The sequence below is a fragment of the Syzygium oleosum genome, unplaced genomic scaffold (assembly GCF_021117445.2).
Source record: "Syzygium oleosum isolate NSW1041296 unplaced genomic scaffold, Sole_v2.1 Sole_v2.02, whole genome shotgun sequence".
NCBI lineage: Eukaryota > Viridiplantae > Streptophyta > Magnoliopsida > Myrtales > Myrtaceae > Syzygium > Syzygium oleosum.
This window is the reverse complement of record NW_026607486.1, coordinates 13,385,911-13,457,999: the sequence shown is the minus strand read 5'-3', so window position 1 is coordinate 13,457,999 and position 72,089 is coordinate 13,385,911. Positions and strand designations below refer to the sequence as shown.

The 72,089-nt window shown below is 39.9% G+C and overlaps 5 protein-coding genes and 1 pseudogene across 6 annotated transcripts; all 6 read right to left on the bottom strand.

Annotated features, from left to right (window-relative positions):
* Window positions 1-7,121: 7,121 nt before the first annotated feature.
* LOC130137512 (glycine--tRNA ligase, mitochondrial 1-like) lies at window positions 7,122-8,845 on the bottom strand. 2 transcript variants are annotated; one of them, XM_056308976.1, is made up of 4 exons: window positions 8,398-8,814; window positions 7,766-7,826; window positions 7,563-7,643; window positions 7,122-7,466 (listed from the first exon to the last, which is right to left on the bottom strand). In XM_056308976.1, exons 1-4 carry the CDS (start codon window positions 8,457-8,459, stop codon window positions 7,206-7,208), a joined length of 465 nt encoding a protein of 154 aa, XP_056164951.1. In that variant the 5' UTR covers window positions 8,460-8,814; the 3' UTR covers window positions 7,122-7,205. The 2 variants fall into 2 exon arrangements, with proteins under 2 accessions (XP_056164951.1, XP_056164952.1); XM_056308977.1 differs by having other exon boundaries at window positions 7,122-7,643; window positions 8,398-8,845.
* Window positions 8,846-9,296: 451 nt separating this feature from the next.
* LOC115681804 (glycine--tRNA ligase, mitochondrial 1-like) lies at window positions 9,297-9,767 on the bottom strand. The gene has a single exon (XM_030605881.2). It carries the CDS (start codon window positions 9,748-9,750, stop codon window positions 9,385-9,387), a length of 366 nt encoding a protein of 121 aa, XP_030461741.2. The 5' UTR covers window positions 9,751-9,767; the 3' UTR covers window positions 9,297-9,384.
* An 8,205-nt stretch (window positions 9,768-17,972) lies between these two features.
* On the bottom strand, window positions 17,973-20,801 carry LOC115681798 (receptor-like protein EIX2). Its single transcript, XM_030605873.2, has one exon. The coding sequence runs from the start codon at window positions 20,799-20,801 to the stop codon at window positions 17,973-17,975; it is 2,829 nt and encodes a 942-aa protein (XP_030461733.2).
* A 6,171-nt stretch (window positions 20,802-26,972) lies between these two features.
* LOC115681795 (glycine--tRNA ligase, mitochondrial 1-like) lies at window positions 26,973-33,818 on the bottom strand (annotated as a pseudogene).
* Window positions 33,819-36,414: 2,596 nt separating this feature from the next.
* LOC115681791 (receptor-like protein EIX2) lies at window positions 36,415-52,989 on the bottom strand. The gene is made up of 2 exons (XM_030605868.2): window positions 50,406-52,989; window positions 36,415-36,641 (listed from the first exon to the last, which is right to left on the bottom strand). Exon 1 carries the CDS (start codon window positions 52,977-52,979, stop codon window positions 50,421-50,423), a length of 2,559 nt encoding a protein of 852 aa, XP_030461728.2. The 5' UTR covers window positions 52,980-52,989; the 3' UTR covers window positions 36,415-36,641; window positions 50,406-50,420.
* Window positions 36,745-38,739, bottom strand: LOC115681793 (receptor-like protein EIX2). The gene has a single exon (XM_030605870.2). It carries the CDS (start codon window positions 38,737-38,739, stop codon window positions 36,745-36,747), a length of 1,995 nt encoding a protein of 664 aa, XP_030461730.1.
* Window positions 52,990-72,089: the final 19,100 nt, after the last annotated feature.

Genomic DNA, 72,089 nt, shown 5'->3' with positions numbered 1-72,089 from the left:
CGACAGTGGCGGAACCTAAGTTGGAGGATACACCCGTAGTATGCGATTTCCTCGAAGTCTTTCCTGAGGAATTACCTGGTTTACCGCCCGAGCGAGAAGTGGAATTTGTGATAGAGTTGGCACCAGGAACTGAACCGATCTCTAAGGCACCATATCGGATGTCGTTATCTGAATTGAAGGAACTGAAGGTACAGATACAGGAATTGCTGGACAAAGGTTTCATTCGCCCTAGTGCGTCTCCATGGGGAGCGCCAGTCCTGTTTGTGAGAAAGAAAGATGGAACACTGAGGTTGTGTATAGACTACCGGCAGCTGAACCAAGTGACAGTAAAGAATAAGTATCCACTGCTGAGGATTGATGATTTGTTTGACCAGTTACAAGGAGCCTCAGTATTTTCTAAGATAGATTTGAGGACCGGGTACCATCAACTGAAGATCAGAAACGAGGATATCTCTAAGACTGCTTTTAGGACCAGGTACGGGCATTATGAGTTTTTGGTTATGCCCTTTGGACTAACGAACGCCCCAGCTGCTTTCATGGATTTAATGAACCGGGTGTTCAAAGAATTCCTAGATCAGTTCGTGATAGTTTTTATCGATGATATTCTGGTATACTCTAAGAGCCCTGAAGAGCATGATGTACACTTGGCTGTAATGCTACGGACCTTAAGGGAACACGCGTTGTATGCCAAGTTCAGTAAATGTGAGTTTTGGCTCAGCCGAGTAGGGTTTCTTGGACACATAGTTTCTGGAGATGGAATTTCTGTAGACCCAGCTAAGATCGAGGCGGTAATGAAGTGGCCTAGACCGACCTCGGTGACCGAGATCCGGAGTTTCTTAGGATTAGCTGGCTATTATCGATGTTTCGTAGAAGGATTCTCGTCGATAGCCATGCCGTTGACGCGATTGCTGAAGAAGGAATCTAAGTTCGTGTGGGATGATAAATGTGAGAGAAGTTTTCAAGAGCTGAAGCATAGATTGACAACAGCTCCCGTGTTGACCATTCCATCTGGACCAGGAGGATTTGAGGTTTATAGCGATGCGTCACTAAGAGGACTTGGTTATGTCCTGATGCAGCATGGAAAAGTGGTAGCGTATGCGTCGCGTCAGTTAAGGCCTCATGAGATGAATTACCCGACGCACGATTTGGAATTAGCTGCAATCGTTTTCGCCCTCAAAATTTGGAGACACTATTTGTGCGGAGAGAAATTCCAGATTTATACCGACCATCAAAGCCTCAAGTACCTATTTTCGCAGAAAGAGTTAAATATGAGGTAGCGCCGATGGATGGAACTTTTAAAGGATTATGATTGCGACATTTTGTATCACCCTGGTAAGGCGAATCGAGTTGCAGATGCCTTAAGTCGCAAGTCTAGTATGGCGCACCTAATGGTCAAGGAGTGGACACTATTAGAAAGACTCAGGGATTCAGAGTTCAAATTTGAAGTGAGTCAGATGTCCAGTCTGTTGGCTGCGTTGAGGATCGAACTGGAGATTCAGACAAAAATCAAGGAACTTCAGTCTACTGATCAGGAAATTCAAAAGATCATTGGATTGGATGCTGCTCATAGGAGGTCAGATTTTCAAATGAGTGAGAATGGAATTTTAAAGTTCCGAGGAAGGATGTGCGTGCCTGATGATACAGAACTCAAAGAAGAGATTTTGTCGGAGGCTCATAGGAGCAATTATAGTATCCATCCAGACAGCACGAAAATGTATCAGAATCTGCAGCAACATTATTGGTGGAACGGAATGAAGGCAGATGTGGCCAAGCATGTGGCCAAGTGTTTGACGTGCCAGCAAGTAAAAGCTCAGCATTGCAAGCCAGGTGGCTTATTAAGACCGTTAGAGATCCCCGAGTGGAAATGGGAGCACATCACGATGGATTTCGTGACGGGTTTGCCACGAAGTCAGAGAGGGCATGATTCAATATGGGTAATAGTGGATCGCTTAACTAAGTCAGCGCACTTCCTGGTAGTACGGAAGGACTTTGAGCTGGAAAGATATGCCAAATTGTATGTGAGGCAAATAGTACGTCTTCATGGGGTACCAGTGACGATCACGTCGGATTGAGATCCGAGGTTTACAGCGAATTTTTGGAAAAGTCTGCAAGAGGCCTTGGGCACCAAGTTACAGTTCAGTACGGCTTATCATCCGCAGACTGATGGCCAGTCGGAAAGAACGATTCAGACCTTAGAGGATATGCTGAGAGCTTGTGTAATGGATTTTCAGGGCAAATGGGAGGAACAGCTGCATTTAGTGGAATTTGCCTACAATAACAGCTATCAGCAGAGCATTCAGATGGTAACGTTCGAAGCCTTATATGGTAGGGCGTGTAGGACGCCCCTGTGTTGGGATGAAGTTGGTGAGCGAAGTATCACAGGCCCAGAGTTAGTACAGCAGTCAGTTGAAGCTGTGGAAATCACTCGAGATAGACTGAGAACAGCGCAGAGTCGCCAAAAGAGTTACACCGATCGGAGACGACGACCCTTAGAGTTTCAGGTGGGAGAATATGTATTTCTCAAGGTGTCGCCAATGAAAGGGTTATCTAGATTCGGCAAGAAGGGAAAACTGAGTCCTAGGTATGTCGGGCCATTTGAGATTTTGGAAAAGATTGGAGATATGGCTTACCGACTTGCCTTACCGCCTAACCTGTCCCAAGTATACAATGTTTTCCACGTGTCGATGTTAAGAAAGTATGAACCAGATCCGACTCACGTTCTAAGATATGAGGAGATAGACGTGGACGACAAGGTATCGTACGTGGAAAGACCAGTCAGGATCGAAGATCGGAAAGACCGTGTACTAAGGAATAAGACGATCCCAATGGTCAAAGTTGTATGGGAGCACCACGGAACGGAAGGTGCCACCTGGGAAAGCGAAGAGGCCATGCGACGTCAACACCCCCACTTGTTTGAGGAGTAAGTGTAGACTACAAATTTCGAGGACGAAATTTTTGTAAGCGGGGAAAAGTTGTAACAGCCTGAATTTCGATGTAATTCCGGGATCAATAAAATTGACAATATTTCGCATTTCATTTTAGTAAGTCTCGCCCAGAGCTGATCACTCTTGGGATACTAACCAATAGGGTATGGCTAATTAGAAAGCGGTACGTGGACCAAGGACCCGATCGCGAAACGGACACCGATCACGAGAAATGATGAGAGAATATTATGAACCAATGTGGATCGATCTTAGGAAAGCTAACGGACTTGGTTTGGCCAAGGCTAACGATGTACAATCGGATCGCAGGTGATTCTGCATGACCGAGAGTACACGTGGTCAATCAGTCCTGAACTTAAATCGGACGATCATGACCTCTGGAACTAGTGATAATTTCTCATTCTCTCAATGATCAGGACCGTCATGACTCGGATAACCCTAGGTCGATACGCGTAACCTCTAGACAGCTGCCCGTTAGTGAGAGACCCTGAAATTGGAAATCGAGCGAGTTTTGATCACGAAATTGGGCCCGGATTTCGATATCGAATTTCGATGGCTTAAGAGACTATTCTTGAAAATCTGACTTCATATTATGCTGGCCACGCATATTTTGAGTTAATACAGTTGAAAATTGGAATTTCGGTCCGGGGGTGAAAAATTACGATTTTGCCCCTCGGGACGCCAGCGTTGCTTTTCGAGGCCAAATGAGGTTATTTTTCGAGGCCGACGCCATTTTTGGGTGGCCACGCATACCAGGAATCGTTATGGCCAAAAATTGGAATTTCGACAAAAATAGGAAAAATAATATTATTTTATTCCCGGAACTTCGCAGTCGATTTTCGAGGGCTTAGAAAGTAAATTTCGCGATTCCGACGCCATATTATGTTGGCCACGCACGTGGAGGGTTGGTACGGGCGAAAATTGGAATTTCGCCCCGGGACCGAAAAAATGACCATTTTGCCCCTGGGCTATGTTCAGGTCCGAATTTTTGGGAAATTATTTGGGATATTTAAGAGTGCTTATCAGCTGCATTATTGGACCAAAATACCATTTTGCCCCTCAATTATTGGATAGGATTTGTTTAGAACCGTTAGATTAGGGGCATTTTGGTCCGAACCGTTGGATTGGCGACACGTGGCACTTGTGGGCCGACTTATTTGACCAGCTGACCACTCTTTCTCTCTCCTCTCCCCCTCATTCGGCAGAAGCACCACAGATCAGCCCTCACCAGCAGCTTCTCCCTCTTTTCTCTCATTTTTCTCTCTCGGCTTGGCTTGCCGGAGCTCACCGCCGGTCACCGGAGCACCGCCGCCGGCCGCCGTGCCTCGCCGCCGACCACCTCAGCCCCCAGCCTCAGCCTCACCCTTGTCCGGCCCCTTTCTCTCTCTATTTCTCTCTCTTTCTTCCTCTTTTTCTCTCTTTCCCGTCCGGCAAAAAGGGCCGCCGGAGCTTCGCCGGAGCTCCGATCGCCGTTCCGTCGCCACCCAGCCGTCCAGCCTGCTCGTACGTCGCTGTTCATCAGCGGCCGTACAGTGTCCGTACGGTGGGCACTGTAGCAGTCCGTACGCCGCCGTCCGTTCGGCCGGCCGTGGCCGTCACCGCCGTCTCGCCGGCCACCTGTTTCCGCCGTCCGTACAGGTCCATACCGTCCGTGAACAGTGCGTCAGTACTGCCGTGAACAGTACGCGCTCGGGAATTCCGCCGCCGGTTTCACTGTTCATCAGTGATCGGCCGCCGTTCCCCGTCGCCGTGGTCCAGAAATTAAGTGAATAAAATTCCTAAACCCGGATTAAGACTGATAATGCGTTTTTCTGGACTGGTTTAGGTATTATCGGTGCATTTTGGACTGGCCTAGGTAGTATCAGTGTATATTTCAGACTGGGATGAGGACTGATTGATAGAAATTATTATTGGGAAAATTTAGTGGATTAATGAGAATTATTTGGGGAGATTAATTGGATTAAATGACCAATTTAGGAGCCCATTGAAAAATTACCGGGTATGTCCGAGTTGACTGGTTGTACATGATTTGTGCTTAATTGGGATTGATTTCGTACTACCATGTCGCATGTCGTGTGGCTAAATTATGTGGAGTGCGATTAGCCAATGATTGGTTTGAAATTAATTATTGAATTGTGAATCGCACGTTGGGCCACACGGTATTAATTGGGCCAATTGAGCATGTGTGTTGATATTGAGTGATTGAATTTCATTGGTGCTCATGGTGCATTGCATCGCATAACATGGACACGCATTATGTATGCCTAGAGTGAGGCATGTGGTGGAATTGTGCGAGAATGCGTGCCTGCCATGAGTGTGTGATCACCTAAAATATCCTGAAGCGTCATACGCTGGGTTCAGATAATAATGAGTTGTGGGATCACCTAAGGACCTTTGGGTCATGACCTTCGGGTCGATACCGTCCTCATGCACTTTGAAGCAGGACAATGCCCGATACTTCCGGAAGACGACCATCCTCATGCACTTTGAAGCAGGCTCTGGTTGGTAAGGAGATCGGTGTTGCGCCTCATGCACTTTGAAGCAGGCTAGAGACACTGGGCCAGATCGGTTGCTGCGCCTCATGCACTTTGAAGCAGGCTAGACGCACCGGGCCATGAATGTTGTTGACTCGAGTCGTCGTAATAAATAATAAATTGGGCGATTGCCAGTGTGGGCCAGTGGGCCGGGAAATGCGCGTGACATGTCGATGACATTTGCAGACATGAACATGCATGGACTGGCATGCGAGTGTGTGAGACTCGGTGTATGAGCATGTGATTGGCGTACGTGTGATAATGTGTGCCACGTACGTGCCGTGACTATTATATGTTGATCTGTCTAACCTGCAGGGTCAGAGAATGGTTTGATTATTGTTGTATTGTGATTTAAATATTTGTTTCCGGTCAGGAGATTACATGCTAGCCTAGCCTAGGTTTAGGGGTTGAACTCACTGAGATTCGTCTCACGGTTGTGTAAACCGAAACTTTTCAGACCTCCAGCCGTAAAGATGCCTCCGAGGAGTTGCCAGATGATTCTACCGAGTCGTTCGACCCTGACTGGGAGCCCTAGAGCAGGCCGGTACCCTGGGAAGCGAAGATCGTCTCTTTTTGAATAGCATTCATATCCTAGTTAGCCTAACCACCTGTGCGACTTACCCTTTTTGATATAGTGGTAGTTAAATACTTATGTTGAGGTTTTTGGAGTTGTACAAATGGATAGTGTAAAAAGGTTTTACTATAACAGTACAAGTGTATATTCTAATTTGATGGCTGTTCTACCTTGGTCTCACGTGTGTTGTTTTGTACGGGTGTATATATATATTTATATACGTTGTTTCCGCATGTGACTTATCTTTGATTGGGCGTTGGGTCGGCGACGCATCCTGGGAGCGTTGCATCACAAACGACCGGAGATGGGATGCTCGCGCTTCGTGGGGTACGGGGCGTGACAGCATATCTCTTCCCTATGGTGTCGCCTGTAAACATAGCCAGGGCGCAGTAGCAGATGATCATCCAATGTAACTTTGGTGCTTTCACCAAAGACAAGAAAGTAAATCTCAACCCAAATATACAGCTCCATAACAAAACAAGTCCTCATATAAGATATTTGTGTATCACTCAAATTTGCAAACCTGACACAAACCTTAGAAATTTCCACAAATCATAGCTCAGATTTGAACAAGGAAAAACGAGAAGTTACCGATTCATTCTGGAGCTGACAGTAGCATCAGGATAAAAGAACTCGATCCTAGAAAAACAAGCATTCAAACCCCACTAAAAAATCCCCTTACATCGTGAATAGGACAAAGAGAAGAGTGATCAACATATAGTATTCATGTAAACACATACAAAACCAAAAACGCTTTAGAAATCATAGCTCCATTTTAAGAAAGAAAAGGCCGAGAGAAAAGAGATGCCAGTCAACCTTTGGAGCTAATCCTAGCATGATAAATGATAACAATTTCAAGGAAACAGGCATTCACACCCCTCGATAAAATCCGCTTCTATGGTGAGTAAAGAAAAGATAGTGACCAAAACATAAGCTTCATGTAAAATATGTATAAAAGAAACTCATTTTATGCAAGAAATTAAGAACCTAAAGTATATATTGGATAAGTACCTGTATTGTCATCCCTGTGCTTAACATCAGTAGCAGTCAGTGATCTGCTAATAAGTTGAGCAACTGACTCATACTTAGGCTTCTTTATCAATGGGAAAACTGTACATTTGATAGGTGCAACATGTAGAGGGAAGTGGAACACATTCAGTTGTCCATCCCCGCTTTGCTGAGCCTTGTATAGAAAGAATGCTCAAAAAGGCAGTATATTATGCGTTCAATGCCAAAAGACGGTTCGATAACAGATGGTGTAAAAACCCTCTCATGTTCCCTTATCTTCTGCTTAGAAATTTTGACCATGTTATCCGTGATTTTTATCATCCTCCCCACTTTGAGCACGAGAAATCCAGCCTTCCCTTTGGATTCTAAAGCAACCTTCAACTGCAAAGCTTCCTCTTCATCCATTAACTGGTTTTAACAAGACAAATGCAAGCATAAAGTAAAGGAACAGATTCCGAACATACTTAGCAAAAGAGCAAAAACCGAGGAACCTCGAGCATATACCGAAAGAGATTCAGTCACCATCATCTGATTTTCGTTGAAGGCAAGACCTAGTTCCTTCTCGTTTGGAGCAATTACAAGTTTCTGCATTTATACTTCAATTAGTTAATCATGATAACAAACTCAAGCATTCATAAATAAAGGTCAGAAACCTGCTCCACGTACTCCAAGAATAGCTAGCAAAATTAACTAGTCTGAAGAGTTACCTCCACTTCCCTGCGTTCAGCAAATTTTTCATGGGCAACTAAGAGCAGCTCCACTTTTCTCCTGTCCAAATGACAACAATCATCACTCCAACTAGATGCCTCTGTGATTAGCGGAACATATACATCTCTAAACTTTCTCTTATCCAGTTTTCAACCCCCTAAAAACGTCCAGGATAATGTTTTCCTTCAAACAGTATATTAGACAAAAGAATACAAGTGTGCAACAATGGATAACATATGTCATCCATCAAATGGTTGCCACACAAGACAGCTAAAATGAGAACCTATACAATGTAGCAAAACCACACCTTGCTATACAGAGCTATAAAGAGATCATTGAAGAAAAAAGTAATATGGATAAAGTGAAAATAAAATATTATTAATTTCTTAGGCATGTTGGCAGCTTATGATTCACATTCCATAACTTTGCTTCTGCTTCCTCAAAATTAGAAACAGGACGAAGAGTTTTGGAAGGATTTCAAAAAGACTCGAGAGGACCTTATGATAAAATCATTTCACTTATTGAGATAAAGAAATGACGCAACCGATCCTTTCAATATTCCTGACTGAGCGCCTTCTCCCAAAAAAAAAAGAAAAGAAAACTACTTGAAAGAAGGCAACATAACTCTTACCGTAAATTTCCGTAAATCATATGCTGACCTATCTGCAATATCAACACACTCCATCCAACCATAGGAACACTCAATTTTAGCAACCCAACAATATGCTGCACAGTGTCCTATTTCGTTCCCAAGATGCTGCCTAAACTGCAAGTGATCCTTGTCTATGCCGAGGCGAGTTAAAAACAAAAATGTTCTCCCTATGAAGTACCCGAGAGTCTCATGAGTAACAATTCCCTAAAAATAAGCATCGAAACTGTGAGACTCAAAGTGAAAAGGTTAGGGGAAGAAAAATCAAGTCCAAAAGTTGATTCGAGCTAACCTTTGAAACTACTTCACCAAGCCGAGTTTTAATAGGAGATTTGCCAGTTTGTCGTTCTCCGGGGAACATAAGCAATTCCAGATCTGCAACTTCAGAAAACTTTGGATGGGATTTATCTTCTGGATAGACAAAATGCTCGATCTCGGCGACACATGGACGATCAGAAAATGATTTTGAGTAGAAATCTACACGTGTGAAAAGCATCAGAATCAAATCGCAGATTAAAATATAAGGGTCGGATGAAGATAACGAAAATATCTCTAATACAGCATTGGAGATCACGTTTTAAGCCCATTTTGACTAACAAGACAATCAAATCTTACATGTAATGCAGTCTTAAGACAAGTTATGCTACGCAATGGTATCGGAGCAGAAATCATGCATAAAACCCAAGCACGTGAACACCCTTGATTTAGGATGATCAGAAAGAATGATGGCACTACCTCTTCTCTGAAAGTCCGACCAGTATGAGCAATAGCAAAGGGGAGTTTATTGACGTTAGGCTCATGCACCCTTTTGAAATTCGCAAAAATGCCTGGCGCAATCTCAAGTCGGATGTACCAACTACAGCAGCAGATCGAGAGGGGAACAAAAGAATAAAGAAGAAACTACAGTAAATCCCAAAGGCGTAAAACTAAAAGCTAAAACAGCGGTGTGACATCCATTGGTGGTGGTACTTACTCCAGTAAGTAACCGGATGGGACTATGGAATCTTGAACCATCAAGGTGCACGGATGGGGATCGGAGAGAGCATTTTTGGTGCCTGGAGCTGTGATGCCGTACCCTCTTATCTTGGCAGCCAATTCCTCAGCAGAGAGGAGATACAGAGTCGCAAGCAGGTGCTCGACTTCCGCAGCCTTCTCCGCACCTATGCTCAGATCCTTTTGGAGCTTCTCGTGACAAAAATCTTCGAGCACATGGGGAGCTCGATACCAACGCCCAGTTTCCTCATCCTTCACCATGAGGACGGTAGGGTCGTCCACAAGACCCGCCGCCTCGAAGAGAATCGCCGGAGGGGCATACGGGCACTCCACATCCCACATCTACTCCTCGTCAACAAAATGCTAAGATTATCCTCTAATCTTCTAATCCTCGCATGGCTGACCTGACGCCAGAACGCCAAGACGCCAAGACGTTCGACCTAAGGTCGCTGCCGGATGGGCCGTAGTCATAGAGCCCGGCGCCGGAGACGGAGACTTGGAGCTGCCTCTCGATGATGGCCTCGTCGATCTTGAGGTCGTTCAGGGCCGCGACGGCGGCGTCGATCTGAGGCCCCGGCGGCCCGCTGGCCTCGAGGGGCACGGACGGCCTCGCCCTGGGAGCCGACGTCGGCCTGCTTGTCGGCAAGGGTCTTGCGGAGCGCGTCCACGGCGGCGCGACCCATTGCCGGGTGGGAGGGAGGAGGGAGGAGGTCGGGGAAGGTGGAGGGAGGCGAGAGGAGATGGAGAAAACGAGAGGGGGACGGGGACAAGGGGAATTAGTTGACAAGGAGCGAAGAAGAAGAAGATGGAGTGACTGAGGGAGACAGTCTGTTTAGGGCCCGTTTATCAATTTGCCCGACTGTGAAAATTTCTATTCTTTTGTTTTCAAAATCAATTTAAAAATAAAAATTTACTTATTAATTTTTTTGTGTCCAGACATAATTTTGTAAAAAATTATTCTCAAAATCAGTTTTGGAACAGAATCAAGAAGCAAAAAAAAAAATCTTGATTTTAGAACAATTTTTCCATTTCCTGATTCTTTTTGATTTTCTTCTTTTTTCTTGGTTTGTTCTTTTTCTTCTTCCTGGCCTGTCGCCGCCTGCTTCCGATCGGCCACTGGCCAAAGGCCAGGGCCGGCGAGGGCATCGCGGCCCTCGCCGCCTAGGCGAGGGCAGCTCGCGACCGCGACGGCGAGGTCTCGCCTGGCCATGGCGAGGCCAACCTCAATGTCCAAGGAAGAGAAGGAAAAAAAAGAAACAAATATTAAAAAATTCAAAATATTATTAATAAAAAGAAATTTTGTGTAGTTACCAAACACATTTCTATTCTTTTTTTAATTCTAAGAATATAAATTTTGGGCAGTTACCAAAGACTTTCAAATGCTTAGAAATTGTTTCCGGGCACTGAATCAAAAAGAATCATTTCTGAATAGAATCTGTTCCCGAGTACAAAATGATTGCCATGCGCAACCTTAAGATTTTTGGAAATTGCAGTGAGTGAGCAAGTGGGGGATATTTTCGGGATTCTCGCAGCCCGAGTGTTCTTGTTCGAGGGTGGTACGCATGTTTGATTGTTTAAATGCAAAAAAAAAATGAAATTAGTATATATACATGATAAATTTACTTTAAATTAATTTTTTCGATTACCAACAAACTTCAAACTAGTATATTTATGACAAATTTACTCTCCGTTAGTTTCTATTAAACCACGAACAGATACACTTATGATAAACGGAGGGTAAAACTCAAGCCGATACGTCTGTTATTTGTCACGTATCGTCAAACTCAGCAATCTGATAGTAAAATTCGATGAAAATAAATTGAAGATAAATTTATCAAAAATATATCAGTTTTGTATTTTTCGTGATATTAATCCCATTTGATATCAACATAATGAATGATACTCTAGATCTTATGGAATTCTCAATTATATAGATTTGATCTCCCACTTTCCCAAAGTACAAATAATTTTGCGATGATCGATTTATCCATTCAAGATTTTACTAGCGTCTTACCTGATTTGGTCCATAAGATTAACAGAGAAATTTCGAAGGTCTGGGGTTTTCTACCTGGGTCTATAAAATAAAGTGGACTTTCTCGTCATAGACGATGTCCTTAATACTTAATAATTAAGCTTTTAAGATCGGGATTCTCGGCGGAAGAATGGAGCTTGCATTTCTTTCTCTCTCGGGAAGTGAGCTTCACTCATAAAAGCTGCATGCGAAAACAAACAGATGTGAGTTTCAGGTGGGCTTTGGACGACCTCACGGGGCCTACTTGGACTTCCTTTTTGTGGGGCAAGTTGGGGGTGAGGCCCACCACAATACTTTGCATTAGTCATGGCCACGGTTCCGAACCGGCCGGTTCCGGTTCGTAATTTAAAAATTTTAAAAATAAATTATGAAATAAAAAAATAATGAATTATAAAAATATGAAATAATGAATTATTCAATATAAATTATAATCAAAATGATTATAGGGGTGATCGGTTCCCGGTCGGAACCGGGAACCGAACCGGTAAAACCGATCCTTTAATTTTAGAACTAGGAACCGGACCGGCAAATCATAGAATCGGGAACCGGACCATTGGTCCGGTCCGTTACTAGGCGGTCCAATGGAATCATTTGCTCTTAACTAGCAAAGGATCGTAACCACAAAATGCATACAACTTCACATGCTCATGGCTTGGCTTGGGTTTTATAAACAACCCCTTTGATGGTCTCTTCATTCCCATTCGATGTGGGACTCTTGGCATTTGCATGAAGACAAGCCAAGAGTCTCACATTGAAGGTGTTCAAGGCAAGCCGAGAATCCCACATCGATTGGGAATGAAGAGACCATCAAAGGAGTTGTTTATAAAACCCAAGCCAAGCTTTGTAATTAGAGTTCAATACACTCAAGCCAAGCATTGTAATTGGAGATCAATGCACTTACAATGCATGGCAATTAGAGTTCAATTTGTTTTATAAAAAAAATTAAATAATGAATTTTTTTTTTAAATATTCATTAGTTTTTTTTAAAAAAATAATTTGGAACCGGAACCGGAATCGCCGGTTCCGGTTCAAAAATTTTGGAACCGGAACCGGGCCCGTAGGCCACGGGCCGGTTCTGGTTCCGAACCGCGGCCCCGGTCAAGGGGCCGGGCCCGGGTTTGACCGGGCCGGTTCCGGACCGGTTCCAAGCCAAAACCGGCCCGTGGCCATGACTACTTTGCATGCATGCAGAAAGGCGGAGGAGGGATGATGATGATACGTTTTTTTTTTGCTAAAACGATGATGATGATACGTTAGCTCCCGACAATAGTGCACTTTCCGAAGCAATGGGATATTATCTATTATCCTCAACGTTTGGAGATATTAAACTTTATTTTGCTTAGGCCTAATAGAGACTTGATACCAGGGAGCTCTCAACAATATCGCTCATTGGCGTTCCCCAATTCGCAATCAAAGCATCCGGGCTATTAAAAAGTGAAATATCGAGCATGTGACTTCATAATTCATGATTTAAATAAAACTTAACCCTCGATCTTCTTTTTTCATCGGTCAGCGCCTTTTCAATCTAAAGTATTAGTCCATTCAAAAAAGGGTAATTGTGAAATTTATGGTTAATCTATTCACAGTTGGAGGCACCTTAATAAGAGAGAGACTCCTCTTCCATTTACTTTTTTATGCACTGCTGGAGGCTATGAAGTCTTAAGCTTGGACGTGCTTGATGCGGTATTTGTCCAGCACTAATCTTACGAACAATTTCTAACTTATTTTTAAAACTTACACACTCCCACGTACACAAAACAAACCCATCTCTCTCTCTCTCACACACGATGAGTATAAAGGGACTCCAAAGGCGGCGACAGGTAGCTGAGTGAGGCTTAAAGAAGGAGAGATGGAGGAAGGGAGAGAGGTTTTCTATTGAGTTTCTATTTGTGAGTGTCATAATGTTCCCCCAAATTTTTTTAAAAGGGCCAGCATCGGAGGCCGCACCCGATTAGGGATAGCGGAGAACACAACACTCTGCATGCTAATTTTTGATCCTTGCGAAACCATACTCCAGTGGTAATCTTTCCTGCTCTTTTTCGCAAGAAACTCAAACAATTAACGCCCATATTGAAGGTAGAACTACACGCTTGGATCTGTGACTCATTCCAATATAAGCAGACCAAAATATTTCCAAAGAGAAGGTTCGAAATACACATACCAATGCACTTTCCTCTTCATTCGCTTCGGTCACCAGGCTTGTGTTCTTCAACACTTTGAAAAATCAGAACTAGATGATCTCGCGAGACGATGGCGTCAAAGACTGACAACCGAAGTGTTCTTGACCCAACAGCCTCAAGGAATGATGGGGAAATCCGCATCGCTACTAGAGAGAAAATGCGCGTACCGGATCAGGTCCGGGTATGCTTCGTGCGACGATGCCATCATAGTGGCTGGAGGATTGAAGGGCACGGCATCAACGTTTTGTTCAGACAATGACCACTACAAGTGTACACGTTCCTAATTATGCTAGTACTTGTTAGGGGTGTCAAACGGGTGGATCGGGTCGAAAATAATCCTACCCAAATTGACTCATTTAACCAGTTTTGACTCATATTCATGTAGTGTAAATCTAATGACTCATATCCGACCCAACCCATACCCGACCCGACCCGTATTCTAAAAGACTTTAAAATCTAGTTTAGAAAAAAACTTGTTTCTTATAATATTTATATTGCTAAAATGCTTCAATGCAATATAAAATAAGTGAACAATTTTTATAATTTAAAAAAATAAATTTTTATATTTTTATATATCTTTATTTTTTTCTTTTTATTTTTTTTAAATTTTAATTTTAATTTTTTTTCTTTTTTTTGTCTTTTTCTTTTTCCTTCTTCTTCAGCCGGTCGTTCGGCGAGCTCGTTCGGCGAGCTTTGAGCTTGCCAATCTAGACGAGCCTCGAGCTCACCGGAATCTGGCCAGCTCGAGCAAGCTTGAAACTCGCCATGGTCGGTCGCCGGCCGTCACCGTGGCCGGCGATCGGCCGGAGAAGAAGGAAACAGAAAAATAAAAAAAGGAAAAAATAAAAATAAAATAAAAAATAAAAAAATTCGATTTTTTTTTAAAAATAAAAATAAAAAAATTTTAAATGACACTTGAGTTATTTAGCCTACAAGGTTACAAGTTAATAACTTAAATGATTTAAATATGGGTTAAATATGGGTTTATTGCAAATCTATTGACAAACCCATATTTAACCCATATTTGACCCATATTTGACCCATATAAACTTTGGCTTTAATGTTGCAAATCTAACCTGCTTTCAAAATTTTAAGTGACCCATAGACAACCTGGATCCACTAAAAATGAGTCAATAAATGGGTTTCTGACCATATTGCCACCTCTAGTGCTCGTGTTGCCTTGAAGTCGTTCGGGGAATTTGAGCTTGGCCTTGGTGCCCTTGAATCTGAGGGCCTGATCTTGGCCTTGGTACTTTTGAATCTGATTCGTAGGTGAGGGCTGCTGCTTCGCGTTGTCGAAGGCGAGGGCTGATCTTGGCCTTGATGCCTTGGTGCGTTGTCGTAGGCGAGGGCTGCTGCTTCGGCCCTGTCGAAAGTGCTGAGCCGCACCCGAGCTACTTTGTTCAGGTCCGGTATCTCAGCAGCCCATTTGCCTCACGGTCTTTGCCTCAGTCCGCTGTAGTGTCTTCTCATCCACCTGCTACTCTCTTCACAAACATAAAAAAGAGCAATGGGAGGCTCAGTTTGGCGCCCATACTTGTATTGCATTGCCCTCTTAAGAAACGGCAATTTATCATGATCCATTTTTTTTCCTACCAATCTTTGATGAGTTTTCAAAACATTTTTAAGTGTACGTAACTGTTATATTTTGAAGACAAGCTTCGTCAAAATAGATCTCAAACTCGGTGATCTTGATCTGAGGTTGTTGGAGGTGCACAATCTCGGATTAAACCCGATCCGATGCAAACAACCAGGTGTCCTCACATTCATTCATCCACGCGCGTGTGTACAACAATGTAGTCGGCACTTGAATTGAAACAAACCACACGTTTCCACCTTGAGGTCCCTGGGAAATGATCTCTAGCGAACCCAAATGCCCGTCAAGGACCTATTTTCCCGTTACTTTCACTCGGATTCTCCTCAGAACTCTCTCTAGACAACGTGAATTTTGACGAATCACTTCACAAATGTCATCGAACGATCTCCCTTCGTCTAACTAACTAAATTAAGGAGACAATCGGACGCATTAGACTCAGATTCAAATTCGTCCGAGAAGAGAAAAAAAAAACATCAATACCAATTCGCAACGATGAACTATACCAACTAAATCATTTAATACAATCCACGCCAATTCAAGTCAATTCCATGACTACCCTGACGCTAGAACGCCAAGACGTTCGACTTGACAGCATAGTCGGGCGGGCCGGAGTCGTATAGCCGGTGACACCGCAGTAAATCTTGAACGAGGGAATGTAGAACAGGTGGTGCTCGAGCATGTTGACGACGCCCTGACGGCACACCTCCCTAGTGAGGGCACTGTCGCCAATGCTGGAGACGGTGGCCTGGAGCTACTTCTCGATGCCGGCCTTATTGATCTTGAGGTTGTTGAGGGCCACGATGGTAGCGTCGGTCTCCGGCTTGGATAGTTACACATCAGAATTTAATGGAAATTTTTGGGATTCTCGCGATTATTAATGGAAATTATGATTATTTCCATGGACGGATTGGACAGCTACACACAAGAATTTAATTACCAGCGATCTTAGTAAAGAAAAAAAAATATTGTTAAAATAAAATAATATTGTTCACCGTCATTTAACAAAAAATTCATACGATTGTGTGTGCTTGAACTTAGTTGTGTAATCCAACCAAAAAAAAAACTTAGTTCTATAATCGAGTACTCTCACATGTTGATGATTCGCTGATAAGTGCGTAAATTATTTCTTATGCCGATAGTGGATCTCATGAATGTCCAAAATTAAAATAACTTGAATCTATGTAAATATATTATAGCAATCTTGTCTAAGTATTGTCTTCAACATTGTCGATTGTTAAAACGAGCCAAGGAAACATTCCAATGCCACATTTAGCGATATGGTATGCCCAATCATCAGAATTGTAGTAAGAAACGGGAAGTTGTCTAATTGCACTGTTTTTGTGCGGGATTGGATAGGAGAAACTTAGGGATAAGTGTCGTAACATGGCTTACTTGGTTGATGGCTAATTGAGGACTTAGGTTTTAATTTTGATCAATTGAGGACTTAAAGTTTTAAAAAGGTCGCAATCATGTTTCGAAGTTGTAATATGTGAAATTCAGGCATCAGAAATGATATGTGACAAATGACCGAATATTTCACGTGGAAGTCATGTAGGGTCTTCAACTCTTGAATTTCATCGATGGCGAGTTCGAGATCTAATTGGAGCCTTTTTGAAATCTTAAATTATTAATTTTCTAAACTAAAATCTTGACATCTCAATTGATGAATGGCCAAATCTTTAAGTTTGTTTCCGTGTTTGCCCTGAGAAAGTTAGAATCATTAGTCAAAATTTTGACTGGCCCTGCGTGGAAGTAAACAAGAATGAAAAATCAAGAATACTATGAAAAAGTAATCAAATTAATATTTGAAATTTTTGTCTTTCATTTGGAAGAGACAAATGTCAAATGTACTGTAGAGTTCCGTTAAGTGAAAAATGGACATTCTGTCTGCGATTGTAAATTTGAACGGGGTTTAGTATGTCAGACCGTGTTAAGAAAAATGTATGGGCAAATTATTTGGCCATTTAATCATAAGTAAGTTAAAGACGAAATAATGAGTTATGTCAAGTCCAATAACAGGTTATTACCTGCATTGGTAGTAAAATAAATCTCGAAATAACTCTATTTAATTTATCGAGATAATAGATTATCATTAACTTTACCAGTTTATAATTTTTTGAGAGACGGAAATTATCTTGAGATAAATGTGTCATGGGATATCAATTTGGCATTTTAATGTTATTAGTGTGAGAAAAATTCAAAGAACATTTCTAGCATCGTGTTTATAGCAATAGAATTATCTACCCGCACAATCCTAGTTATAATTGAAATGAAGAAACATATAAACAAGTTAGGGCAGTTGGTATTCTAGTACTCACCCTCGAGTTGGTGCGTGAAAATCAACGATGCCTTTTACTTCTTAATGGCATCGTTAAAAATGCATTATATGTGTATTGCACTTAATACACTTCCAAATCTTAGATGATATGGATTTCAAATGGCGTTCATCAAATAAAAGGAGAATGTATCTTCCATAGTAGTTCCTTCCAAGTTGACCGGTCAATACAACTCGACATAATCATCCTTCCACATTCAAAACAAAGACAAGAGAAGAGAAAGATAAGCTTAATACTAAACACACATTCTGTTTCTCCATCCGATAACACAAAGCACTTCCTCAAAGTTGGGCAAGTTTCTCTAGCCCTCCACTTTTCCGTTACACATGCCAAAAACAATCAATAATGGCTTCAACCCAAATAAGATGCAAGAAATTGATTAGCAGGAAAGGGGCCAGTTTTACCTGTTGAACAAGCTCCTATTCGCGCTTTACAAACGTTCTCTTGAACCAAAGCATGGCAATCATCGTTGTCATTGAGAATTTCTCAATGGCCTTGTCCATCGCTTGAAAGTAAGAAACCCTCCAAGATTTCTTGAAGTGCAAGACGCTACAGAATCCTAGAAATCCCACTGTAAAACCCGGTCCCAATCCTGCATACAACCAATTGTGGATATCCAAATCGCTTTCGCTAGGCTTATCTCCACTCGAATTATCACCATTAATACCGGGTGGCTTGTCTCCGAGACAAATCTTTGAAAGAGGAGCTCCACAGAGTCCATTGTTGCCCTGATAAACAGATTCATCGTCCACGGTGCGCAAATGGTTGCCAGATGGAATAGGGCCGGATAGTCTATTGAAGGATAGATTCAGATGACTAAGGAAGTCAATGTTGGATATGCCCGGGGGGATGCTACCCGACAGTTTATTTTTGGAAAGATCAAGAGACTCCAAATTTTTCAGGTCACTAATGTTTGAGGGGATGTGTCCACTCAAATTATTCTGAGACAGGTTCAGATTTTGAAGTGCAACGAGCCTAGTGAACTCTTCTGGTATCTGCCCATCTAATTTGTTCGCAGAGAGATCGATTGAGAAGAAGAAAAAAAGCGTCTTACCATATATTTGGCTGGTTCCCTTTGTGTTAACCATAAGATTGAGACCAAATAACATTGCCTCAAGAGGACGCATATTGAAACAATTGGGAATGGGTCCGGAAATGTTATTCTGCGCTAGGCTCAAGAAACTGAGAGACCGAAGTTGGCAAAATTGTGGAGGAATGCCTCCAACAAAGTGATTTTTCTCTAAATTGATCACTTGCAATGATTGAGAATGTTTCCCCAATGGAGGTAACCTACCCGTGAATTCATTGTCGCTGAGATCAAGGACGATCATCTGTTGTAGATTTGACAAACAGTTTGGGATTACTCCACTAAAGCCATTCCTAGGTAGGCTAAGATAGCGTAATTGCTGAAGATGGCACAATGATTTCGGAATCTGACCATTTAACTTGTTATCCCCAAATAATAAAGCTGCCAACCTTTGCGATGCTCCCCAACATCGAGGCAGTCTCCCAGACAGTTGGTTATCTGAGAGAATAATGTGATATAGCTTATTCAACTTACACAGAGAACTTGGAATGCCACCGTTGAGATTATTACCAGAAAGTCTCAAATACTCTAATCGTGGCATCTTGTCTCCAATATCTTGGTGAACTTGGCCTCTAAGCGTGTTGCTTGAGATATCCAAATGGTCAACGTAAGAGGAAATGTCGTAGAGCCAATCAGGAATGTCACCTGAGATGCTTGCATTTGACATCGTCAACCCGGTAATGTTCTTCTGTGTTTGAAGCCATTTTGGAAATTCAGGTCCCACTTTGCAATCTGACAAATCTATCTCACGAACTTGGAATGGTGGAACCCAATTAGAGCTCACATTTAATCTGAGCTCATTGGAGGAAATGTCTATGACAGTCAAACTTTTGAGATTTTCAAAATGAAGTTCGCTTACAACTCCATACAATAAATTATGATGGACTAGGAGTTGCTCTAGATTCGATAGTCGCCCAATACTCTCTGGAATGGTCCCACTTAATTTGTTGTAGGCTAGATACAACTGTCTTAGAGATGATAGCTTCCCCAAATTAGTAGGAATAGAACCAAAAATTGAGTTTGATGAAAGATCGAGGAACTCTAGTTCTTTGAAATCTCCGAATTGATCTGGGAGGTCACCACTAAAGTTATTGTTGGAAGCATCAAAGATCTTCCACTTACTTTGTACCCAACCGAGAGGACCATCTAAGATGACGGAGATATTCCCATTGAAGTAGTTACTGCGTAATTGTACCACTTGCAATTTGTAAAGACTGCTCAAGTTTTTTGGAAATTCACCTTGTAGCGAATTGTCAGACATGTCAAAGAAGGCTAGCCTTTGATTATTCTCGATGATTGCCGTGGGAAAAGGGCCTTTGATATGAAAGTTTTCAGACAAATCAATATGTTCTAGCTTGCTCAAGTTATAGATCCATGGTGGAATAGAAGAGATCATATTATTGGACCCGATATCAAGAAATCTAAGAGAGGTGAAATTGGCTTGCAAAGAGCTAGAAGTGTCTTGCAATTGACAGTAGCTCAATATTAAAGATTGCAAAGATGACAGCATGTTAATGGAACCATACCAATCTGCGGCCTTATAAAGGACAACACCGAACATGTGCAAATATTTCAAGGAAGATAATTTCGATACCCAATCAAAGTCATTCGAGGTTAAATAACCCATAAGCAAGTCACTACTTAGATCTAAGTACTGTAACTTGGAAAGGTTATTGAGCTGCCTAGGAATATCTCCCTCAAAGCCTGCATATGAGAGATTAAGATACTCCAGTTTCTGAAGAGAAGCAAAGAACATTGGGATTTTCCGTATTGAAAAGTTGTTGACACTGAGATCCAGATACTTTAGATACTTTAGTTTAGTTAAGGAAGGAACTATGTTACCTCCCAGCCTGCACTTATCTGAAGGTACGAAGAAGTCAATATCGATCTCTTCAATACATGGATTATGAAGATCGAGCTTTAGGACATGACCGGTCTTCTCGTTGCATTTGACCCCTTCCCACTTGCAACATTCCTCTCCATTCCACGACGACAGGCGTCTCGAAGGATCAATGAGACCATGTTTGATCTTCAGAAGAGCTTCCCTCTCTGCACTAATACAACTTACATTGGTCGAAGCATTGGAATGACTGAATTCGATTACTTGAGTGACAAAGGTAGCCAATAAGACGGTAGACACAAGGCTATCGTAAGATGCCATAGGTTCTTTAGGACCTTGGAACGAGTATTTCTTTAATCATGTGGATAATGATCTTTGATTCAACAGGAAAAGAGTCACTATAATATATCGTTGAGGTCATTTTCTTATCACTCTCCAGCGTGACTTCGTAAAGGATGACTCCAACTTTTCCAAGTCAATGCCTTCCAAGACCCGCCAAACGGTCTACCCATCAAAATCAATCCAAAACGCGTGTCATCTTTAATCTTTGCAATAAGGGTCAAAGGAGGACGACAAACAAAACCGAAGAAAAAGGGATCCTGATAGCACTGCGTACCTCCAAGACTGGCTATTGTCAGTGTATAATCTCCATAAATTTATTGCCAGTGTCCACCGTCCACCGCACCCCAATTTATCACGAATTGACAAGTACTACGAATACTATAGGGAGTCAGCAACCTTCATTTTTTAAATAAAACAGTAACCCTCCTTTTATTTAAGCAACATCTAGATTAATAACCTATACTACGATATGAATGGGGATAATTTCCAAAAGATCCTAAACTTATTGGGTGGATACCAATCCAGTCATAAATTTTCTGATTTGGCTAATGAAGTCCTAAATCTTTTGACAATATTCTAATATAATTCATCACATGACAGTTCAGTCAACATCGGCCATCCTACATGGTACGACCAGCAGCTGACATGCAAGATGTAATTTGAACGACGTTGTTTTACAAATTTTTTAAAATTTTCTTTCTTTTCTCTCTTTTCATTTTTTTCTCTTTTCTTACCTATTTAACGTTATTATTCGTCGTCTCCTTCAAGGCGGACGAGACAATGAACGCCAAATCGTCTCCCCAAATCTAGGATTTTCTAAAGTTATATTTTTCCTTTAGATAATCTCTATTGTCTCCCCAAATCACGTCCATTCCTCTATCAAGGTCAAGCCCGTTGTTGTCTCGCTCGACGGTCGGACTTCCGTGAGACTGACACCGAGATCCGCTGACAATGGCAAGCTTCATGTCACCGTGAGGAAGTCCAATTTGTTGAGGCAGTCCCTTAGCTCCCGCTCCTTCTCCGGATTGACCCCGAGGTTGTCAAACTTCATGGGTGTCAAGACTTACACCATGAGCTCGTCCCGGAACCCATCTTGGAACCTCACTTGCTACTGGCAAGGGTCGCCGGTCATCACCGACACACTAACGACCCCGCTAGTCCTTGCCGATGGAGGGAAGAAGATGAATAGTAGAGAAGGAAAGAATTTGGAAAAAAAAAAAGAAAAAGAAAGGAAAGAAAATTGAGAAAATAAGTTTCAAAATATGTCGTTTCATTTAAGATCGTCCACATTAGCTGTTGATTGTGCAACGTGGGATGGATGGTGCTGATTAGATTGCCACGTCAGTGATTTTCAATCTAAATTGAGTTGATGGACTTCATTGGAAAATCCTCAAAAAGTTCAGGACTACATGAAAATTTAGGACTGAATTAGGTTTATGACTTTTTAAATAATTTTTCCATATAAATGAAAAGGAGAATTCTTGTGAGGGCCTTTAGATAGGAGGGTCTCTGCGCTTGTTTTCGAAGGTTCTTCATTTTTAAGAAGAAAATCTCTCCAATTGATGTCTAGTGAAATAGTACAATCGTGTGAAAGAAAAGGCAAAAACGCTTTTAAATGAAAAGGAAGGAAAATCTTCGCAAATTTAAAACTTTTTAGTAAATTGATTCAAATGGTTATAGCATTACATGACAATTAGATAAATTTAAGTTATGTTTTTGTTCATTATTCTTTCTGTAGAAATTGTTCTGGATGCCAAATATGAACGATTTTATTGTTCTTGAATGTATCCTAATTTTTTGGCCAAATTACGTTGGAAGAACCTCTTAGATCTTTCATGTATTGGATCTTAGATATGCCTTTTTGACTTCGCAATTATATGGCAATTAGGGGTGTGCATGGTCCGGGTGGGCGGTTCCCACCCCGGAACCGTGGACCGCCCTCTACAGGACCGGTACCAAAATTGGAACCGAGAACCGCCCGTCGGTTCCATGGACCAGACCGAGAACCGGACCGCCGGTCCGGTCCGGTTCTTGGGCGGGTCCATGGAACCGGTCTCAACAAGTTTTCCTAGACAAATAAAAAAAAATCTGTGGACCAACATCGGATCAACAGAACAAAAGGAAAAGAACATAACTTTTCATACAATTCCTACACTATGATCGATTATATTAACCACATCGTCCATAAATCAAGTGGGTACCCATTAATTATTGGAAAAAATGACCAAGGTATCCCAACTACACAAGAGCTTCAAACATGATAACAAATTTTCTTCTTCTTTTTTAATTTTTTGGTCAGATTTTTCTAATTAAAAATTTTAAAAAATAAAATATATTATTATTATATTACCGGTCCGGTCCAGGTGGGCGGGTGGGCGGTTCCACACCGGGAACTGGGAACCGGCCCAAACAGTACCGGTTCCAAAAAATTGGAACCGGGAACCGAACCGGTTCCCTTGGGAACCACAGGTTCCGGGTGGTTCCGGGCGGTCCGGGCGGATCCCGATTCTTTTGCACACCCCTAATGGCAATGAGAGGCTTTTTTACATTGGTAAGTGTCAAAAAATTATTGGTGAAAAAAATGATCGGTAACTTTTTTTAACAGATGACAAGCTGGTATTTATTACATAATTCTATAAAATTACCAATTCTTTTACAATTTGCAAATTATTGGATTTTGTACTAACTCACCAACTTTTATATGCATAGCTTAATAAAAGTTTCGAATTTACCAATTCTTCTACAAAACTTTCAACCTGAATTTAAGTAATTTACCAACTTTTGTCAAATTGAATTACTCAACTTGTTTGGAGTTACCTACTTTCATTTGAGACCATGCTTGAACTCTAAAAAGAGCTTCCCTCTCTGTACCAATACGGCTTACATTGGTCGAAGCTTTGGAATGACCAAATTCGATTACTCGAGTGACAAAGATTGCCACAAGAGGGTAGACACAAAGCCGCCGTAAGACGCCATAGGTTCTTTAGGACCTGAGAACAAGTATTGCTTCAATCACATGTACAATGGTCTTTGTTTCAGCTAGAAAAGAGTCGCTAGAAAACGTTCTTTAGGTCATTTTCTGATCACCGTCCACCATGACTTCCTGAAGGACGACTCCAACTTTCCGAGTCATGCCTTCCAAGACCTGCTAAACGGTCATCAACCCATCAAAATCAACCCCAAAATACACGTCAATCTCTATTCTGTAATAACGATCGAAGGAGGACGACAAACAAAAAACAAGAAAGGAGAGGATGCTTACAAGACTACGTACCTCTAAGACTGGCAATTGTCAGTGTATGATCTCCAGAAAATTTGTCATTTTAAGACGAAATGAAAGTGGAAGCTCGATTCAGAGAAATGCAATGGGCATGAACAAACAAAGAATTGAAAACCAAAATGACAAGCGGTTGACATGCAATGGAAGGAGTTGCTTGCAAACAGAAGTCGGTGTGCAGTCGAAGCAGCCTGATCACCATAGCGGCAATGTATCATGGATCAAGCGGTTGCCACCAAAATTGGAGAATTTCAAGCAAAGTGTCACTGACAGCTCAACTTCTCTTTAAGAACGTAAAAGAGGCTTAGGCGTTTGAAGATAACAAGCCCGCATGCATGCACATATCAACACTCCACCTAGAGTCTATCCATTCAATTTCCTTGTATTTTGCTTCCTTCTACATTTTAATTCCTATATTTTCCTCTTAGTATATTTTCATTTTAATATTCTTTAATTTCTTCGCAACTTACATTTCATGTCACTTAGATTCGCGGATTCGTCACTCCATCCATGTCTCATGTGCTCGAGTGTGGAACTGCAAGGCGATCTCGATCGCTCTCTAGTCATCTGAAGCTGGGATCATCTTAGAATTCGTCGATTTTTGTCAACACTCGTTTTGGCATGCCCAAGCAAATCTATTTTCACTGACAAAGAGCATGTGTTGTGTGCCATGAGTAATAGAAGAAGAAAACACAAAGAGAGATTTTTACTTGCTATTAGTTTGATGGGCACGCGCATTCTTTTATTGAGATTAACGTATTCAGGTTACATGAAAAAAGTGCCAAAAAAGTCATAAACCTTTTGCATTTGTGCCAATTTAGTCCTAAACCTATTTTTGGTGCCAATTTAGTTCTAAACCTTTTGCATTTGTGCCAATTTAGTCATAAATATTTTTTTGATGCCAATTCAGTCTTAAACCTTTTGTATTGGTGCCAATTCAGTTCTAAACTTTTTTGTTTCTGTGCCAATTCAATCCTTCCGGCCAATTTTGGCTAGATTTTGCTGACGTGGATGCCGGCTGGCCGACAGCCGATCACCGGTGCTGACGTGGATAACTTTTAATAATATTTTAATTTTTATTTATTTATTTTCTTTTTTTTTTCTCCCCCCTCCCTTCTTCCTCCAGCCAGTCGCCGGCCACTAGTGAGGCTCGCCCTCACCAGCGACGGCAAGGCTCGAGCCCTCGCCAAAGGCCTTCGTCGCGGCCTCCGGCGAGGGCTCGAGCCTCGCCGACGGCTGGGCAAGGCACGACCTCGCCAGATCCGGCGAGGTAGTGCCTCGCCCAACCATGGCGAGGGCGAGCCTCGTCGGCCTTTGGCCGGCCACCGGTCCGGCAACTGGCTGGAGGAAGGAGGGAGGGAAAAAAAAAAGAAAAAAAAAAGAATATAATATAAATATAAATTCGAAAAAATATTAAAATATTATTAAAAGTTGTCCACATCAGCGCCGGTGATCGATCGGTGTGCATGTCAGTAAAATCTGGCTAAAATTGACCGGAATGACTGAATTGGCATAAAGACAAAAGGGTTTAGGACTGAATTGGTACCAAAAAAGGGTTTAAGACTAAATTGGCACAAATGCAAAAGGTTTAAGACTGAATTGGCACAAAAAAAAGCTTTAGGATTAAATTGGCACAAATAGAAAAGGTTTAGGACTTTTTTGGCACTTTTCACCAGGTTACATGGAAGGCACTATTATCGTATAAGACATTTATTCTGTAGATGTTTATATAACATATCACTTTTTCTTACATAAAACATGTTGTTCCATGTTATTTTACACAACAATTATGGAATCAATAAGAAATTTAGTTTGCATGGGTTAATGTCTAGCTTATATGATAACTTTATCTGTACTATTGATAAAGTAAAGAGGACTTCTTACTTTTACGGGATCTCAATCATTTTATTTGCTTATGAACTATCCTCAATTACTCGTTTTACAAAATATAACATTATCTATACTTGTGTTGACATTATCCCAAAACCGTGGAAAACGTCATAGAATCCAACTGCATTCCCGATTTCTTCATGTCATCAAACAATTTGAGGGCCTCGCCACCGCGGCCGTGCACTGCGAGCCCGTTGATCGCCCCAGTCCAAGTCAACACATTCATCGATTCATCGACCGACCCGCAGCTGGAGTACATGTCTATCAAAGCGGTCCCAACAGAAATCGTCCAACTCAAGCCATTTCTCCGAACGTAACAATCGACCCACCTACCCAATTCCAAAGCCCCTAAGGCTGAAATTGCTGACATCCCGCATCTGCGCAATCAGGGCGTGAAGGCAGTGGCCCATCTGCCCGAAGCGAGAGCATGACTTGAAGACGAAAGGGAAGGTGAAGTTATCCAGCGAGAAGCCGCGGCGTAGCATCTGCATGAAGAAAGAGAGGGAGAGAGTGGGCATAGCATCTGATGATGGTGTGGTAAGCAACGATGTTGGGAGAGGAGATACCGGCGAAGAGAGAGCGGGCACGGGTCAAGCTCTCGGAGGCTGAGGCGCGAGACAATAAGAGTCTTCCAATGTTGCCGCCGCATTCAGTGATCCCAACTTTTAGCTGTACCTCTATGTACCTATCCGGCATGCGCATAAGTAAAATGTTGTGGATCCAAGATCGATCCCAATCCACCTTAAATCCAAGGTCCATATGAGCAACCGAAGGGGGCAGCGGAACGCATATCGGAACAAGGGTGAACAAGGGGAAACTAGGGTTTCTGTTGTGGTGGATCTTGATGATATGTAACTTTAAAGCAGAGAAGCTCATAGAAAAATATTTGCACCATCTCGAGAAGCAGAATTTCCATGACAACTGAGCGATAGGAAATCAAGAGACCAACGTAGATCTGCAACTTCCTGGTTGTTTTTATCTCCGCAGATCTGCAACTTCCTGGTTGTTTTTATCTCCGTGTTAACAGGGGGAAAAAACATGAACAAGTAACATATTTAGCCAGCAAAATACTATGAAAAGTATACCGTTTGTTTCCTACCTTGGATACCTAATGACATCATACGTTTGATTCTAAGTGATGTAAAGTTACGTAAACAATGATATCAGTAACTCAACTATTCATCTTGTTCAGCAGATGCAGGTGTATGATGCGGGAAACTCGACCACACATCGGACCAGGTCCTGTGCCCGTCAATCAGCTCCTTCACAACTGAGACCACTTCCCCCACACTTGCTCGAACTTGATCTCTGCTGTCCCTCTCTCGAATGGTCACATCAACTTGAGAATCGACAGTGATTGCAAAGGGCACACCAAGCTCATCGGCTATTGCATATCTCTTCCCTATGGTGTCGCCTGTAAACATCGCCAGGGCGCAGTAGCAGATGATCATCCAATATAACTTTGGTGCTTTCACCAAAGACAAGAAAGTAAATCTCAACCCAAATATACAGCTCCATAACAAAACAAGTCCTCATATAAGATATTTGTGTATCACTCAGATTCGCAAACCTGACACAAACCTTAGAAATTTCCACAAATCATAGCTCAGATTTCAACAAGGAACAAAGAGAAGTTGCCAATTCATTCTGGAGCTGATAGTAGCATCAGGATAAAAGAACTCGATCCTAGAAAAACAGGCATTCCAACCCCACTAAAAAATCCCCTTACATAGTGAATAGGACAAAGAGAAGAGTGGTCAACATATAGTATTCATGTAAACACAGACGAAACATAAAACGCTTCAGAAATCATAGCTCCGTTTTAAGAAACAAAAGGCCAAGAGAAAAGAGATGTCAGTCAACCTTTGGAGCTAATCCTAGATGATAAATGATAACAATTTCAAGGAAACAGATATTAACACCCCTCGATAAAATCCGCTTCTATGGTGAGTAAAGAAAAGATAGTGACCAAAATATAAGCTTCATGTAAACTATGTACAAAAGAAACTCATTTTATGCAAGAAATTAAGAACCTAAAGTATATAATGGATAAGTACCTGTATTGTCATCCCTGTGCTTAACACCAGCAACAGTCAGTGATCTGCTAATAAGTTGAGCAACTGACTCATACTCGGGCTTCTTTATCAATGGGAAAACTGTACATTTGATAGGTGCAACATGTAGAGGGAAGTGGAACACATTCAGTTGTCCATCCCCTGCTTTGCCGAGCCTTGTATAGAAAGAATGCTCAAAAAGGCAGTATATTATGCGTTCAATGCCAAAAGACGGTTCGATAACAGATGGTGTAAAAACCCTCTCATGTTCCCTTATCTTTTGCTTAGAAATTTTGACCATGTTATCCGTGATTTTTATCATCCTCCCCACTTTGAGCACGAGAAATCCAGCCTTCCCTTTGGATTCTAAAGCAGCCTTCAACTGCAAAGCTTCCTCTTCATCCATTAACTGGTATTAACAAGACAAATGCAAGCATAAAGTAAAGGAACAGATTCCGAACATACTTAGCAAAAGAGCAAAAACCGAGGAACCTCGAGCATATACCGAAAGAGATTCAGTCACCATCATCTGATTTTCGTTGAAGGCAAGACCTAGTTCCTTCTCGTTTGGAGCAATTACCAGTTTCTGCATTGATACTTCGATTAGTTAATCATGATAACAAACTCAAGCATTCACAAATAAAGGTCAGAAACCTGCTCCACGTACTCCAAGAATAGCTAGCAAAATTAACTAGTCTGAAGAGTTGCCTCCACTTCTCTGGGTTCAGCAAATTTTTCATGGGCAACTAAGAGCAGCTCCACTTTTCTCCTGTCCAAATGACAACAATCATCACTCCAACTAGATGCCTCTATGATTAGCGGAACATATACATCTCTAAACTTTCTCTTATCCAGTTTTCAACCCCCTAAAAACGTGCCGGATAATGTTTTCCTTCAAACAGCATATTAGACAAAAGAATACAAGTGTGCAACAACGGATAACATATGTCATCCATCAAATGGTTGCCACACAAGACAGCTAAAATGTGAACCTATACAATGTAGCAAAACCACACCTTGCCATACAGAGATCATTGAAGAAAGAAGTAATATGGATAAAATGAAAATAAAATATTATTAATTTCTTAGGCATGTTGGCAGCTTATGATTCACATTCCATAACTTTGCTTCTGCTTCCTCGAAATTAGAAACAAGACGAAGAGTTTTGGAAGGATTTCAAAAAGACTCGAGAGGACCTTATGATAAAATCATTTCACTTATTGAGATAACGAAATGATACAGCCGATCCTTTCAATATTCCTGACCGAGCGCCTTCTCCAAAAACAAAAAAAGGAAAGAAAACTACTTGAAAGAAGGCAACATAACTCTTACCGTAAATTTCCGTAAATCATATGCTGACCTATCTGCAATATCAACACACTCCATCCAACCATAGGAACTCTCAATTTTAGCAACCCAACAATCTGCTGCATAGTGTCCTATTTTGTTCCCAAGACGCTGCCTAAACTGCAAGTGATCCTTGTCTATGCCGAGGCGAGTTGAAAACAGAAATGTTCTCCCTATGAAGTACCCGAGAGTCTCATGAGTAACAGTTCCCTAAAAATAAGCATCGAAACTGTGAGACTCAAAGTGAAAAGGTTAGGGGAAGAAAAATCAAGTCCAAAAGTTGATTCAAGCTAACCTTTGAAACTGCTTCACCAAGCCGAGTTTTAATAGGAGATTCGCCAGTTTGTCGTTCCCCGGGGAACATAAGCAATTCCAGATCTGCAACTTCAGAAAACTTTGGATGGGATTTATCTTCTGGATCGACAAAATGCTCGATCTCAGCGACAGTGAACTCATGGACAATTAGAAGACGATTTTGAGGAGAAATCTACACGTGTGAAAGCCATCAGAATCAAATCGCAGATTAAAATATAAAGGCCCGATGAAGATAACGAAAATATCTGAGACCACGTTTTAAGCCCATTTTGACTAACAAGACAATCAAATCTTACATGTAATGCAGTTTTAAGACAAGTTATGCTACGCAATGGTATCAGAGCAGAAATCATGCCTAAAACCCAAGCACGTGACGATGATCAGAAAGAATGATGGCACTACCTCTTCTCTGAAAGTCCGACCAGTATGAGCAATAGCAAAGGAGAGCTTATTGCCGTTAGACTCATGCACCCTTTTGAAATTCGCAAAAATGCCTGGCGCAATCTCAGGTCGGATGTACCACCTACAGCAGCAGATCGAGAGGGGATCAAAAGAATAAAGAAGAAACTACAGTAAATCCCAAAGGCGTAAAACCAAAAGCTAAAACAACATTCTAGAGAAAAGGAAGTTTCTACACCATTAGCATGACAGTGTGACATCCATTGGTGGTGGTACTTACTCCATTAAATAACCAGATGGGACTATGGAATCTTGAACCATCAAGCTGAACGGATGGGGATCGGAGAGAGCATTTTTGGTGCCTGGAGCCGTGATGCCATACCCTCTTATCTTGGCACCCAATTCCTTAGCAGAGAGGAGATACAGAGTCGCGAGCAGGTGCTCGAGTTCCGCCGCCTTCTCCGCACCAATGCTCAGATCCTTTTGGAGTTTCTCGTGACAAAAATCTTGGAGCATATGGTGAGGTCGATACCAACGCCCAGTTTCCTCATCCTTCACCATAAGGACGGTAGGGTCGTCCACAAGACCCGCCGCCTTGAAGAGAATCGCCGGAGGGGCCTACGGGCACTCCACATCCCACATCTGCTCCTCGTCAACAAAATGCTAAGAACGGAAATGAAAGAACAGAAGATTCACACGCTCAGACCCGCAGAAAAACTGATAGTCAAGCAAATCCAAACCGAATGTTTTAGAAGATTATCCTCTAATCCTCGCACGGCTGACCTGACGCCAGAACGCCAAGACGTTCGACCTGAGGTAGCCGCCGGACGGGGCCGTAGTCGTAGAGCCCGGCGCCGGAGACGGCGGCTTGAAGCTGCCTCTTGATGACGGCCTTGTCGATCTTGAGGTCGTTCAGGGCCGCGACGGCGGCGTCGATCTCCGGCTCCGGCGCCCCGCTGGTCTCGAGGGGCGCGGACGGTCTTTGCCCTGGACGTCGACGACCGCCTGGCGAGGGCCTTGCGGAGCGCGTCCTCGGCGGCGCGGCCCATCGCCGGGGAGGAGGGAGGAGGAGGAGGTCGGGGAAGGAGGGAGGCGAGAGGAGATGGAGGAAAAGAGAGGGGGCAAAGGGAAGTCGACGAGGAGCGAAGAAGAAGAAGAAAAAGAAATGAGTGAGCGAGGAGTCTGTTTAGGGCTTTTGGAAAGGGAAGTGAATGAGTGAGTGAGAGCAAGTGGGGGATGTTTTCGGGATTCTCGAAGCGTGTTCTCATCGGAGGGCACGCATTTTTTATTTTTTGAACCCACGAAAAGCCACAAATTGATAGATAAACTTTACCCAAAATTCATTAAAAATTTCAAATCGATACATTTACCAAAATTTATCACAAAAAATTACAAATTGGTATACTTGATCTCAATTCGGTACACCGATCAATTCTCACATGTTATCCAACTCAACAATTCGACGATAAAAGTGAACAGAAACTAATGGAAGGTAAATTTATCACAAATATATCGATTTGAATTTATTCTTTGTATTAACTATAGATCTTATAGAATTCTTGATTATACGGATTCGATCTCCCACTTTCCCAAAGCATAAATAATTTTACTTTGGCCGCTCTATCCATTCGGATTTTCACTCGCCATCTTATATGATCTATGAGATTAACGGGAATTTCGTAGATCCGGCGATTTTACCTGGGCCTATAAAATAAAGTGGACTTTCTAGTCGTGGACGATGTCCCTAATACTTGATAATTGAGCTTTTAAGATCGGGATTCTCGGCGGAAGAAGGATGAAGCTTTGCATCTCCTGGGAAGTGGGCTTTGCTGCTCAGGAAAGCCGCGTGCAAAGAAAAGGTGTGAGTTTCAGGTGGGCTTTGGACGACCCTACGGGGGCCCACTTGGACTTTGCTTTTATGGGGCAAGTTGGGGGTGAGGCCCACCACAATTTGCATGCCATGCATGCATGCAAGAAGACGGAGGAGGGATGATGATGACACGTTTAGCTCCCGACAATAGAGCACTTTCGAAGCAAAGGAGGCATTATGTATTATCCTCCACGTCTAGAGATTAACAACTTCATCTTTTACTTAAGCCTAATGGAGAGTTGACTCCGTCGTTTTATGCAAAGGAATTCTCGCCAATATCGCTCATTGGCATTCCCCCAGTTCATGGTCAGAGCGTTCGGACTATACGAAAGTGAAATATCAAGCATGGCGTCGTACTTCACGATTTAAATATAACTCGACTGCTGAAAAATTTGGTTTGTGCAATATATTTCTTGATCTTCTCCCTCCATCGGCTGGTGCCTTTTCAATCTAAGGTATTAGTCTGTACAAAAAAAAAAGGGTAATCGTGAAATTTATGGTTAATGTATCCATAGTTGGAGGCACCATAGTAAGATAGAGACTCCTCTTCCATTTTTTCTTATTAATTTTATGCACTACCGGAGGCTATGAAGTCTTAGCTTGGGCATGCTTGAATTGGTATTTTGTCCAACACTAATCTTCCGAAAATGGTAAATTCCAATTTGAAATATGATCACACATCTAGTGGGTGTGGGATCTTTATGGTAATTGCCTGGAGGAGGCAGTCGCACTTATCCCCCTCTCTACCCTTTTATTGATAGAAAGAAAAAAAAAACCTACAGACATAACATGTGCCTATCATGCTAATATAAATTTGTTGTCAATTGTTAGGCAACGCCATATGTTAGTCTAGGTCTACTTCTAACTTTGTAAAGAGCCCAGGCACCGACGAACATAGTTGACCCTCAATATCGAATGGAAGGTGGCAACATCGCAGATGCTCTATCAGCGCGCTGTCTCTCAATATTCTTTTCTTCTTTTGGATTCTTTGTTTTTTGCTTTTCTTTTATTTTTGGGCTTTTTGCTGATAAGGCACTCACTTGGCGCCACAACTCCTCAAATACAAAAAAAAGAAAAAGAAAAGAAAAAAGAAACAATCCTAAACACCAGTATGTCAACAATTTTTGTCACTCAAATTGGACAAGGTTAACAGGATTCTTCAATGGCCCTGATTGTACAATGTTTCAGAACTCCGCTTGCATTAAATAAAAGTTTTAGGACTTTAATGATACTTTCAAAACACTTCTTAACTTATTTTTAAACAATAACACACTCCCACATACACAAAACAAACCCAACTCTCTCTTTCTCTCTCACACGATGAGTATATCCGAGGTCTCCCAATGGAAGGGACTCCAAAAGCGGCGACAGGTAGAGAGAGCGCTAGAGGCAGAGTGAGGCTTAAAAGAAGGAGAGATGGAGGAAGGGAGAGAGGTTTTCTGATGAGTGTCATAATGTTCACCCAAAATTTTAAAGAGAGCCAGCAATCGGAGGCCGCACCCATTTAGGGATAGCGGAAAACACAACACACCGCATGCGAATTTTGATCCTTGCGAAACCATATTCCAATGGTAAATCTTTCCTGCTCTTTTTCGCAAGAAACACAAACAATTAACTCCCAAATCGAAGGTAGAACTACACGCTTGGATCTGTGACTCGTTTCAATATAAGCAGACCAATATATTTCCAAAGAGAAAGTTCGAAAGGCACATACCAAAGCGCTTTCCTCTTCATTTGCTTCGGTCACCAGGCTTGTATTCTTCAACTCGTTGAAAATCATAACTAGATGATCTCGCTATCTGGTCTCGTTGAGACAACGGTGTCAAAGACTGATAAGTCCGCATCGCTATTGGAGAGAAGCTGCGCGTACTGGATCAGTTCCAGGTATGCTTAAAGGATATGGCATTGACGTTTTGTTCGGAGAATGACCTTAAATTGCTACGAGTGCGCACGTTCCTAATGATGCTAGCATTCGTGTTGCCTTGAAGTCGTCCGGGGAAATTGAGCTTGCCTTGGTGCCTTTGAATCTGAGGGCCTGAGCTTGGCCTTGGTACTTTGGAAACTAAGGGCCGCGTTGTCGTAGAGAGGACTGCTGCCTCGGCCCTGTCGAAAGTGCCAAGCCACACCCGAGCCGCTTTGTTCAGGTCTGGTATCTCAGCAGCCCATTTCCCTCAGTCTTTGCCTCACTTCTCTGAAGTGTCTCCTCATCATCTTGTTACTCTCTTCACAAACATAAGCAGACCAAAAAACGGAGGCTTGTTAATTCGGTTAAGAGTGCGAATTGAGAAAGCTGAGATGGAAAAACATAAAAAAGAACAGTGGGAGGCTCAGTTCTCGCCCATACTTGGAATGCATTGTCCTCTTAAGAAATGACTGATTATCATGAACCATATTTTTTACCTACCAATCTTTGATGAGTCTTCAAAACATTTCTAAGTGCACATAATCATTATACTTTGAAGACGAGCTTTATCAAAATAGATCTTGTTGTCGGAGGTGCGCAATCTCGGATTAAACCCGATTTTATGCAAACAATCAGGTGTCCTCACATTCATTCGTCCTTGCACGTGTGTGGTACACACAGACAGAGAATTGCTATGATGTTGTAAACAGCCCCAGTACCAATGTAGTGGGCACATAAATCGAACCAAATCACACATTTCCACCTGGAAGTCTCTGGGAAATTATCTCTAGCTAACGTAAATGCCCGTCAAGGTCCTATTTTCCCGTTACTTCACTCGGGTTCTCCTCAGAACTCTCTCTAGACAATATGCATTTTGACAAATCACTTCACAAATAAAGTCAAAAGCATTAAACTCATAAATTCAAATTCGGCCAAGAAGTGAAAACTAAAACTTTAAGACCAATTTGCAACGGCCAACTATTAAGGCTAAAACATCTAATACTTTTGGGATTCTCGCAAGTTTTAATGGAAATTATGATTATTTCCATAGACGGATTGGACAGTTTCGCACAAGAATTTAATGTCCGGCTATCTTAGTAAGGAAAAAAATAAAATAATATTGTTCATTTTTAACAAAGAATTCATGCGACCATGTGTGCTTGAGCTAAGAACTCTTGCATGTCGATAATTCACTAATACGTGTGTAAATTATTCGTTATGCCGCTAATGGATCTCATAAAACCCCAAAATTAAAATAACTTCAATCTATGTAAATATATTATACCAATCTTCTCTAAGTATTGCCTTTAAATTTGTCACTTAAGATTGCCGATTGCTAAAACAGAGGTATGTCCAATCATCAAATAATTGTAGCAAAAAACGTGAGGTTGTCTGAGTAGATTGTTTTGTGTGGGATTGGATAGGAGAAAACTAGGGATTAGTGTAGAAACATGACTCGCTTGGTTGATGGCTAATTGAAGCCTTAGGTTTCAATTTGGGTCAATTGAGGACTTTGGGTTTTAAAAAGGCCATGATCGGGTTTCAAGCTCGTTATATGTGAAATTCAAGCATCAGAAATTATACGTGGCAAATGACTGAATATTTCACGTGGAAGTCACGTAGGGTTTTCAAAGTTTGAATTCCACTGATGGCGAGTTCGAGACTTGATTGGAGCTTTTTTGATATCTTAAGTTATTAATTTTCTAAAATAAAGTCTTGAGACATCAATTGATGAATGTCCAAATCGTTAAGTTTGTTTCCGCATTTGTCCAGAGAAAGTTAGAATCACTAGTCAACATTTTGACCGACAGTCATGTGTGGAAGTAAACAAGCATGAAATTGACATTCGTCCGCGATTGTAAATTTGTATGGTGGTTAGTAAGTTTCAAACTGTATTAAGAAATTTGGATCGGGAATTATTTGGCCGTTCAATTATTAGTTGGTCAAAATGACGAAATAATGGGTTTATCTATGCCAAGTTCAACAACAGATTATCAACTGCATTGATAGTGAAATAAAATAAATATAATATTTACCTCTATTTAATTTATCGAGATAATAGATTATCATGAACTTTACTGGTATATAATTTTTTGTGAGACGAAAATTATCTTGAGGTAATTGTGTCATGGAATGCAAGTTCGAGATTTTTTGTGAGACGGAAATTAATTTCGGATAAATGTGACATGGATACCAGTTTGACATTTTAATAGTATTAGTGTGAGATAATTTCAAATAACAAATTTAGCATCGTGTTTATAGCAATAGAGTTTTATACCCGCACAATCTTAGTTATGATTCAAAATGAAGCTAGGGATGTTAGTATTCTGGTACTCGCCCTCAGGTTGATGCGTGAATATGGTCAATGCCTTTTACTTCTTAATGGCATCGTAAAAATATTCGCGAGTTGCTTGAAGATATGACCGGTGATACTAATGGCTCTTCTTTCCGTTTCGCTACTAAATCAAAGTGTTATTTACCGTGACGGCGCATTATGTGTGTATTGCACTTATTACACTCCCAAACCTTAGATTGCGTGAATTTCAAATGGAAGTTCATCAAACAAAAGGAAAATGTATCTTCCATAGTTGTTCCTTCTAAGTTGACCGGTCAACGCAACTCAACATAATCATCCTTCCACGTACTGAACAAAGACAAGAGAAGAAAACGATAAGCTGAATACTAGACACACATTCTGTTTATCCATCTGATAACACAAAGCACATCTTCAAAGTTGGGCAAGTTTCTCCAGCCCTCAAGTTTTCTGTCACACACAGCCAAAAATAATCAATGATGGCTTCGACCAAGATAAGATGCAAGATATTGGTTAGCAGGAAAGGGGCCAGTTTTACCTGCTGAACAAGCTCCTATTCGCGTTGTCGAAATGTTCTCTTGAACCAAAACATGGTGATCATCATTGTCATTGAGAATTTCTCGATGGCCCTATCCATCGCTCGAAAGTAAGAGACCCTCCAAGATCGCTTGAAGTGCAAGATGCTGCAGAATCCCAGAAATCCCACTGTAAAACCCGGTCCCAATCCTGCATAGAACCAATTGTGGATGTCCAAATCGCGTTCGCTAGGCTTATCTTCACTACCGTCGTGCCCATCACTACTGGGTGGCTCGTCTCTGAGACAAATCTTCGGAAGATGAGCTCCACAGAGTTCGCTGTTGCCACGATAAGTAGATTCATCGTCCACGGTTCGTAGATGATTGCCGGACGGAATAGGGCCAGAGAGTCTATTGAAGGACAGATTGAGATGACTAAGGAAGTCCATGCTGGATATGCCCGAAGGGATGGTACCTGATAGTTTGTTTCTGGAAAGATCAAGAGATTCTAAGTGTTTCAGGTCACTGATGTTTGAGGGGATGTGTCCGCTCAAGTTATTCTGAGAGATGTTCAGATTTTGAAGTGCGACGAGCCTAGTGAACTCTTCTGGTATCTGCCCACCCAACATGTTTGCAGAAAGATCGATCGAGAAGTAGAATGTAAGCACATCGCCAAATATTTGGCTGGTTCCCTTTGTGTTAACCACGAAATTGAGAGTGTTCATGGTCAGAAAAACCACAAAATACACAGAATCAACCATAGACGAGAAGCTGTCAATACAATTGGGAATGGGTCCAGAAATGTTATTCTGTGCTAGGCTCAAGAAATGGAGATTGCGAAGTTGGCAAAATTGTGGAGGAATGCCTCCAACAAGGCGATTTTTCTCTAAATTGATCACTGCCAAATATGGAGAATGTTTCCCAAATGGAGGTAACCTACCCGTGTATTCATTGTCGCTAAGATCAATAAAAAAAAGCGGTAGATTTGACAAACAGATTGGGATTTCTCCAGTAAAGCCATTCCTCCTTAGGCTAAGAATGGCTAATTGCTGAAGATGGCAAAAGGATTTCGGAATCTGACCATTTAATTGGTTATCCCCAAATGCAAAAGCCCACAAATCTTGCAATGCTCCCCAACATCGAGGAAGTCTCCTAGACAGTTGGTTTTTTGAGAGATTAATTTCAAACAGCCTATTCAACTTACACAAAGAACTCGGAATGCCGCCGGTGAGATTATTACCCCAAAGTCTCAATACTCTTAATCGTGGCATCTTGTCTCCAATATCTCGGGGAACTTGGCCTCTAAGCATGTTGCTTGAGATATCTAAAGATTCAATGTTAGAGGAAATGTTGTAGAGCCAATCAGTAATGCCGCCTGAGATGCTCACATTTGACATCGACAAAGTGGTAATGTTCCTCTGTGTTTGAAGCCATCTTGGAAATTCAGGTCCCACTTTGCAATCCGACAAATCTATGTCACGAGCTTGGAACGGTGGAACCCAGGCAGAGCTCACATTTAATATGAGCTTATTAGAGGAAATGTCTAAACTGGTCAGGCTTTTGAGATTTTCAAAGTGAAGTTCGCCAACAATTCCATACAATAGATTATGCTCAAAATGGAGCTCCTTTAAATTCGATAGTTGCCCAATGCTCTCTGGAATGGTCCCGCTCAATTTGTTATTGCTTAGATACAAGTTTCTTAGAGATGATAGCTCCCCCAAATTAGTAGGAATAGAACCAGAAATCGAGTTCCCTGAAAGATCAAGGACCTCTAGTTCTTTGAAATCTCCGAATTGATTTGGTAGGTCACCGCTAAAATTATTGTCAAAAACACTAAAGATCTTCCACTTACTTTGTACGCAACCAAGAGCACCACCTAAAATGCTAGTGATATTCCCATTGAAGTGGTTAACATATAATCGTACCACTTGCAATTTACAAAGACTGCTCAAGTTTTTTGGAAATTCGCCTTGTATCAAATTTAGAGACACGTCAAAATAGGCAAGCCTTTGATTATTCTCGAAGATTGCCATGGAAAGGCGGCTTTTCAAAAAATCATTGGAAGACAAATCAATATGTTCTAGATGGCTCAAGTTATAGATCCATGGCGGAATAGAGCTTATGCTATTATACCCAATGTCAAGGAATCTAAGAGAGGTGAAATTGGGCTTGTGAAGAGCTAGAAATATGTTGCAATTCACAGTATCTCAATCCTAAAGATTGCAAAGATGGAAGCATGTTAATAGAACAGAACCAATCTTCAGCCTTCGAAAGGCCAACATATGACATGTGCAAGAATTTCAAGCCAAATAATTTCGACACCCAATCAAGGTCGTTCGAGGTTATATAACCCAAACCGAAATCACTACTAAGATCCAAGTATTGTAATTTGGAAAGGTTACTGAGTTGCCTAGGAATATGTCCGTAGAAGCCTGCATATGAAAGGTGAAGATACTCCAATTTCTGAAGAGAAGCCAAAAACATTGGGATTTCCTGGGTTGAAAAGTTGTTGACACTAAGGTCCAGATACTTCAGATACTTTAGTTCAGTTAAAGAAGGAACTATGTTACCTCCTAGCATGCACTTATCTGAAGGTTCGAAGATGTCAATATCGATCTCTTCAGTACATGGATTATGAAGATCGAGCTTCAGGACATGGCCAGTCTTCTCATTGCATTCGACTCCTTCCCACTTGCAACATTCCTCTCCAGTCCACGACGACAGGCGTCTCGAAGGATCAGTGAGACCATGTTTGAACTTCAAAAGAGCTTCTCTCTCTGCACCAATACAACTTACATTGGTCGAAGCAATGGAATGACCGAATTCGATTACATGAATGACAAAGATTGCCAATAAGATGGCAAACACAAGGCGATCGTAAGATGCCATAGGTTCTTTAGGACCTGAGAACAAGTATTTCTTTAATCATGTGGATAATGGTCTTTGATTCACCAAGAAAAGAGTCACTATAATATATCGTTGAGGTCATTTTTTGATCACTGTCCATCATGACTTCCTAAGGGACAACTCCAACTTTTCCAGGTCAATGCCTTCCAAGACCTGCCAAACGGTCAACCCATCAATATCAATCCAAAACGCGTGTCATCTTTAATCTCTGTAATAGCGTTCAAAGGAGGACAACAAAAAAATACGAAGAAAGAGGGATGCTGACAGCATTGCGTACCTCTAAAACCGGTCATTGTCAGTGTATGATTTATGATCTCTAAAAATTGGTTATTGCTGGTGTCGGCCCTCCACCGCACCCTAATTAATCTCGAAATGACCAGTATTATGAAAACTAAAGCGGGTTAGTAACCTTCATTTTTTAACAGAAATAGGCAACCCTCCTTTTATTTAAGCAACATCTAGATTAGTAACCTATACCACGATAAAAATGGAGATAATTATCCAACAAAATCCTAAATCTATTATATGGATAATGATTCAGTCATAAATTTTTCAATTTGACAAATGCAGTCTTAAACATTTTGACGATTTCTAATATAGTATATCTAGTCAATTTAGGCTGGAAATCGTTGATGTGGCAGTTCGGTTAGCATCGACCATTCTACATGGCACGGCCGGCAGTTGATGTGGGGAGGTAATTTTTTTGGTAAGGATGTGGGGAGGTAATTTGAACGCCATTGTTTTGCAAATTTTTTAAAATTTTCTTTCTTTTTCCTTTTTCATTTTTTTCATGGTCTCCTTCAAGGTGGAGGATACAATGGTACGCCAAATCGTCTCTCTAGATCTAGGCTTTTTTGAAGTTCTATTTTTCCTTTAGATAATCTTCATTGTCTCCAATGCTCTATCAAGGTCGAGCCTGATGTCATCTCGCTCAATGACCGGGACTTCCTTAAGGCTGATGCCGAGATCCACAATGACAGCAAGCTTCATGTCACTGTGAGGAAGTCCATTGTGTCGAGGCAGTCCCTCGGCTCCGGCTCCTTCTCCAAGTTGACCCCGAGGTTGTCGAACTTCACGTGTGCCAAAACTTACACCTTGAGCTCATCCCGGAACCCATCTTGGAACTTCACTGGCTTTGGGCGAGGGTCATCGGCCATCACCAACACGCTAACGACCTGTCGGTCCATGTCGGCAGAGGGAAGAAGATGAATAGAAGAGAAGAGAAGAATTGGGAAAAAAAAGAAAAATAAAAGAAACAAAATTGAGAAAATAATTTCAAAACTACGTCGTTTCATTTAAGATAGTCCACATCAAATGCTTATCGTGCCATGTAGGATGGACGACGCTGATTGGATCGCTACGCCAGCGATTTCTAGCCTGAATTGGGTGGATGGATTACATTGGAAAATAGTCAAAAAGTTTAGTATTACATTGGCCAAATTAAAAAATTTAGGACTGAATTAAAATCCGTATAATATGTTTATGACTTTTTGGACAATTTTCTCATATAAATGCAAAGGAGAAATCCCGCGAGGGCCTTTACATAGGTGGGTCTCTGCGCTTGTTTTCGAAGGTTCTTCATTTTGAAGAAGAAAATCTCTTCATTTGAATGACCAGTGAAATAGCACAATCATGTGAAGGAAAATCTTTGCAAAATTAAAACGTCTTAGGAAATTGATTCAAATGGTTATAGCATTATGTGACAATTTGATAAATTTAAGTTATGGTTTTGTTCATTATTCTTTCTGTAAAAGTTGTTTTGGATGCCAAATATGCATGATTTTATTGTTCTCGACTGTATCCTAATTTTTTGGCCAAATTACGTCGGAACAACCTCATAGATCTTTCATGTACTGGATCTCATTATGCCTTTTGGACTAGATTTCTAATCTCATATCTACATTCAATTTTCCGCAATTAAATAGCAATGAGAGGCAGTTTTACATTGGTAAGTGTTAAAAAATTATTGATGAAAAAAAATGATCGGTGACTTTTTTTTATTGGTATTTATTAAAAAATTCTTTGAATTACCAATTCTTTTACAATTTGCAAATTATTGGATTTTGAAGTGACTTACCAACATTTATATGCATAACTTAATAAAAGTTTCGAATTTATTAACTCTTACATGAAACTTTTAACTTAAATTAAAGTAATTTACCAACTTCTCTCAAATTGTCTTAACAACTTGTTTGGAGCTACCAACTTTCATTTGAGACCATGCTTGAACTTAGAGCTTCCGTCTCTGTATCAGTACAGCTTACATTGGTCGAAGCTTTGGAATGACCGAATTCGATTACTCGAATGACAAAGATTGCCCATAAGAGGGTAGACACAAAACCACCATAAGACGCCATAGGTTCTTTAGGACCTGAGAACAAGTATTGCTTCAATCACGAGTACAATGGTCTTGATTCAGCAAGAAAAGAGTCGCTATAAAAAATTCTTCAGGTCATTTTCTGATCACCGCCCGCCATGACTTCCTGAAGGACGACTCCAACTTTCCAAGTCATGCCTTCCAAGACCCGCCAAACGGTCATCAACCCATCAAAATCAACCCCAAAATACACGTCAATCTCTATTCTGTAATAACGATCGAAGGAGGACGACAAACAAAAAAACAAGAAAAGAGAGGATGCTTACAGCACTGCGTACGTCTAAGACCGGCAATTGTCAAGGTATGTTCCCGTAAAATTTGTCATTTTCAGACGAAATGAAAGTGGAAGCTCGACTCAGAGAAAAGCAATGGGCATGAACAGACAGAGAATTGAAAACGAAGATGACAAAGTGGTTGACGCGCAATGCAAGGAGTTATTTGCAAATAGAAGTTGGTGTGCAGTCGAAGCAACCTGGTCGCCATAGAGGCAATGCGTCACGGATCAACCGGTTTGCCACCAAAATTGGAGAATTTCAAGCAAAGTGTCACTGACAGTTCAACTTCTCGTGAAGAACACGAGAGGCTTAGGCGTTAGGAGAAAACAAAGCTCGCACGCACATATCAACACTCCCCCGAGAGTTCATCCATTCAATTTCCTTGTATTTTCGCTTCTTTGTACATTTTAATTCCTATAATCTCGAAATATATTTTCATTTTAATATCCTTTTAACTTCTTCCCCGGTGGTGTGGAAAAAGTGCTGACCTTCCAGAAATTGGTTATTTCCAGAATTATTTTTTCCAATAATTCGAAATAGCATATGCTGACTGCTAAGTATGTGGCAGACAAAAGAAAGTGGAAGCACGATTAAGAGAAAAGCAATGCGCATGAACAAACAAAAAATTGAAAACCAAGATGACAAGTGGTTGACAATGACATGCAATGCAAAAATTTATTTGCAAACAGAAGTCAGTGTGCAGTCGAAGCAACCTGGTGGGCATAGTGGCAATGTATCACGGGATCAAGCGGTTGCCCCCAAAATAGGAGGATGACAAGAAAAGTGTCACAGACGTGGTTCAACTTCTCTTTAAGAACATTAAAGAGGCTTAGGGGTCATAAGGAAACAAAAACACATGCACGTATCAACACTCTGCCGAGAGTTTATCCATTCAATTTCCTTGTATTTTCGCTTCCTTCTACATTTTAATTCCTATAATTTCCTTCTAATATATTTTTATTTCAATATCTTTTAATTTCTTCGCAATTTACATTTCACGGCACTTACAGATTTATCACTCCATCCATGTCTCATTTGTGCACTTTGTGCTCGAGTGTGGAACCATGGAATGATTTCGATCGCTCTCCAATTGTCTAAAGTTCAAATGTCTTAGACTCCGTCGATTTTTGTCAACATTTTTTTTCGCACGCCCAAGTAGATCTACTTTCACTGAGAGAGAGCAAGTGTTGTGTGCCATGAGTAATAGAAAAAAAATAGAGAGAGAGAGAGAGAGAGATCTACTTACTAATTAGTTTGGTGGGCACATGCATTATTTTATTGAGATTAATGTATTCAGGTAACGTGAAATGTACTATCATCATGTAAGACATTTATTACATACAAATTTAAGTAACATATCATTGTTTCTTCCGTAGATGATATTGTTCTATGTTGTTATTTTACACCGGAATTATAATAGCTTATAATATAACACCGTCTATACTATTGATAAAGTAAAGTGGACTGCCTACTTTTATGGATACTCAATCATTTTATTTCTTCCTCAACTATCCTCGATTACTTGTTTTACAAATTTTAAAGACAAATACGTAAATTTATAATTTTATGCCATCACTCATATATTTCAAAGTTTGAATCCGAATCTTTTCTATCCTACAAAAACCTCCAAAAGAATTTCAAATCTTCAAATAACGTTCTCTTTACATATGTACGTACGCATGTGTACAATTTATTTGCATTTTTTCTTTGTGCCAATCTCTATGCAACGTGCATTTTTTTAATTGTGTATTTCTATCAATTTCTTGTATTCAAATATTTTTTGATAGGATGGTTTTGCTTAATCTTTCAAATGTTGCATTCTTGCATACACGTAAGACGTGCGCTCCTTTGCTAGTTTCATATAAACAAAGGAATGGCCTAAGAAAAGAAACAGGAACTCTGCATCGCATGATGTCCATCCCAATCTCTCAGAGCCCAACTTGCAGTTCGAGTATAACGAGCTTAGTTCAGCCCAACATCATCCTCGTACATCAATCTATCAATCAAAGTTAGCCTAATGTCCTCTCGATTCCACATCGTTGGGCTTTTGGTGGACTAGAATTTATCGAACAGAAAACATCCGCACCACATTCACATATATCATTTTGAGCCGGAGCTTATAAGTCAATTTCAAATTGGCTCGAGCTCCACTGAGTCCGGTCTCAATTACACTTGGCGCGCAATCGAGAGTGACACGTCACACGTTACGTGATTCACTAACCTCAATCCTCATTTGTTTATTTTTAGTGTCAGTTGTAATCCATATCCCTATTTGTCCCACTCTAAGTGGGTTTGATTTGAATTGGTGAAGGGAATTTTTTTTTCTGATATATTTGATCTTTTTTTATTCTTTTTAATACTTTCTATTAAAATGAAATGCTATAAACTTTACATATTTACCTACAGACATTTGATGTTAATACTAAAATTAATTGCACATGTATAAGCATAGGATTTTTGACATTATACTTTACATTGTAAAGTTGGACTAGACAATTAATTTTGGGGACAATTTAATTTTCCTCTTAGCCAAGTTACTCTTTCTTCTTCACCGTAAGTTTCCATTTCACATGTAATTTAAGAAAAAGCTGATAAATTTAACTGATACATATATTGATAGCCTTAGCCATACAAAGTCATACTTATTACGATCTCGCAAAAAAAAAATCCACGCATATGGATATGAATATATATTTAAAATAATCATTTGAGAGATAGAAAAAATCAAAGAAGTGAACTATTTAAAATAATCAGTGGAAGAATGAAGTGCTCTCTCTCTCTCTCTCTCTCTCTCTCTCTCTCTCTCTCTCTCTCTCTCTCTCTCTCTCTCTCTCTCTTCTCTCTCTCATTTGAGTTTCAGTGGGCTTTGTTAGACTACGTGGCCCACTTGGACTTGCTTCCTGGGACAAGTGGGGGTAAAGGCCCACGATACTTATGTGTGCAATGCGTGCATGCAAAAGACAGTGATGATGATGTAGCTATTAATTTACACATTTTCCCACTAAATAGAATATTCATAAAGTAACTCATTGACAATTTTTTTGGGGAAGAAAAAATTCGTAATTCTTAAAAGTAGAGTTTTTTTATATAATTGTAGGAAATTGTCCAATCGGTCATAAACCTACTATACAAATATCAATTTAGTCTTAAGCTTTACAATTTTATTAATTTAATCGTAAACCTTTCGGAAAACTCCAATATAGTCATTCTAATCAATTTATTGCTCGTAATCCGATTCCGAATGCTTAGTATTTGTTTTTTGGTGTGTGAGATGATATATCCTCAACCATAGAGATATTAACTTTATTTACTTAGCCTAATAGACTTGATTCAGACGTATCATGCAAAAGAGTTTTCGACAATATCACTTATTGCATTCCCCAGTTCATGGTCAAGCATACGATTTTTACTAAAGAGTCTCATGATTGGCTTTTTACAAGCTGAGCATTTGAATTTCACCAACTCTTCCCTCTCGAAGCATTCCAAGTTCAACCTATCAAAAGTAAGGGTTAATACCACGAAAAACCCTAAACTGGTATACCTGTGACAAATTTACCCAAAACTATTTTTTTGACTAAAAAAAACCTCAAACTGGTACACATGTGACAATTTTACCCCGAACTATTTTTTTGACCACCAAAAACTCTAAACTGGTACACCTGCGACAATTTTACCCCGAACTAATTTTTTAATATTATTTTTCAAATTTTTTTATTTTTTCTTTTCTTTTCTTTTTCCTTTCCTTTTCTTTAGTTTTTTTCCTTCATCTTCTTTATCTTCAACTTATGGCCGGTCGCCGGTCCGGCAACCGGCCATAGGCGGGGGCCGGCGAGGTCAGCCTTGCCTCACCCCTAGCGAGGTTCGACCTCGCCAGTTGCCGGCGAGGGGTTGTCCTCGCCGTCGTTGGCCAAGCTCGGCCCCGCCGGCAAATGGCGAGGTCGGCCTCGCCCAGAAGCGGCGAGGTTGAGCCTTGCCAGCGACGGCGAGGATGACCTCTCGCCAACGGTGGGCAAGGCTGACCTCACCAGTTGCTGGCGAGGTCGGCCCCGCCGGCCGCTAATGAGGCCGACCTTGCCATCGCCAAGGGTGGGCAAGGCCAACCTCGCCAGTTGTCGGCGAGGTCAACCTCGCCCAGCAACGACGAGGTCGGCCTCATAAGCGGCCGGTGGGGCCGACCTCGCCAGCCCTTGCCTCTGGCCGGTCGCCAGACCGGCGACCGGCCAGAGGTTGAAGATAAAGAAGATGAAGGAAAAAATAAAAGAAAAAAAAGAAAAACTACAAAAAATTCGAAAATATAAAAAATAATATTAAAAAATTATTTATGGGTAAAATTGTCGCAGATGTACCAGTTTGGGGTTTTTGGTGGTCAAAAAAATAGTTCGGGGTAAAATTGTCACAGGTGTACCAGTTTGGGGTTTTTTGTGGTAAAAAAAATAGTTTTGGATAAATTTATCACAGGTGTACCAGTTTAGGGTTTTTCGTGGTATTAATCCCAAAAGTAAAGTATCAAGTGCGGTATCATACTTTCAACCCAACAAAAAAAGAAGAAGGACGGTGTCATACTTCACGAGTCAACCAAAACTTGGCTTCGTGTGATATACCTCTTCCATTTCTTATTTTAGGCACTATTGGAGGCTATAGAGTCATAGCTTGGATGTGGTTGATTTGGTATTGGTTCAACGTTAATAAGGTGAATGTCGAAATATGATCACATATGTAGCGGCTGGGATTTTAGGGTAATTCCTGAAGGAAGTAATCGCGCCGATTGCCTCTCTCCATCCTTTTATTAATATAAAGAACTACATAAATAATTTGTGCCTATCATTCGGACATAAATTCGCTTTCATTCATTATAATGGCCTAGTTCTAACTTTGTAAAAGGCCTGGGTCACGATCAGCCTAGTTCTAAATTTGAATTTTGACGAATCACTTCACAAACGTCATCAAACGATTCCCTTCGTCTAACTAACTAAACTAGGGAGCAATCGAACGCATTAAACTCATAAATTCAAATTCGGCCAAGAAGGGAAAACTAAAACCTTAACACCAATTCGCAGCAACAAACTATTATCGGCTAAAGCATTTGATACTATGTACACCAATTCAACTCAATTCCATGACTAACCTAACGCCAGAACGTCAGCATAGCCGGGCGGGCTGTGGTCGTAGATCTCGGCGACACCCGGTGTAGAACAGATGGCGCTCGAGCATGTTGATGATGCCTGACGGAACGCCTCCCTAGTGACCACACTGGAGACAGCGGCCTGGAGCTGCTTCTCGATGCTGGCCTTATCGATCTTGAGGTCATTGAGGGCTGCGACAGCGGCGTCAATCTCCGGCTTCAGTGCCCTCCTGGCCCTGAGGGTGCGGACGGCACGGTGGCCTGCTTGTCCGCGAGGGCTTTGCGGAGCGAGAAAAAACGACTCTAATTCGTCCATCGCGGGAGAGATCGGGGAAGGAGAGAGAGAGCGAGTGGAGAGACAAGTGGCGAGAGATGCAGAAATGCGAGCCATCGAAGAGTCGAAGGAAGTTGATGAGGCGAGTCTGGTGAGGAGTAAAGAAGATGATGGTGGTGGCATGCAATTCCTCTCGGCGATGCCGAGGGAAAAAAATAACTGCTGTTTAGGGTTTTTGGAAAGGGAAGTGAGTGAGTTGGGCGATGTTTTTGGGATTCTAGCGATTTTTACTGAAAATCATGATTAATTCCACGTAGGGATTGGACAGTTACACACAAGCATTTAGTCAAGAAAAAAAAGAAGAAGACTATTATAGATTCACCATTGAATATATTTGTTCGGGGAAAAATGAATGATTTGAAAAATATTTCCTAAAAATGATCACTTATATCGCATACAAAATAAATGAAGGAAAAATATTTTCACCGTCCACAAAAATTTTTAGATATAAAATATTGTTGATAATGAAAAAAAAATTCATTGCTTAATTATTTCAAACGATACAAGTAATTATTTTTAGGAAAATATTTTTCAAATCATTCATTTCTTGCAAAACAAAGGGAGTCTTAGTGTAACAATAAATTTACGTGTTCCCTGTTAAATGGGTAATATGTGTACTTGAACTTAGTTGTGTAGCGGAATGATTCCACATGTTAATAGTTCAATGATGAGTGTGTAACTTATTTGTTACATTGACAATGAATCTAATAGGAGTCCAAAAATAAAATAACTTTAATCCATATGAATACATTATAGCAATCACTCTAAGTATCGCATTTAAGTTTATCACTTAAGATCGTCGATCGCTAGGGATCGCTAGAATGGTTTGATGCCCTAACCTAGCGATATGGTATGTCCAATTATCGTGGCAGTTGGAAAAAAAGCTAGGTTGCCTGAGTGCATTGTTTTAGTGGTATTGGATAGGAGAAAATTAGGGATAAGTGTGAAAACAAAACTTACTTGGTTGATGGCCAATTGAGGACTGTGGTTTTAATTTTGGTCAATAGAGAACTTAAGGTTTAAAAAGGCCACGATCAGGTTTCATGGTCTATTTATTAAATTCAAGCATCAGAAATGATATGTGACAAATGACCAAATATTTCATGTGGAAGCATGTAGGGTTTTTAACTCTTGAACATAGATGGCGAGTTCGATATATGATTGGAGCTTTTTTTCAAATCTTCAGTTATTTATTTACTAAAATAAAATCTTAATATCTCAATTGATCAATGGTCAAATCCTTTAGTGTGTTTCGCATTTGTCCAGAGAAATCATTAATCAAAATATTGACTGACAATCATGCGTGGAAGTAAACAAGCAAGAAAAATCAAGAATACTGTGAAAAATGTAATCAATAACTGTGGTAAGTAAGTTTCAAATTGTGTTAAAAAAACTTGGATAGGCAAATTATTTGGTCATTTAATTATTAGTAAGTTAATACAGAAATAATGAGTTTATCTATGTCAAGTTCAATAACAGATAGTGATGAACAAATATATTTTACTTCTATTTAATTTGCCAAGATAGTACATTATTCTTAACTTTATCGGTTTGGGATTTTTTGTGTGATGAAAATTAGTTTGGAATAAACGTGTCATGAGATGCAAGTTCGATATTTTTAGTGAAATGGATATTAATTTCAGATAAATGTGGCATAGGGTACTAGTTTGGCATATTAATGGTTAAGTGTGAGAACAATTCAAGTAACATAATTAGCATCATGTTTATAACGGTAGAGTTTTATAACCGCACAATCCTAATTATAATGTAAAATGAACAAACATATAAACAAGCAAGGGAAGTTTGTACCCTACTACTCGCACTCAAGTTGGTGCATGAAAATCAATGATGCCTTTCACTTTATTTTTTTTTTTGTTGTAAAATGTCAGTATTATAGATCGAATGACGTACAACAGCTTAGGGGTATCCTCCGGCATTACAAATGGTACTAATAATTTGAGAAGATGGAGATAGGAAGTCTCTACATAGTAGCCAATACAACATTTGTCTAAGAAGGTTTAATGTTTTGGTAGAGTGAAGCTCTACCTTTTACATTTTTACACACGTTGGCCAAAATAATATGGATATCAATTGATTTGTTTTGAAACCGTCTTCGGTTGCGCTCCATCCATATGCCATAAATGGTTGCTAGAAAGGATACCTTAAGGAGTCTAGCCGTCAAATCTTTGCCCTTTGTTGCCCTAATCATCCATTGAAGTTCCTCATTCCATCCTCCCAAAGGACACCTAATGCCCTGTTGTGCAAGGATATTGCCTTTCACTTCTTACTAGTATCGTTAAATGATTCACATGTCGCCCGAAGGAATTATCTATGATACTTATTGCTCTCTTTCCTTTTAGCTACTAAATCAAACTATTGTTAAACGTGACAGCGCATTATATGTGTATTGCACTAAAAAAGACTTCAAATGGAGTACATCAAACAAAAGGAGAATGTATCTTCCATAATCGTCCTTCCACGTACTAAACAAACACCAGAAAAAGATAAGTTGAATACTAAAAAGACATTTTGTTTATCCATCTGAAAACACAAAGCACTTCTTAAAAGTTGGGCAAGTTTCTCCAGCTCTCCACTTTTCTGTTGCAGATGCCAAATATAATCAATAATGGTTTCCACCCAGATAAGATGCAAGAAATGGATAGCAGGAAAGGAGCCAGTTTTACCAGCTGAACAAGCTCCTATTCTCGTTGTACAAACGTTCTCTTGAACCATAGCGTGGCGATCATCGTTGTCATTGAAAATTTCTCAATGGCCTTGTCCATCGCTCGAAAGTAAGAGATCCTCCAAGATCGATTGAAGTGCAAGATGCTACAGAATCCCAGCAATCCCACTGCAAAACCTGGTCCCAATCCTGCATAGAACCAATTGTGGATATCCAAATTGTCTTCGCTAGGCTTATCTCCACTGGAATTATCACCGTCACGCTCATCAATATCGGGTGGCTCATCTCCAGGACAAATCTTCGGAAGAGGATCTCCACAGAGTCCGTCGTTGCCGCGATAAACAGATTCATCGTCCACAGTGCGTAGATGGTCGCCGGACGGAATAGGGCCGGAGAGTCTATTGAAGGACAGATTCAGATGACTAAGGAAGTCCATGTTGGATATGCCCGGAGGGATGGTACCTGAAAGTTTGTTTCTGGAAAGATCAAGAGATTCCAAATTTTTTAAGTCACCAATGTTTGAGGGGATGTGTCCACTCATATTATTTTGAGAGAGGTTCAGATTTTGAAGTTCGGCAAGCCTAGTGAACTCTTCTGGTATCTGCCCATCCAGCATGTTCGCTGAAAGATCGATTGAGCAGAAGTATACAAGCGTATCACCATACATTTGGCTGGTTCCCTTTGTGTCAACCATGACATTGACGACAATAGGCATCTGCCAACCCCCAAAATGACCCGCATAATCAACCATAGACAAGAACCCGTCGATACAATTGGGAATGGGTCCAGAAATATTATTATGTGCTAGGCTCAAGAAACGGAGATAGCTAAGTTGGCAAAATTGTGGAGGAATGCCTCCAACGAGGCGATTTTTCTCTAAATTGATCATTGTGAATGATTGAGAATGTTTCCCAAATGGAGGTAACCTACCTGTGAATTCATTGTCGCTAAGATCAAGGAACAACATCGGTAGATTTGACAAGCAGCTTGGGATTACTCCACTAAAGCCATTCCTCTCTAGGCTAAGCAACAATAATTGCTGCAAATGGCACAAAGACTTCGGAATCTGACCATTTAACTTGTTATCTCCAAACATATATGCCACTGTTGGCGATGCTCCCCAACATTGAGGAAGTCTCCCAGACAGTTGGTTCTTTGAGAGATTAATTGTAGACAGCTTATTCAACTTGCACAAAGAATTTGGAATGCTACCGGTGATATTATTACTCCAAAGTATCAGTTCCGTTAACCGTGGCATCTTGTCTCCAATATCTTGGGGAAGTTGGCCTCCAAGCATGTTACTTGCCATATCCAAAAATTCAATGTTAGAGGAGATGTCGTAGAGCCAATCAGGAATGCTATCTGAGATGCTCGCATTTGACATTGTCAACCAGGTAATGTTCCCCTGTGTTCGAAGCCATTTTGGAAATTCAGGTCCCACTTTACAATCTGATAAATCTATCTTGCGAACTTGGAATGGTGGAACCCATGTAGAGCTCACATTTAATATGAGCTCATTGGAGGAAATGTCTAAGCTAATCAAGCTTTCGAGATATTCAAAGTGAAGTTCACTTATAACTCCATACAAAAAATTCTGCTTAAGATAGAGCTCCTTTAGATTCGATAGTCGCCCAATACTCTCTGGAATGGTCCCGCTTACTTTGTTATAACTTAGATCTAACTCTCTTAGAGATGCAAGCTCCACCAAATTGGCAGGAATATAACCAGAAATCGAGTTTGATGAAAGATCAAGGTGCTCTAGTTCCTTGAATTCTCCGAATTGATTTGGTAGGTCACCACTAAAAAAATTGGTGGAAACATCAAAGATCTTCCACTTACTTTGTACGCAACCGAGACGACTATCTAAAATGCTGGAGATATTCCCATTGAAGTAGTTCATACTTAATCGTACCACTTGCAATTTGCAAAGACTGCTCAAGTTTTTTGGAAATCCACCTTGTAGCGAATTTTGAGACACATCAAAGAAGGCAAGCCTTTGATTATTCTCGATGATTGCCATGGGAAGAGGTCCTTCAGAAAGAAGGGTGGAAGACAAATCAATGTGTTCTAGCTTGCTCAAGTTATAGATCCATGGCGGGATAGAAGAATTTATATAATTATGACTTATATCAAGGAATCTAAGGGAGGTGAAATTGGCCTGCAAAGAGCTAGAAATATCGTGCAAATCACAATTGCTCAATCCTAAAGATTGCAAAGATGAAAGCATGTTAATGGAACCAAACCAATCTTTGGCTTTCGAAAGGCCAACACCGGACATGTGCAAGTATTTCAAGGAAGATAATTTTGACACCCAACCAAGGTCGTTCGAGGTTAAATAATCCAAAAGGGAGTCAGTACTAAGATCCAAGTACTGTAACTTGGAAAGGTTATTGAGCTGCTTAGGAATATCTCCGTTGAAGCCTGCATTTGAGAGGTTAAGACACTCCAATTTCTGAAGAGAAGCAAAGAACATTGGGATTTTCTGGGTTGAAAAGTTGTTGAGACTGAGGTCTAGATACTTCAGATACCTCAGTTCAATCAAAGAAGGAATTATGTTACCTCCCAGCATGCACATATCTGAAGGTATGAAGATGTCAATATAGATATCTTCAATACAGGGATTATGAAGATCCAGCTTCAGGACATGACCGGTCTTCTTGTTGCATTCGACCCCTTCCCACTTGCAACATTCCTCTCCCGTCCACGACGATAAGCGTCTCGAAGGATCAGTGAGACCATGCTTGAACTTCAGAAGAGCTTCCCTCTCCAGGCCAATACAGGTTACATTGGTGAAAGCATTGGAATGACGGAATTCGATTACTTGGATGATAAAGATTGCCCATAAGAAGGTAGACACAAGGCCATCGTAAGACGCCATAGGTTCTTTAGGACCTGAGAATAAATGTTGCTTTCATCATGTGGATAATGTTGTTCGATTCACCAAGAAAGGAGTCACTATAAATATTGTTGAGGTCATTTTCTGATCACTGTCCATCATGACTTCCTGAAGGACAACGACTCCAACTTTCCAAGTCAATGCCTTCCAAGACCCGCCAAGGGGATCAACAAGCAACTTCTAGATTAGTAATCTATACTATGATAAAAATAATTGGAGAAACTCGGTGAGGATTTTTTAGGTAACTGAATCTCTGCGTTTATTGCGCGAAGGTTTTTCATTTTTAAGAAGAACATCTCTTTATTGGAATGACCAGTGAAATCACACACTCGTGTTGAAAAGCAAAAGGTTTTTATACGAATAGGAAGGAAAAACTTTGCACAATTAATTCGCTTTAGGAAATTAATTCAAATGGTTATTGCATCACATGACAATTTGAAAGTTACGTTTTTTTTTTTATTATTGTTTCTGTAAAAACTATTCCGGATGCCAAATATGAATGATTTTATTGTTCCAGAATGTATCCTAATATTTTGGCCAAGTTATGTTGGAACAACCTCTTAGATCTTTCATGTAATGCATCTCACGTATGCCTTTTGGACTAGATAACTAATCTCATATCTACTTTCAATTTTCCCCTATTCAAATGGCAACAAGAGGCCTTTAGATACCCGTAAGTATCAAAAAACTGTTGACAAAACAAAAAAAAGACGACTGTTTTTTCCCACGTAACATGTTAGTAATTTATCAAGATTTTTATGAAATTACCCATTCTTTTACAGTTTGCAAATTACCGATTTTTGTACTAACTAACCAACTTTATTTGTATAACTTACTGATGTTTCAAATTTACTAACTCTTACATGAAATTTTCAACCTAAATTAGAGCAATTTACCATCTTTGTTAAATTAAAATTTCAATTTATTTGTTCTTTTTTAATTTACTAAATTTTCTATTAAGTTATTAGTTTTTATTTGCCTTGATTAGCTGTCCCTTAAATTTACTAACTCTTTTAAGATATCACCGGCCTAAGTTGGCATGACTTATCAACAGTTCTAGTTTTTTTTGTTATCAACCCTCATTTCTAGTTTAGAGATTACTAAGTCGTTCTATTACCATCTAGTTTTTGTTTTTTTTTTTACAATTTACCAACTTTTCATATTGTTTACAAACTTTTATGTATCTTTATTAGCAACTCCTTAAATTTACCAACTTTCTTAAAAACTTACCAACTTTAAATAGAGTGACTCACCAAGTTTTCATTATTTTTTGGGATATGTTCACTAAAAGTCCTAAAACTTATTGCGAAAGTGCAATTAAGTCCTAAAACTTTCAAAAAATGTAATCAAATCCTAAAACTTGTCAAATTGGTTCAATCAAGTCCTAAAGTTAACACCGTCAATTTGTCTAACGGCAAATACTGACGTAGCATTTTTAAATGAATTTCTCTCTCCTATGCGATATTTTTTATTATAATTTTATTCAAATATTATTTAAATTAAATTTAAAAAGTAAAAAGGCTAAAAATTAAAAAAAAACAAAACTGGAAAAGAGAGAGTGTGAGAGAGAAGGAGCTTTGCTGTGGGACACTGCCACCCATCAACGGAGAGGCTGGCGACATAGGGGCCGGTTGAGATCGCTGGCCTTGGGCTAGGGTGGCCGACCCTCGTCGGTCCCGGGCGAAGGCCGACAACCCTCGCTAGGCTAGGGTGAGGGCACCCAGATCTGGGCAACGCCGGACCTCACCTAGGGTCAACGACCATTGCCCGCCCTGGGCGAGGCCTCGCTGGCAACCCTTGCTAGGCCTGACACACACAAATTTGGGTTGAGGGCACCCAAATCTGGGTGACGCCTGGCCTTCTCCTGGGGCTGGCAAGGCCTCGCTCGAGGCTAGCGAGGGCCAGCCCCCCTCGCCCAGGGCCAACAACCTCAGCCTGTCCCTTGGTGATGGGCGGTGGTGCCCCACGACAAAGCTCCTTCTCTTTTTAGCATTTGTAGTTTTTAATTTAATTTAAATAAGATTTGAATAAAATAATAATAATAATAATAATGCCATGTAGGAGAGAAAATTCATTTAAAAATGTCACTCAGCATTTTCCATTAGACAATTTGACGATGTTAACTTTAGGACTTGATTGAACAAATTTGACAAGTTTTAGGATTTGATTCAACTTTTTGAAAGTTTTAAGACTCAATTGAACTTTCGTAACAAGTTTTAGGACTTCTAGTGAACATATCCCTCATTTTTTTTTTGGTCAAACAAGTTTTCACATGTTTACCAATCACAATGTTGTTGCAGACTTGTACTGATAACATATTGCCAGCATGAAACAAAGTCACAAATTTTACCATACGGATCAGTAGACTCGTTCAATTTCGGCTCACATAGTCGGCTCATTTTATACACGTCTTATTTTATAGGACAAAAGCAAGAGATTATTTTCTTGTTTTTTTATAGCCAAATGGAAAGAAAGAGTAGTGTTGGAGAAATAATGAGCACAACTTGTTTATTATTTGAAGCTTCAATAGCAATCTTCCAACTTGAAGAAAAAACTGTGGATTCCGTAGCAATCGGACTGGCATTTGCCTTCAGAATTTAATAAGTCAATTTGTACTTCATCCACAAATCAAGCCACCGTCTTTGGTGTTGGAAATCTTCCATCTAAATTTGTTATCACGCAAGCTTAGTACTTGCAAATTGCAGAAAATGCTCGAGTTTTTTAAAAGTTCACCTTCCAGCCTATTACCGGAGACATCAAGGAATCTAAGCCACCCACTATTTTCAAGGATGACAGTGGAGAATATGCCTTGGAGATCATTATAACTTAAATCAAGATGTTCGAGGTTTGCTGAAGTTTTGAAACCAAGGAGGAGTAAATGAATTTATGGAGTTTTGACGCAAATCAAGGAATCTAAGAGATGTGAAATTGACGTGCAGAGAGGCTAAAGCATCTTCCAAATGACATCCCGTCAATAAGAAAAACTCCAGGGAGCAAAAAGCATGTGGACAGCAATTAACCCTTCTCTGGGGTTGAGAAGGACGTTCCATAAGACAAGTTAGAAAATGTCCACACCCATCGGAGAACGAAGTCATGCCTTGCAAGACCCGTCAAATGGTCAAGACACCTGAAGCGACTTCTCTTCGTGTTGCGAGGGAAAAAGAAAACGGAAGGATTTATTAGCAATGTCGTGCAATTATTTTCTATTTTCCTTTTCCTCTGTCCGCTGCAATTTAGAAAAAAAGAAAGAAAACAAAAAAGAGAAAATGTTATGTTTGCCGCAAATGCACTGTCTTCTACATATGTTGCAATCACAGTGCAATGTGAGACTTTTCCTGAAGAGGAATCATGAATACAGATGGAATTATTCTCTAGACTAAACAAGAACGAACTGGCATCGATCTTTTTTGTCTGTTTTCACCCCAATTTGGAGCCACTGACTGTTATTGTTCTTTGTTTAATTTGCTTGAGTGATCAATCAATTTTAGGATGACCCGAGACAAAGCCCCGGATCTTCACTGGTTGACATAGAATGTTGGGCTTGAGTTGTCTTGTTAACTTTTCAACCTTCTAACTTTTGTAAGATTTTGATTAATGCAGAGGTTGTGACCGCTGGGTCTCCATCTCATGATACTTGTTTGCTCTCATATAGTTAGCTGAATTCATTCCACATTAACAGGTTTTCATTACGAGAGTTTAGAAGACTAAATTGTATTATGAGGGTAGTTTGTCTCCTGATATCTATTCATACCAGAGTTAACGTCGAAAAGCGATAAAGACACCTTAAAACCAAATCACGATTTCGTCCATGACTTTTCTATTTACAATTACCTTTCAAGTCCTTACTCTTAGAAGAATTAAAACTAGATATGTAGTACTTCTTTTCTGTATTGATTTTGGGTTGCATCCTCGAAAGTATACTCAAAAAACATGCCTTATCGTGCAAGGATGGAACTTCAATCTGTTTCCTTATATTGATATCATATTTTACCAAAAAAATCAGTGCCCAACTCCTTTGACTATAGAGCTTAGAAAGGATTGTTGTCGAATGACAATTGAGGTTGTGACATCCCAAGTCCTACATGAATAAGGAGAGATCGTAGAGTGATACATAAATGTGACTGCAAAGGGATTGTTGTCACCAATGAGGTTATTTTCGCAAAGTCACACCGGATGTAATTGCGGCATCTTTTTTTCATTAATTTGGGAATTGTTGCCTCTGATAATATTATAGAAGAGATCCAGCACTTCAATGTTAGCCAAAGAGCCGGGTAGCCAATCGGGAATTTCTCCTGAGATGCTTGCATATGACATGTCTAATGTTGAAATAGTTCTCTGTGTTCGAAACCAGTTTGGAAATTTTAGTCCCACTTTGCAACTGGACATGAGACTCTCTTGAAAGTGGAAAGGAGGAGCCCGAGACGTGCTAACATTTATAACAACTTCATTAAGGAAAGCTGATAGCACGGGCAAGCTCTTGAGATTTGTAAAGTGGATTTGGCTTACAATACCATTCAAAAATCAATGTCCATCGCCTCCAAATTGGATAGTCGGCCAATATTTTCCGAAAAATGTTCCCGCTTAATTTGTTACTTCGAGATGCAACTCTCTCGAAGATACAGCTCCCCCATTGTAGAGGGAATAGGACCAGAAATTGAGTTCCACGACAGATCAAAGAATCAATTTGAATTTCCAATTTGAACAGGTAGGTGACCACCGAAATTGTTATTAGAGACGTCAATATTCTTCAAGTTACTCCGTCCACAAACCAGGGCACTGTCTTTGGCGTAGAAATCCACCCACTTGAATAACAAAAAGTGCACATAAGAACTTAGACTTTGAAAGCTAGTTTAGGACGACCAAGCTCTTCGCAATTTCCCAATGGGTTTCGGTCATGGGAATCTCTTGGTCTTGATTCACAGTGGAAAGGCACTAAATCTTTTTCCATATCCTAAAGCATGATTCACAATTTCCAAGTCAATGCCCTCCAAGACCCGTCCGTCAAGCCATCAAAGACGACGACACTTCAAAGTCTTTATCTGTTTTTTTTTTTCTTTTCAGTTTAAAGCTTTCAACAATGTAACTACAACTTATTGTATCTGCCAATGTAGAAAGTGTCTAGTTGCATATATTTATTTTAGAGAATAAAAAACAATTTGCATATATTTAAGCTTTGGATTATTTTCAACGATGGCAGTGGGGAATGTGCCTTGGAGAAGATTTTCAACCATGGTCGTCGATACCTTGCCCGATCAGAAGAGCTTCCCTCCCTGTACTGACACAGCTGACACTAGTTGAAGCTTTGGAATGACAGACTTCCAGTGCTTTAATAACAAGAAGTGCACAATAAGAGCTTAGACTCAAACTGAAAGCTAGTGTAGAACGCCATAGTTCTACGCAAATTTCCCAACTGATCTCTTGGTCTTGATTCCCAATGAAAAGGCACTAAATCTTTTCCAAATCCTAAAGCATGATTCGAAATTTCCAAGTCGTGCCCTCCAAGACCCGTCCGATCAAGCCATCAAAGACAACGAGACTTCACACTCTTTACTTGTTCTTTTTTTCTTCTTTTTACTTTAAAGCTTTCAACAATCTATCTACGACTTATTGTATCTGCCAATGTAGAGAATTAAAAACAATTTGTAAGTTGTACTTATTATTGCGCATAGTCATGCTAGGACTAATGCCATCTGTGGGATATGTTAATGAGTGAGGATAACTTGATTTTCACATGTATTACTCGATTCCTGGTGCTTATCCAAGAAAACCTTTTTCGGCCATACAGCATGTGTGTGAAAAAGAGCGAAAGAGCGCACGCCGTGTGTGTCACTAAAAGAATAAATTAACTTCAATTATGTAAAGAATTTACAATTTACGGATTTGACTAACTTTAACAAATAAAAGCAATTATTATCGAATGTCAAATGTTAATTAAATCCATATTTGGAATGTGAAGAATGAATTGATTGCACGTAAATTACCTTGAAAGTTTCAATTCAAGGTTTGTCGATAAGATAAAATGTTTATTACAATACCTATAGCAAGCATCGACCAATTCATGAAATTCTTGTGCAAAAGTGTATAGTTAAAATCCCCCCCCCCCCCCCTAATAAATTTTGCTTCACATGTAACAGACATAAGTTTTGGTACGTACCAATCAAATGTATTAATTAAAAGGGCAATTGATTGTCCATTAACCACGTTACGAAGAGAATAGCGAGAACATATATTGCTATGCAAGTAGCATTGTTGTCACTCCACTGATGACCATGAAGGCGAAATTTCTCAAATATTAAAAGGACGTTCTGTCTGTTTTGTTGACATCTAGTATTAGAGGGGCTTGAAACTCTCATTGTCTCGTATTAGGAAAATTTTGTGTGGGGTGAGAAGATTCAAGTGAAATAGATATTGACAATGGTGATGAGTTGGTTCCAAAATATGTATGCTTCATACGCCAGTTCTTTCGATACCTCGAGTTCCACCTCATGGACAGAGATGGAACCCCCAGCAAGCAGTGCCTAGAAATCTATCTGGTCTTTGCTTTTTAAAAAGAAAAAAACCCCACAGCTTTTCGGTAGATCTTTGTCTTCATCTCCAATGAATAGGAGACTTACCGAGGAAGCAGACTATTCCAAATACATTGATAGAGTTGGCGAAGATAACATCGATGTTCTAAAATGATGGAAGAGGAGAGCCGCTAGTTTTCCGATTCTTTCCATCATAGCTCATGATTTACTAACCCCATTGACGTATAGTATTATGGGAGTCTTGAAAAACAATAGGTCTAGCTTGTCTGCGAAATATTTAGAAATGGCTATAACAAGGCATGATTGGTTTTTGTCAAATTTGATTCCAAAGGAATGTGCCCAACATCAACGAGAGGACACATTGTATCATCCGAATTATATTAAGGGACACCGCATCGAAGGCTACAAATTTATCAGACATTCTCTTTTGGTCTAAATTTGTGTGTAACCAATATTTGCAATTTGTTTTATTTTTTCAAATTATGTCAAGTTCTACCTCTACTTTAATTTGGTTTAATTGAATGAGTGCTTTTCAATAGAAAATATTTGAAACAATAATTTCATTTTTTGAATACTTTTTATTTAGAAAAATTTAATCAATTTCTTAGAAAAACATGCCTTGTGTCCGCCACGTGGGCCGGCACGACCCCGGTGCCCAGCCCTACTGGTGTGTGGATTTCTATCTCCCCCAATTGTCTCTTCTCATAAATGATTCATTAGTTGTGCAGCGACCTCTCGAAGCGGTCCTTGTCCGTTGGGGAGCAGGTTTAGAGGTAATGTCAAGCAGGGATGGGTGGTCCTCAAATTTAAGGTGCTCGCCCTCATTCAGCGAGGATTCTCCTAAACCCTAACCTCGCCTGACGTTGGAAAGCTCGATTGATTTAATTCATCTATGAAGTTCTATCCTATACGGGAGGCGCCACTAACCCTACTGAGGTTGGCTAAGAGCCAAGTAGAACACAGGAGGATGTTTCACTTCTTATGCAACTAGAGATCTATGTTCGGGGATTTGGTTACACTAATTATTCAATTAGTGCCATTCCGGATCTTAACTTGATTGTTTATAAACTATGTGATTCATGAGGTCTTTGCCAAATTGTGAGTTCTTTTCCACTCTATGTCCATGCATGGTTGTTTTTATTTGTCAACTCCTAAAGTGTGATTTACCCATCAAATGAAGATAAACGAATCACGACACGAAAGAACTATAAGGGAATCAAAACGACACATCAAAAATAGTAATAAAGGGCAATTAAGAATAAAAATGCGGAAAGTAACCTAATACGAGTCGGGCAAAAAATAGTACATGGCCTCGTTATTGAGCCCCGAGACATGATCCCCATGAACTATAATTGAAACCTCAAATGACTCGAAAGCAATGAAGAAAAGACGCAAAATAAAATGAGGGAAAGTAACCCGATATGAGTCAAGGAAAGAATATTTACTGCCTTATTATTGAGCCCAAAACATGAACTCTCGAGAGCCAATTTTTAGAATCGAGATTGGAGTCTAATTTCAACTAAAGGATATTATCTACTAAACCAAAAATCACTAAAGGATATTAAAATGAAGAAGAACTAGCTTACCCTAAAAGTAATCCTAATATACATGACAAATGATTTTTTTTTTAGTTTTTTATATTTTTCGACATTCTCTGCATTTCAATTTTTTTATTTTTGTTATTTATCTCATCTAGAAAAAAACTATCTAATATTCAAAATGACCCTAAAAATCATGAAATGAAACTTCCTAAACTATATGAACATGAACTAAATGAAATTCAACTAAATCTATTCCTAAGACCTAACTACCTAATTGAGAACAGCATTTTCCTACCTTTTTTTCAATATTATTTTATTTTATTTTTATTTCTCCTTCGGTCCTTCTTCATTCTAACACCCAAAGCTTCACTGCACTCTTTTCATTCCAGAAGGCGAAATTTTGCTTTAAATCTCTCTTCGCTTCTGTCTTTCTTAATCTACTCTCAAATGCTTAAACTCTGAGCTTATCTTTGAGAACCACACAATCAGAAAATAACAAACATATTCAGAGGATAACAAGTCTCTCGAATAATTTTCAACAGAGAGCAAAGCACGCCTTCTTCATTCAAAGAACAAATCCAATTATCAAATCAAAGTCAGCAGTGGCCTCTCGATTCCTCATCGTTGGGCTTCTGGTGGACTGGGGAGTCTTCGATCCAAAATGTTTGCAGCACATTTCACGCGCATCACTTTGAGCTGGTTTGTACGTTAATTTCAACTGGCTGGAGCTCCACCAAACCCGGTCTTGATAACACTTTGTTAGAAAGCCAGGTCCAGCTTCAATTTATTTTGCGTGTTCATCCATCTCGTTCGTCAAATTTCATGTATCATTCCTAATCATAAATTAAAAAATTATGAAACATCTAAACAAACTAAGGAAGCTGGTATCCTAATAAACTCGCGCTCAAGTTGGTGTGTGATTATTAATGATGCCTTTTATTTCTTGATGGCTTTGTGAAAAGATGGGTGAATTGCTCGAACAAAGTATTGATGATACTTACTCTCTTTCGATTTTGCTACTATATCAAGTGTAATTTACTGTGACGGTGCATTATGTGCAGTGCAGTCAATACACTCCCAAACCTCAAATGGAGTTCATCAAAGAAATGGAGAATATATATTCCACGGTAGTTCCTTCCAAGTTTACTGATCCAAGCAACTCAACATATTCATGCTTCCACATACTAGACAAGGACAAGAGAGGAAAGCGACAAGTTGAATACTAAAAACAACTTCTGTTTATTACTTGAAACGGACGTTCTTCTATCCATATTAAAACACAGAGCACTTCTTCAAAGTCGGGCAAGTTTCCCCAGCTCTCTAACTCTTCTGGTACACATGCACAAAATAATCAATAATCGCTTCAACCAAGAGAAGATGCAAGAAATTGGATGGCAAGAAAGGGGCCAGGCTTACCTGCTAAACAAGCTCCTATTCGCGTTGTCGAATTGCTCTCTTGAACCAAAGTGTGGTGATCATCGTTGTCATTGAGAATACCTCGATGGCCCTATCCATCGCTCGAAAGTAAGAGACCCTCCAAGATCGCTTGAAGTGCAAGATGCTACAGAATCCCAGAAATCCCACCGTAAAACCAGGTCCCAATCCTGCATAAAACCAATTATGGATATCCAAGTCGCCTTCGCCAGGCTTATATCCACTCGAATTATCACCGTTGCGCCCATCCCTACCGGGTGGCTCATCTCTTGGACATATGGGACATCCTCAATCCGACGCCGATTAATTACGCAATATTGGATTTATTCGGACTCGTTTAGGTGCCAATCAAGAAGGTAAGGTCATCTTACCACATTGGACCTTGATTAATTATTTGAATGTTGCACATTATTGTACAATGTGCTTGATTGGTGTCCTATGTTTGATTAACCCATAATTTTCATTTATGCGCAACTTCTAGAAGCCTTAATGGAGATGAGGACACACTTGGTTAAGCTTCTAGATTTATCTTCCCTTTTTGTATTTCTTGCATGTACCTAATTTAGTAGGTATGATTATTTATGATAGAGATGTGATGGAGATATTTATAAAGGCTAAGCTAGCCTAAGCCTAGGGCCATGAGTGCAAGTGTATTATTGGTCTCTCTCTCTCTCTCTTGCAAGAATACCTTAGGATAACACTCTCACTTCTCATTCTCACTTCTCACTCTCATTTCACACTCCCATTTTCTCTCTTCCTCTCCCTGTCTTCTCTCCCTCATGCCACCACCATATCCAGCCACCATCACCACCACCATTCGCCACCACCAGCACCGCCGGCCATCACCATCACCGTGCCACACCGCTCGTCCGCTCGCCTCCCCGTCGCTCGTCGCCGTTCACGCCGTGCCGAGTCGCTCAACGCTCACTACCACCGACCGTGCCATGTCGTCACCATTTGTCCATTCTCGCTCGTAGTTCCGACGGTTTAGTAAGTGGTTCCTCTAAATCTTGGCTAGGGCGTTATTCTATGCATATCGGTCCTAAGTTAGTCTTAGTTGAGCTTGATCCCTCATATGTGTTCATGGATGTTCAAGTAGTTGTTGCATGATAGTTTGGACCCTGTGGAATGAGTTTTGTGGGTTGAAGTTTGGTAGGTATCAACTAGGGCTTGAATCTTTGAAGTTTGGTGTGGAACCCGGAAATGTGTTTACTGTACCTCTTCAGTTTACTATTTTTGTAGAGACTCTTGTGGGCCGAATCTGAAGTTGTGTTCTTCACAAAAGTTGTTCCTCACATCTTGAGATTTAACATATTTTAAATCTGAAATTTTTTTAGGTTATTTGGGTGGCACGAAAGCCCATCTTCAAACCGGATTTAAACTGCCCTGGAATGCTATTTCTCTGACCTTCTTGTCTTTCCGAATTTTTATAAGTTTTTCTAGATCTATTTTCAACAAACTTCCTTCATAAAAAAATTTTAAGGACTTGTTTGTCTATGACATATAAAAATTTCAAAGCTTTTTAAGGTAATTTGGGTACTGAATGAGATGTATTTTGAGGACCGTTTAGTCTGTTCGAACGAGCTGATTTTGGTCTGACTTTGAGTGACAAAAAGACTTGATTGCAGATTGAACTGGTTTTGTGTTCCTCATAAGAAATGTTTATCAAGGTGTTTTCTATGACATATCTAAAATTTAGAATTTTTGGAGTTCATTTACTATTTATTTTGGAAGGATTTCGGTCACCGTGCAAGCTGCCCAGATTTACCCCGGTTTCATAGAGGTGCTATTTTCTTTCATGTGTGATCATTCTAGTACATTTCTATGCGTGCTGAAGTTAGATGTTCTAAGGGCGTAAGCATGAAACACTCTTGCATTGGCCTAAGCGGAAGATAAAAATTGGCTTGAGTGATTGATATGCTTGCTTGATCATATAAATGGTTCCGTACTCGTATGATTGCGAGAGACGATGCTCGATGGATTTCGGTTGCCGTTCGCGATGGAGGTCGAGATGATGCTCTTAATTGAACGCCATTTTCGAGTGAGGTCAAGATGGTGCCGTGCCCGATGGGTCGGGACGATGCCCGGTTACGCCAGAAGACCACTAACGCAAGTGTTGGTCGTGGCCCTGAGTGGTTGTAATAATCAGAACACGTGTGGATGAATTGTGCATGAATTATGTGGTATGGCATGCTCTTGAGTAATATGCATAATTGTCGCATGTCGATTGAAAACAAGACTTCACATGTGAATAGTTATGTGAATTTGATGTTCCGTCGGAAGGTAAGAAATATGAGTGTTTAATTGGTGGTTTTATGGCATGTGAAGTTGATGAGTTACCCTTCGTCTTTCTAAAGCGAGGTTTCACCTACTCGAGGATTAGCGGTTCTGCTTATTGAGATATTCTTATTTGTCGTTGTTCACCTCTTTTCAAGCCCTTAGTATGGATACACGAATAGTACGTTTTGGGATCCCGGTGCACCAAGATCTTGAGGTAGTTGAGCACGTTGCACCGGGGACGGACACGATCTACAATGAGTACACGACCACCTTTTGGGTTGACGAGGAGCTTCCTAACTTGGTCCCTCATCGCTTCAAAGTGTGGTATGTGTGGTTCAGGGAGGAGCGTTGGGGACCTCTCCGGGGCTTTGAACCATCATACATAATGAATTTCTTCTTCACAAACAAGACTTGTTCTTGATCGTCACTTGATAGCCGGAAATCCAGTTCTCTAAGATCCAAGTACCGGAAATTCATTATATATGATGGTCAATTCTAAGATACATTCTTTGGGAGATCGAGATATAGCATTTGAACCATCATACATAATGAATTTTGACTGCCAACATTGAGGTTATTTCCGGAAAGTGACCCTTGAAGTAATCGTGCCATCTTTTTTCTAATTATTTGGGAAATGTTGCCTCTGAGCATATTGCCAAAGATCCAACAATTCACTGTTAGACAAAGAGTTGCGTACCCAATGGGGAACTTCATATGAGATGCTTGCATATGACATGTCCAATGTAGATATATATCTGTGTTCGAAGCCAGTTCGAAATTCTAGTCCCACTGAAATTGGTTGGGTAGGTGACCAATGAAATGTGTTGTTGGAAACATCAATATTCTTCTAGTTACTTCGTCCACAAGTAAAGGCAATGTCTATGGTATCCGAAATCCGCCCACTTGAATAACGAAAGGTGCACATAAGAGCTTAGACTCAAACTGAAAGCGAGCGTAGGACGCCATAGTTCCTCGCAATTTCCCAACTTGGGTTTAGATTGAGATGGCTAGCAAAGATCACCTAGAGGGGGGTAAATAGGTGATTTAAAAAATTCTTGACCAATTTAAAGCGGAAATAAGAGATCAAGAACAAAGTCTAAATAACGTTCAGATTTAAAACAGTTTTTTATAGCAATTGTGCAAGTGTGCAATGTAATAAATAAAAGGAATTTTAAGGGACGAGAAAATCTGCACACAAGACGTATAGTGATTTGGCTTAGATCAAGCTTACGTCCACTCTCCCACACTGACAGACTACTGGCTGGATTTCACTAATTAAATCAATGAGAAGTTACATCAAGTTGTGTCGCTTAAACCCAAGCACTTCTCCTCGAAGCTATTGTTACTTATACCAAGCCGATAGATCCCACTATCTCAATTGATTACACGTTTAAGCTCACGAAAGACAAATATAAAGATTGAAGATCGCTCAGACTTTGGAATTCTAGATTTTGGACCTTGTCTCTTACTTCTGCTTCTCGGCACGTTGGTCTCCTTTTATACTCCTCAACTTCCAATATAGCTGTTAGACAGTCTCCAGAATATCGTTTTCCAATCTACCCGTTGGACAGAACTGTATCAAGAAGATTGCGTAGCTGTTAAGGGATAAAATCTGAATCTCCGTTGAATTTAGACGCTCATACAACCAAAGTCTTGGTTTTTATAAGTAAAGCTTCTCCGTTTAGAAAGTAGCTTGTCTCGAGATTAATTGCTAATCAATTAAGATGTTTTGCATATTAAACCGTTGCAAAACAATTTTCAAGATTGAGTTAATCGATTTATTTTAAGTATGAAATCCGAACCAAATCACTAGCCGTTATTTACGTTGTGAACTCATGTCACAATCTGGGCTTACGTTCTAAACATTGTTACAATCTGAACTTGTGTCAGTATGAGAATATACGTAGCTCTCTGAGTCTGAAGTTCTTCACTTGTAGTATAAAGTCTGAACCTCTTCATCTATAGTATAAAGTCTGAACCTCTTCGCCTGCAGTCTTGAAGTAATTTCACAATCTGAATATGATTGCCACATCTTCTCTTCCAAGAATAACTTCTTGAATCACAATACTTCAAAGCATTTATCAGACTTGCAAAACACTCATTGACAGTTTTGTCAACTTCAAAGTCTATTAGGAGGTTTTCCCAACATAGATGAATATAATAAGTGCTAGGTTTCGGTCAAACGGATCTCTTGGTCTTTTTTTTTTTGGTCAAAGACGACGAGACTTCAAAGTTTTTATTTTTTTTTCTTTTCTTACTTTTAATTACTTTTAAACTTTTTAAAACTTTCAACAATCTAACTACAACTTATTGTATCTGCCAATGTAGAAAGTTTCTATTTGCATATATTTATTTTAGAGAATTGAAAACAATTTGTAAGTTGTTCTTATTATTGCGCATACTATGTTTTTGAATATGCTGGTTTTTCTTTGGTCGGAATTTGTAAATGCTGGTTGGTGAAGCAAAAGAGCGCATGGTATGCGCGTGAAAAAAAGAATGAAAAAAACTTCAATTATGTAAAGAAAGCGTTGTAATTTACAGATTTGAGTAACTTTACAAATCAAGTTTAACTTATAAATGAATGTAAAAAAATTCATTAAACTCAAAATTGGAATGTGAAGACTATATGGATTGCACGTAAATTACCTTTTCAATTAAGGTTTTGTCGATAATGTAAAAAAAATTTACCGCACTTACGGCAAGCATTGGTATTCATGAAATTCTTGTGCAGACGTGTATTGTTGAAATCCCCCACTGAATTTGCTTCAAATATAACCGAGATAATTGACTTGTCCATTGACCACGCGACAAAGAGAATAGCAAGAAAATATATCCGACGCAAGTAGCACTGGTGTCGCACCTACAGTGGCCATGAAGGCAAAATTCCTCAAATATTAGAAGGGCATTCCGCCTATTCTTTTGACATGCATTATTTTGAATATTAGGTTCAAGTGGGAAGGGCATGAAACTCTCTTTGTTCCATATTACGAAAATTTGGGGCTACACAAGGTGGTCTGAGTAGAACAGAGTTTGGCGATGGCGGTGAGTTGGCTTCTGATATATGTGTGCTGCATACGCTAGTCGATTTAATACAACAAGTTCTGTCCCTCGGACGGAGATAACGCCCTCATTGAGCATTGCTTAGAAACTTGTATGGTCTTTGTTTCGTGAGAAGAAAAACACCCCACAGCCTTTCGATAGGTCTTCGTCTTCATCTACCAATGTGTTGGAGACGTAATTGGGAACAAACTACTCCAAATATATTATTAGAGTTGGAGAAGACAATGTCGACATTCTAAAATGATGGAAGAGGAAAGCCACTAGTTTATAAGCAGATACATTCATTATTCTATCTTTAGTGAAAGGGAGCCATGAACTTCACGATGGAAGTACGATATGTGTCATGGACTTGAGTCAAAAAGGGAAGATATTAACGTGGTGATCAAGCAAATCATTCTTTAATTAAATGGTTAGGAGCGACCCAAGAATTGATTAGGGAGACTTACTTTAAGACTTTAAAATATTTTAACATAGACAGTGACATGATAATTTAACTAATACATCGCATATTCTTTCTAAAAAGCGCGTTTTACGTTGTTTCCGTGGTATGAACCCAAGAAAGAAAGCTCTTGAAAGTGGATAGGGCTTGGAAGTTTCCCATATCAATGCACTAATTTAAAATCATTTTTACTATACCAAACGCCCAAGCATTCCTTACTCCTTCTACATTAGTTCTACTCACCATAGACAATTTAAATATACAATTCAAACCATAATCTATAGTTTCATCTCGTAACGACAATGTAATTTTCACGATAATAGTCATATGTAAATGTTAAATCCATAAAAATCATAATTTATGCCTTCATGTCCGATAATTCTGTTTGTTTCAATAATAATGTAATAACTATCCTGGTGGGTTGGCTCATTTATTCAGTTCGTTATGGAAGAAAATAATTCCAACTTCTCTATTTTTAGTTTACATATCTGCTCCAAGCCTTTGTTAGTATGCAACACTCGTACTTTAGCTTAAGATACACAAACGTACGTAATTTCCAATAAAACGACAGTCTCCAGCTCATTTGCTGAACTTAGGGAATACTCGTCTTTTTGAAATTAATAAGAATTATACACGTATAAAAACACATTGCGTATGATGCTTCTGTTAAAGAACTTCAATTCTTAACTTGTTAAATATTTTTGATTTAGCCAATCAATGATATAACATGTCAACGGCCAATCATATAAAATATATGATTATCTAATATCGTATTCATACATACAAATGTAATATTGTTATGATAAAATAGCACGAAGTATAATATCTGCTCCGACTTTTTTCTTACGGTTGGGAGTGCTTTGGTATAGTCTAAACAAATTTGGGAGCTTAATAACAATGTATTTTCAAGGATTGCTCCTAAAGGTGATACATAGGACTCTAGATGGCTTCTTTGTAGCTGCAAGAATTGGATTTTCTATGTTCTCCATAAACAAAAAAAAAATTCCATCTAGACTCCACCTAAGTAGTAAATAGATGATACCTTTTTCCTCTTAATGGCTTTGTGAAAACATTCGCGAGTTGCTTGAAGAAATTATCGAGGATACTCATTGCTCTCTTTCCTTTTAATTACTAAATCAAGTGTTATTTACTGTGACGGTGCATTATATGTGTAGTGCACTGAAAACACTCCCAAACCTTAAATCGCGTGGATTTTTTAAATGGGGTTTATCAAATAAAAGAAGAATGTATCTTGCACAGTAGTGCCTTCCAAGTTGACTGGTCAACGCAACTCCACATAGTCATTCTTCCACGTACTAGACAATGGCGAGAGGAAAAAGAAAATTTGAATACTGAAAAAGAACATTCCAAAAAATTTACAAATCTTCAAATAAAGTTCTCTTTACATATGTGTGTGTGTGTGTGTGTGTGTGTGTGTGTGTGTGTGTGTGTGTGTATATGTGTGTACACTTTGTTTGCATTTTGTAATTTATCAATTTCTATGCAATGTACAATTATTTTTATTGTGTATTTCTATCAATATGTCGCTGATTCGAACATTTTTCAATAGGGTGATTTTGATTAATTTTCGATGCCACGCTCGGTTGCTAGTTACATAAAAACAGAAGAATGGCCAAAGAAAAAGAACAAGAACTCAGCATCGCATGCTGTCCATTCTCTCAAGAGGAACCATTACGCTTGCATGGGCCATATTGGCCTTGCCAACCTTGAGATTGGGTTACTTCAAAGCCCAACTTGCAATTCGAGTATGACGAGCTCAATTCGGCCCAACTTCATTTTCGTACATCAAATGATCAATAAAAGTTGGCAATGGCCTCTCGATTCCACATCGTTGGGCTTGTAGTGGACTTGGAGTTATCGAACCAAAAGTTTCTGCACCACATCTTATAAGTTAATTTCAATAGGCTCGAGCTCCACTAAGCCCGGTCTCGATACCACTTGGCAAGCAATCAACAGAGACGATCACGCCTTACGCGATTCACCCACCTCAACCCTCATTTGTTTATTATTAGTGTTAGTTGTGATCCATGTCTATCTATACTCTACTATAGGGGAGGGGTTTAATGCTCTAATTTGTTGATTCTTGTCCCAGTCTAAGTGGGTTTAATTTGAATTGTTTAAAGGAAACTGTTTTTGTATATATTTTCTCTTTTTATTCTTGTAATATTTTCTTTTAAGATGAAATGCTATACACTTTACAAATTCTTACCTACATCCATTTTATGCGAACACTAAATTATTTTATGTGAATTTTGGGGACACTGTTGTTTTCCTCTTACTCTTTCTTCTTCTCCTTAAGTTTCCATTTCTCATTTAATTCAAGAAAAAGCTGATAAAATTAACTGACACATACATTAAGAGCCATTGCTATACAAAGTCATACCTATCAAGATCTCTCAAAATAATCTTGCGAACATACACGCATATGCATATAAACATAGATTTAAATTAATGTGTTGAGAGATAGAAAACATTCAAGACGTGATTTAATTTAGGAAAGAATCTAAGTGGTTGTCAGATGAGGGAAATTTGAATTCAATTTTGGAACATAAAATATTGATGGGATAAGTCTGGTAATGAAACATGCTATAGGGTTGATTCATCATCATTCTCATAGTGTTAGTTATTTAGATCATTATTATTTAAAAATTATCTTACATGGATGATTAATTGTTTCAAATTTTGGTGAGCATACTATATTTGAATATTTTTTTTGGTCAAAATATTTGAATATTTAGATAAGTGAAATATTTAATTTTTATGATCACCCGAGGCGAAGCCCCGAACCTTCCCTAGTTGACATAGATTGTGGGGTAATGAGATTGCATCAATGAGCCCTTACTGCTTTCATAATTTGTCAGAAGTGACTTAGAATGGCTGTTGGGCTTGAGTTGTCTCAATAAACTTTTGAACTTTCATAAGATTTTGGATTAGTCCGGAGGCCGTGGCTGTTGGGAGTCCATCTCATTATACTTGCTTGTTCTCGTACAGTGAAGCCAACTTGTCACGGTTTATTAAGTAAGAGAAAAGTTTGTCGAATATTACTTGCTACAGAGGACATATTGCATGATATTATGTCAGCAGGACCAGAAATTACAGTTTCAGAAACGAAAAATAAACTTTAAGGACCTATATGGTACAAGTACCAGTTCTCTATTTTATGAAAATGAAACCAGTATTGCAACAGGTTTGATCACATGTTGAAAGCAATTTCCAAGTGAAAACAAGCTCCTTAACTTTGAAAACAATACGACCAAACATGTTTTCAAAATATAAATTAATGTTTAAGTCTTTTATTTTCACGAACTAAAATGTTTCAAGAAACGAAAAGGCTGTTTTATTTTATTTTTACCGAAAAGATTAAACCAAGCAGACGCTGATTTTGACCAGTTCTTTTGTAGCATCAAACCCCAACTCAGTGCAAATGCACCTAACTTCAAATGGGTTTCTCATCGTCATTTCATCGAACACCTTACGCGCACAACCG

Bases quoted from the DNA above. Each gene is read 5' to 3' on its own strand.
- LOC130137512 (XM_056308976.1), bottom strand. From the start codon at position 8,459: ATGGTTGGATGGAGTGTGTTGATATTGCAGATAGGTCAGCATATGATT. The intron at 7,644-7,765 runs GTAACTCTTCAG...GTATAAATGCAG, and splicing joins CTGAACGCAGGGAAGTGGAG to AAACTTGTAATTGCTCCAAA. The intron at 7,467-7,562 runs GTATATGCTCGA...TGTTAAAACCAG, and splicing joins TGGTGACTGAATCTCTTTCG to TTAATGGATGAAGAGGAAGC.
- LOC115681804 (XM_030605881.2), bottom strand. From the start codon at position 9,750: ATGTGGGATGTGGAGTGCCCGTATGCCCCTCCGGCGATTCTCTTCGAG.
- LOC115681798 (XM_030605873.2), bottom strand. From the start codon at position 20,801: ATGGCATCTTACGATAGCCTTGTGTCTACCGTCTTATTGGCTACCTTT.
- LOC115681793 (XM_030605870.2), bottom strand. From the start codon at position 38,739: ATGGCAATCTTCGAGAATAATCAAAGGCTTGCCTATTTTGACGTGTCT.
- LOC115681791 (XM_030605868.2), bottom strand. From the start codon at position 52,979: ATGTGCATGCTGGGAGGTAACATAATTCCTTCTTTGATTGAACTGAGG.